The 70,285-nt window shown below is 39.5% G+C and overlaps 2 protein-coding genes across 2 annotated transcripts in view; one reads left to right on the forward strand and one right to left on the reverse strand.

Annotated features, from left to right (window-relative positions):
- Nucleotides 1-11,749, reverse strand: part of cbx2 (chromobox homolog 2 (Drosophila Pc class)) — a 20,463-nt gene extending 8,714 nt beyond the window's left edge. The window contains exons 1-4 of the mRNA XM_068004496.1: nt 11,668-11,749; nt 11,519-11,562; nt 4,708-4,773; nt 4,284-4,353 (exon numbers count right to left, since the gene is read on the reverse strand). Coding sequence (XP_067860597.1) covers nt 4,284-4,353; nt 4,708-4,773; nt 11,519-11,562; nt 11,668-11,739 — 252 coding nt within the window. The 5' untranslated portion in view covers nt 11,740-11,749. The remainder of the gene's footprint in view (nt 1-4,283; nt 4,354-4,707; nt 4,774-11,518; nt 11,563-11,667) is intronic.
- A 21,528-nt stretch (nt 11,750-33,277) lies between these two features.
- On the forward strand, nt 33,278-60,523 carry LOC137341140 (cAMP-dependent protein kinase type I-alpha regulatory subunit). The gene is made up of 10 exons (XM_068004117.1): nt 33,278-33,683; nt 45,006-45,179; nt 46,125-46,216; nt 47,254-47,315; nt 48,624-48,670; nt 49,877-50,035; nt 52,620-52,680; nt 53,417-53,538; nt 55,522-55,603; nt 56,013-60,523. Exons 1-10 carry the CDS (start codon nt 33,513-33,515, stop codon nt 56,183-56,185), a joined length of 1,143 nt encoding a protein of 380 aa, XP_067860218.1. The 5' UTR covers nt 33,278-33,512; the 3' UTR covers nt 56,186-60,523.
- The last annotated feature ends 9,762 nt before the right edge of the window (nt 60,524-70,285 follow it).

Genomic DNA, 70,285 nt, shown 5'->3' on the forward strand with positions numbered 1-70,285 from the left:
ATATCGGAAGCAGATCATATTTCACTTGTTATATGAAGCGGTAATTCTTTGATCAGAAAGCAGTGAGCGAGATATTTAATTAGGCTTATTTTAGATGAAGGAGGCAAGGGATTTCATTGGTGATGCACATTGCCTAGATTTGCAGTAAATCTAAAAAGGCATATTACATTACATAATAGGCATTACACCGCACCTTCAGTGACATTCATTAGGTGAGCCATATGTCTCTACTGGCTGTCGGCAGGATTTGAAACCTGGAGTCAAAACCGTTTGGAGTCCACCAGGTTATTGGTCTGGATTTTCCTCCTGAACCAAATGTATTGCTCTTTTTTTTAAAAAAAAAAGCAAGAAATAATGGTGGTGTTTGGAGGATGAGGGGATAGTGAGAGAATTCTCTTCATGTTATTAGTTCCATGACATTCTTAACACCAACAGGAGACGCACCCTCTTATTGTGCCTGCCGCCAGATACTTTGGTAGTGGAGGGCAACACGTAACAGTCTGAAACTCCATCTATATTGTTCAACTCTTATCCATTTAACAGGCCCAAGATTTATTTCAATGCTGTGGAATTGATCAAAGTTGAATATAACCCCATTCAAACAGATAAAGACAGCGAATTTAACTTTCCTCAAGTGTTGCTTGCAGACTAACCAAAAGGGTAGACAGGGACTGTAACTGATTTGTTTATAGAATTCTGGAAACCATTTTGTGACTATAGAATCATTCTATTACATTATAGAGCTAGTCATTTGCTAATCATCATTCTTGGGCTGAGACAATCAGTCTTAAAGCTTTGTGAATGTAGGAGGATTAAGATATTTATAGGACTATTAACATAGGTCAAAAATTCTGTTTTTCTTTCCATATTACACTTACAATGTTGTCAATTTAATGCTTTTAACTAAATTTACTATGTGATCTTGTTGAAATCTTGTTTTGAAAAATGGTATTATAAACCAAATAGTTATTTGTATTTAGAAAGATTGGCTCAGGGAGGAATCTCTTTGGGAATATGCTAACTGAGAAATTATATTTGAAGGCGAAAAAATAGTAGAGCCTATGGAAATTATATTAGTTCTGCATAAGCATAAAATTATTAAAAAGGCAGCATTGAGAGTCTTTGGGTTTAATTGTATTGAGGTCGACAGTTACAAGCAACCAGCAAGCAATTGAAATGTGCAAGAAACAATAGTCTGGATAGCTTCCCAAATGTGACTTTGTAATATATTTTCATTTTACATATTTTTTTTTATAAAGTTCTTGTATGGAATGATAGGATTAGATGAAGTAGGGATTGAGGAGGCTCGTGCAGAGCATGTACACCGGCATGGACCTGTTGGGCCGAATGGCCTGTTTCTGTGCTGTACATTCTATATAATTCTATGTAACAGAGCACCAACTTTGATTTTTTTTTTTAAGTGTAAAGTTTCAAAATTAAGTTTGACAGATTTTATTTCCTTACAACTAACACCGCCCCTTCAAATGTAGAGACTTTAACTAGCGCGTATACTGAGGGGTCAATGTCCTTTGAGAGTCAGATTCCATCTCTTATATTGCATGAGTTAAGGGGGTAGATTTTCATCTTTCGTGCCTAAGCATCAAGGATCACCTGGGCAAAGGATAAAGAGGAAAACTGGGCAGAAAACAGAGGATTGAGAAGTGCCTGATTTTCCTCCATTAATACAAATGGAAGGAAAATTGGATGGACTCTTATGGACCTGCGATCCTCCCCAGCCAATTTTCCTCAGTGCTTGGACCAGGTGACACTTTACACCCAGGCAGTAAAGACAAAAATTGATTCCTATGTATTTACAAACATCTACCATTCCACTAGTGCACCATTAAATTGTAAACAAAAATGTAATTTAAAAAAATCCCATCCTTACGTGTTAGTATATACACGTCATATAGGCAGAACTTGCTCCCGAAATAACGGGGGAGCTCAACAGCACTCTGTTTTTAATGGCGAATCGAAGAAGCAAATTCCCGCATTTGCACATGCGCACTAAAACGCGGAAATCGTGAACTTGCTCCTACTGGTGCGCTGGCGATTTGACAGCTGCGAATTAAAAGGGCAATCACACACTGAATCACTTGGGGGGGGGGGGGGAACCGCAAACTTGCTCATCCGCCCAGCTGGAAAAGTAACTAATTACGCCACCAAAAGGTACGCTTAAAAATAGCAGGTCTAAGCTAAGTTTTAAAAGCGCGATTAGTCTTAATGACTGCCAAATAACTAAAAATTAAATTAAAAAAATGTGGAGTCTCATATTACTCCTTATTTTAAGAGTTTTTGGTCACCAAAAAAAAAATTAAACTTTTCCTTTCTGTCTCTTTAATTTAATGACCTTTGTTTTTTTAATTTAAAAAAAGGTAACATTTTTATTTACAATGACTTCCAGAATACTAACTTTAAACGAATGATGTCTGCTTGCGGACATGACTTCACTTCCTGATAGATTTTGTGGGCATGTCTTCTATTCTCACAGACTGTTCCATGCGTGTTAACTTACCCTGCTCAGAGGCTGAGTTGCTAGCTTTTTAAAAAAAATTGCGCGCTCAAAATCAAGCAAGTCGACACCACAGAGCCCACAGTAAGTACATTCGTTAATTTAATTCACTGGAGCTGCAGCGAGCGTAGCCACGCTGCTCTTCACAAGTTCTGGCCCATAGTGACATTGCTTATTTTGGCAAGTTTTCTCCAATCACTAAAAATAAACACATGACATTTGATAATTCCCAATTTAATGCTTAGAAAAGTGCTGAAAGTTAAGACAAAAATTAAAATTTTGGTCTAACCTAATGCTGTTATCATAGAGCACTGAAGGAGGCCATTTGGCCCATTGTGCCTGCATCAGCTCTTTGAAAGATTTATCTAATTAGTTCGATTCCCCTGCACTTTCCCCATAGCCCTGCAAATTTTTCCATTTCAAGTATATATCCATTTCCCTTTTGAGTTACAATATAATTTGCTTCCACCACCTTTTCATGCAGTGCATTCCAGACATAACTCGCTGCACAAAAAAAAAATTCTCCTCATCTCCCCTCTGGTTCTTTTGCCAATTATCTTAAATCTGTGTCCTCTGGTATCAACCCTCCTGCCAGTGGAAACACCTTCTCCTTATTTACTCTATCAAAACCGCGCATAATTTTTGAGCACCTCTATTAATTCTCACCTTTACCTTCTCTGCTCCAAGGAGAACAATCACAGCTTCTCTCATCTCTCCATATAACTGAAGTTCCTTATCCCTGGTATCATTCTGGTAAATATCATCTGCACCCTCTCCAAGGCCTTGACATCCTTCCTAAAGTGTGGTGCCCAGAAGTGGACACAATAACCCAGCTGAGGCCAGACCAGTAATTTACAAAGGTTTACTATAACGTCCTTACTTTTGTACGCCATACTTCTATTTAAAGCCAAGGATCCTGTATACTTTCTTCTAAAAAAAAAACTTTATCAATTTGTCCTGCTACCTTCAAGGATTTATGTATATGAACCCCCAGGTCTCTCTGTTCCTGCACCATGTGTAAATTGGACCATTTGGTTTACGTTGCCTCTCCTCATTCTTCCTCCCTAACTTCGCACTTCCCTGCATTAAATTTTATCTGCCCATTTCACTGACAAAATAATGTTAAAAATCTACATGAGCACTACAAAGACATCAAAGGGATTGTTATGGCTGAACAAGCAATCACAATGAAATTTTCACTTTAAGCATACTTTACACAATAGTAAAGTAATATCTGATCATCAAAAAGATCTTTTACTTGTCCATTAGAAAGAGACACAATTTGAGTTATATTGTCTGTTAAAGGAGAGAACTTTCATTTTAAATAAATGAGTCATTGTTATTTTCCACATGAAATGATTCCGTTGAAGCCCTAACAGACGTGGCTGACTGCTAACTGAGCTAAAATGTAACCAACAGCGGGAGGTTCTAGTTATTATCTGAACGTAAAACTCTGGGGAAATGGTCATTAAATATTTAAAATAATGCTCTTTACAAATCAGGACAGGATCCAAAATTGGTATTGGTTGCTGTTACTCATTTATCATTTACCAGACTAACTGATTATAGTGCAAATCCTTCAAACTAACTTCATGTTAAAATGGATTGTTATCCAAGTTTACAACACTGATTCTGTGTGGTGCTCCAGCAATGGTTTTCTTGTAATACTAATGTGTCTTGAGCTAACTTAAGCAACAGTTCTATTGAAATGAACACAAAGCACACTTTCCACTATTAGCCTGTCACAAAACAAAAAAAAAATCAATCATACCACATGTTTTCGTGGCCTGCCCCTGGGCCTCTTGCCTCGTTTCCGATTCTGCAGTTCTTTCTCTTGTTGGCTGCAATAAACAAAAATAAAAAAATAAGTTTCCATATAGTTAATCCCAATGGAACCAAATAGTCACGTGGTTGTTAATAATTCCAGCACACTGCCCAAGTGTGGAGAGAATAAAGGAAAACAGTGCAAGTGAGTTCCCAATCTCAGCCGTGCCTTTGTAGTTGGGTGGAAAATTTAAATAAATAAATAGAAACCTGGGAGGGGCAGTCGAGCTTTTGTGCTTCAAAGTATTTGGGTAAACAACAGGATTGGCAGATGGCACAGGTGACCTGCTGATCCTCTTAGCTGGGGTGTAGAACAGGAAACAGGCTGAAGGAGGAAAAGAAGAAAAAAGTGGTATAAGTGGATTTCTTACCTCCTTTGAAAAGCTAGCAGGAGTCGTGGATCAAGAATATTTTCTTCTGGCTCCCAGCTATTATGTCTATCAGAAAAATACAACACAATGTGTCATTAATAAAAAGGTAAAACAAAATGTAGATGTTTTACTTTATTCTGTTAAAATAGTGAACTTAGTGCTTACTATTAATCCTGTTAATTCAATTATTGATTTACTGATATTTCTGTCCTTTGCCTACGTGCGTATTCATTGCAGTACACTTTTGCTTAAACCTGCGCTGGAATTTGGTAAAAGGTCAAAATTATGATTATAATCAATCTGATATTTTAGTCAATTAAATCTTCCTAATGTTGAAATGTGAGATCACCCTCTATAAATGTAAAAACTGAACACTTTTGAACTAGATCAAACCTGTAAACCTATAAAGTTTTGCTAAATCCCCATCCCATCAGCCTCCTTTTATTTTAAATATTCCTTATTACAGTTCTATGATATTATACTGGATTATTTTTAAATAAACATTTCATCAGTCTTATTGATGAATTGGCACTATTCAGGGTCTAAATCTGAAACTGGCTAATTACATTAAGAGCGACAGCTCTTACATGGGCCATTGGTAGAAAAGTGTCCAACAAACTAACATTTTACCGTGAAGTCCGTTTTGTCAATTAGAACTTAACCAGTACATCAACACCACAGCTAAGACTTGTGTGCACAAGAAAGATATTACTGAAAACTAACTAAAGCTTAAATTTTCACTCAAAGCAGTCACAGGTGTTAATGAATTGTTAATAGTTTGTAGTTCTAAATGCAGCGCAATAAAGCAAAGAAATTGCAGTTTAATATTAGTGCACAAATGTTCAATGGGTTTGTACGACATTCCTCTATCCAATATTTCAATTGAGGAATTAGCCCATTTAAAACAGTTTAACACATTTGTTAAGACAGCAGACAGATTGTCATATGAATGTGTTAAGCTTTTGTACTCTTAATATCACAAGCAGCAATTTTGTAGTTTAAGTGTATCATGGAGTAGAATGCCCCTGCATTTACATTGTTCACCGTTCATCCATTTCAGCCTGCATAAACCACAAGTACCTGTACTGAAAATGGAAATATTGAGACAGCAATAAAAGAATCTCTGAGCAGCAACAAATGTGACTACAATTTGCATTTATGTACTGTCCTTAACACAGAAAAACATCCCAAGGCACTTCACAGAGGCAAGGGGGGGGGTGGGGTGGGAAAAGGAGGAGGGGAGAAAGATGGCTACTGAGCCAAGCAAGAGATTAGGAAGGGTCATCAAAAACTCTCTGAGCTGCGTTTTAAAGGAGAGTCTTACAGGAGAGGGAGGTGGAGAGGCTGAGGGGTTTCAGGAGAGAATTCCAGAGTGTAGGGCATGAGGGCTATTAGCATGACTGCCAATGGTGGGGTGAAGGGAGGGGGATAAACAAGAAGCTGGAGAGTCCTGAGGAGGCAGTAGCGCTTGAGAAGGTTATAGATAGGGAGGGGCAAGGCCATGGAGGGATTTGATAGGGAGGATGATAATTTTAAATTTGAGGCATTGGGGGATCGGGAGCCAATACAGATCAGCAAGGAAATAAGCAATGGATAAGTGAGACAATGTGAGATAGGATACTGGCACTAGAGTTTTGGATGATCTGAAGTTTATGGGAGGCTGGCCAAGAAGGCATTGGAATAGTTGAGTCTGGAGGTGACAAAGACACGAATGAGGGTTTCAGCATCGGATGGGTGCGGAGATGGATGATGTTACGGAGTTGGAAGTAGGCAGTCTTTGCGATGGAGAAAATCTGGAGTCAGAAGCTTAGCTTGGGGTCAAATATGACAGTGAGGTTGTGAACATCAGTAGTCAGGCTCACAGAAAATTTAATATTGGGATTTGCTGGATATTTGTTTAATCCCAGATTTTGGTCAAAAATAACTTAGTAGAAATATACAAATAACGCAGATTTTAAATAGGTCGACTTTTTTCACCAACCATATTCCACACTGTATGACATTTCATTTCTCAGACTGATAATGCTATTTCAAACATTAAAGAATCTGTTGTAAAAATATTTGAGATCAGAACAAAACTGGAAAAATGTAGTTATATATATTATATAGACATATGAAAAATTAAAGATTAACAAATAATGACAAACACAGAAGCGATGCAAGAGCAAAATAAGGATACCTCAATATGGTTTACTATTCGTATTGTAATAATAATTCACTTTTTAAATCTATGAATTATAAATACAGGTTTACCCAAAAAGCAGTCTTATTCATAATCTCTTTAAAATGTCTTTTAGGTAAAAAATAGAATGTAACATCAGTCTGTTACCAGGTCTTTCAAATAACTGCAGGCACTAGGACCTTGGGGTCAGAGAATTGCATCAATTACAATTCAATTGCCCAACTGAAGCCTCAGGATTTTCCTGCAGAGCTATACCAGCAACTATTAGATGCGGTAAGCCAGACTGGTCTGATGAGGTGACTGGTTAGTGTGTGAGGGAAATATTTATTTTTCTTTCCTGTTTTGTTGGAATGGAATGAAGGGTGAAGGCGGCGGCTTCGGGAGCATGCAACAAAGTAACCTTCAGCACTGCACCAGTCTGGGTAAGGAGAAACAATCAGCAGATTCAAGCTGAAATGAAGGTTGAGTAAAAGGAAATAAGAGAGTTAGGAAGCAGAAACAGGCATGTCAGATAAATGGATTAGAAAATAGGGAAGCTAGAACAAAAAAAAGGGGAAGAATATGTTAAACTAGAGCAAAGTAAAAAGAAAAACAAATGGAATGAGGAATAAAGATTAAAGAATACAAAGAAAAAATTGTTAACTTTTTTTCAATGTAGATGTACTCTGAGATTTAGGTTATATTATTTTTCCACTATCATCTTTACATTTATTAATTTTTTATATCGCACCGTGCACCATTTACTTTCCCGGGTCTCAGCACTCAAATTGTTCCCAGATAGGTACAAGAGAACAGGATGGGGTGATATGACTATCAATTTTCCTCTAATGGCACAGGCAACGTCAGAACTTGCTGTGAGGAGAATCACGAGCATACAAATGTGTTGTGCCACATGGAAGTTTATCATTTTAAAGTTGTGTGTAGCACCGTTCATGTCCTTGGGGTGCCTCAAAAGCACTTGGCAGCTTGTTAATTACTTTTGCAGTGTAGTCACTGTTGACAAATACAACACTCATTTTGCACACAGAAGGTCCCATAAATAGCACGAGAGATGACCAGTCAATCTGTTTTGATTGCATTGGTTGAGGGATAAATACTGGCCGAGGGATAAATGTTAGCCAGGGCACTGGGAGAACTCCAGCACTCTTCTTCGAATAATGACATGGGATCTTTTACATCTGAACAGGCAGAAGGAACCTCGGTTTAAAGTCTCATCCATAAAACAACTCCTCTGACATTTCAGTATTATACTCAAACCAAAAATGTGTGCACAGGTCTGTTGTTCTGGCTATAGTTTTGCTACTATTCACCCAAGAGAAGTGAAATTTATGTAGGATGTGGCACTTTCTCAATGATTTTGAGTTGACTCCACAAGGGCTTTATATTCTGGACTTCCCTTCATTATGCTTCCATCATCTGAGAATCTAGGCCTCATTCCCAGACACATGGCAGACTTTCTGTGCTGTCTACTGATATATAGAGGAGAACATGGTGCACAAGTTTGAGAAGATTTTTCAATCTAATAGCAGAACTCCCAGTAGCTAGCTTGCACTGGAGTTTATAGAATATCACTTGGTCTTGAAGGTAGTGAAACAGGTGAGCCGAGAAAGATGGAAGGGACCAGCTGCTAGAAGATCATAATTTGACCCTTGTAGGGCAGGTGACCTAACCAAGGAAAAGAAAAATTTTAAAAAAGGGTACAGGAAAAGGTTAGGGGAATGAGGCTCTCAAGAGAACTCCAAAGGTGCAATTGGCCTAATGGCCTCCTTCTGTGCTGTAAAATCATATGATTCAAGGTTGCAAATCACCTCATGGTCAGTCTCAATCCTTGTAAATATCACCCCAAGCCTGAGGAGTCTCCACATTGCACAGCAAGGGCTAAGAACCTCACCATCCAATAGTGGACAGCCTAGTACACTTCTCACTTCTAGTAGCAAAAAGGTGAAGCACTTTGTTTGGGAATGCATAACTCTCCCCACAGTAGCATCTGGATAAAGCACCCATGGGATATCTTTCAACCAGACCAGTTGTTGTGCAGTTTCTATCTAAAGGATTAAGAATACCTAGCAGTCCTTTCAGAAGAGCTATGCAACATTATTCTTGTACACATCCTAATGCACAAATAGGAGATTAATTATGACAAAATTGATTTTTTTTTTTTAAAAAGTATCTGGTAGAGCTTTTTCTATGACAGATCTGATGCGGACTTTCCTATAAATGTAAGCGTCTCTGTTCCAATCAGGAACCGATTGTCAGAATTCCCTCCCCAATCATGTCCAAATGCAACAATCTGCCTTCATTTCACCACGATTGTAAAACAGTAGAACTAAACACAGTGGCACAGCCTGAATGGGTGAAGCCCTCGCAGTGGTTTAACAGACATATGCAAGTGCCAGAGATTTCCCAGTCACCGGAGCAGTTCTGAAGCAAAACTGTAATGCTTTTAACTGAGCAAGTATAAAAACACATGTGGGTAGTATCTTGGACATTATTTGTTAATGGATCTCATTCATGCTAGGACCCTTAAGGGCATTAAAATTTGGAGGAGTTTAAGGAACCAATTTCTTCTCATCCCCTGCAAAATATTTAATGAAAGTTTTTTTAAAAATTCAGTTATATGATACTATTGTGATTTGCCTGTTCAAATCCCTTTCACAGTGAAGTAATCCTGAAATGTTCCTAATTAGGTTGGGGAAGGGAAGAAAGAGAATAGAGTATGTTGTGTTTTTTGTACAATGTTGAACACATTATGGTCTATTAGAATCTCTGTTCAACAAGCTCCTAACTCAAGATTACTAAAAAGTAATAAATGTATTGGAAATGTAGCATTTAATTTTAAGTGACTTTTAAATAGTTATACTGTAAAATTGCTCATTGTCAAAGAAAGAAATAGCCCAATAGCAAATACCCTAGAAAAATGTTACTCAATGTTTGGCAAGTAGGGCTTTAAATAACTTTTCATTCATAAAAAACTATTAGTTTCTTCTGCTTAAATAAAGCCTAACAGAAATAAAGTGCCGTTAATGGTTTAGATTAGGAACAGATCATTTGAGCGGGAAAGGAATGCAAAAGGCCACAAAGGATTATGCAGAGCAAGAAAGAGAGCAGAGAAATAAACTATAAGGAACTGGAGATGAGGGATAATGTTACTTGCAGGTTGATAAGTGGCTGCTAGAAAGTAGCCCCAGGTTACTTAGCAAGTGGAATGTTCCAGCCAGGATTTCATGTCAGTTGCATCTTAAAACTGGAAGTAATGCCCTCACAACACTGCAACATAAATACAATGGTTTGCACAACTAGTACTGAAGCTAAGTAATCATTATTCTGCTTGGGTTAAACAGTAAAAAGCAGTCTCAAAAGCTCAGTTGCAGCACAATCTGGGCTCACATTCCAAAAATACCCCTTCCAACTCTATTTTTGCCTCCTCTTGACTTGTTTTTACTTTTTCTAACCCCATCCTCACTTCCACAAATACCAAGCAAAAGGATAACAAACCAAGTCTGTTACAGTTTGCAAAAGCTCAGGTCAAATATATTGTATTCTTTCTCCTCCAACTCAAAAACATACATCAAATAGCTCTACCAAAACTGAGTAAAGACTATATATCATAACCTATTCACTTAGTCCCATACAGAAAAGCTGATGTACTTTTGTAGGGGGCAGATGGAATGGAAGTAAACGGTGGAACAGCATGTTATTGTGAAGCCACCTGATTACATCAAAACAAAAGCAGCTTCTTATTAGCATACTATCAGCTATACTTTTCTTTTAAAAAGCAGTTAAGACACCCAAAAAGGAGTGCGTGCAATCACAATGCATTTTAGACGACTACTATAAGTTTTAAATAATTCCAGGGATTAAATGAAGATAAATATTAAGCAACCTGAAGGCATTAAGATGCAACAAAACACAACCAGCGTGATTAATTCAGTATGCGAAACCAGCAAACAAAACAAAAAAATTAAGCTTATTCAGTATATAAGTGAATATTCAGAAAGGGTAAGTCCACAATCCCAAAATTTTGTATTTTACCGCGATTATTTTCTGTATTTTGCAACTATCGCACCATCTCAAACGTCTTTGGAAAGATGTAAAAAAGTATTGTGTTTAAGTGATTAAAGAAAACATGGTTGGAGAGCTAAACAAAAATAAGGGTAATTTTATAATAAAAAGCATTTGTACAAAATAAATATTACCAGTTAACAAAAAAAGTGAAACGATGTCAGAATTTAAGCATAAAAACAGAAATAAAGTTACAAAATTAAGTTTCAAATACCCGAGCAACAAATAGGTGGATGGTTGGATGGGTCGAAATTATTGGAGGAAAATAACTAATTTAAAAGATCCCAGATATATTAAACAATAGAGGACACAAATCAACAATTAAAGATCAAAGGGTGGAAAGGCAACAAATCAAAAAAAGGTACAGTTATAGGGGCATGTAAAACAAAGTACAGGGAAACAGAACACAGAATGCTTTTAAATGAAAGTGATGAGAAGAAATAAGATGCAGGGAAATAAGAGAGGAAAAGGGGGGGAAACAAAGGAGGAAGCTCTTAGCCCAGCCCGTAGCTGGAGTTGGGAGCACGCTGCTCCTCTTGTTGTATTGTTAAACCTGATGCCACTCACTTGGAAGACCATCCTCTCCACTTCACCAAGTACTCCAGCTTCCCCTGAAAATAAACAACAATTAAATCAATTTCCACACATCACCACGAATGAAACCCTGTGCAATATCGTGAGTCTGTTTTCCAAACTCCTTTTTTTTCCCCCCCAACCTTTCTCAGTCTTTTCCTTAGAATGCATTCCGCTGCGAAAACTTGCTCTCCCACAGCGCTCAGCTCCTCCATCCTCGCGCCGTTTCTCTCCACTTTACCTCCCCCTCCCCTCCCCTCATCACTCCGGCCTCGGAACAGTGACGTCACCCACATCACCAACTGGCCAATCGGGTCTCGTCTAGTGTGACCGTTGCTAGGCACGGGTCAGCGGTTGCCAAGTGAAAAGAGAACGTTGAGAATGGAGTCATCGGATTAACCCTCTCCGCGCTGCAAGCGCTGCAATCAATCAAATCCCAAGCAGACAAAGGATAAACACACTAAACACTAAGGCATAACTTCCAAAATAGTTAGAATCGCTTTGAAGAGATGGTCCAGCCGTTCTCCAGTTCCATTCAATATAAAGATGCAGCCTAGTGTTTTAATATGTGCTTTTCCAAAGACTTATTCAACTTATTTAACTTACGCGAACGAACAAAAATATCCCTTGACAATGACAGCCCTGTTAAATCTCGCTCATTTCAAAGAAGACCAACACATTTGTTTCAGTTAAAATCAAGTGTATTCACTGTTTTCTTGTATTCTTTGAATAAGTTTGCGATTTGTCTCAATCGTTTTTAAATTTGGGGTTTTGATAATAAAATCTGAGTCTGAGTCCTTTTTTCTCTCTAAAAATTAGCAGTTTTTAACATTTTACTAACTACTGTAAGAATTTTCCCAGCCATCAAGGTTAAATAACATTGTTGTTGCACATGCTTATTTACTAATGTGGAAGTTCACCTGACGTAATTGGGAAACACGTTATATTGTTAACCAGCGTGGAAACAAAGAAACTCTGATATTGCACTGCCTCTTTCCAGCAGGTGGCTGACTCCTTTTATTGGCTATATTCATTGGTAAAGTAAATCTTAAGTTTATTTTGTTCACATATCATAAAGGATCCAACCATTTTTGAATTTTCAAAATTGTCCCTCAATTTCCCTACCAATGGAGCCTGATTGAGGTGTGCCACCTCGCCCACACCGATTTGCAATGACAGTCCACCACATGACATTCATCACCAGGGACAGTGAATGTTGCAACTGCCTTCAACTTGAATGCCACAGGTGCCTTCCAGGATTCCACAGGGGATATATCAAGAAGCAGACATTTTGTAAATTTGTTTGACTTTTTGACAACGACTCTTTTTTCTGCACATTTAAATAATGACAGAAGGCAAGATAAATTAAAAATGAACTAATTTTATTTAGTTATGCTTTGCTAGTTGTGTGTATCTGCATTGTGTTTGGCTCTTGAGGGTTCAAGCACACTGCAGGACTTGAGCATATAATCTAGGCTGACACTTCAGTGCAATACTGAGGGAGTGCTGCATTGTTAGAGGTGCCTTCTTTTGGATTATACATTAAACCAAGATTGCTTCCTTGCACTCCAGCCCTCCTCAGACTCTCTGCCATTGAAACACTTATACATGTCTTTGTCACCTCCAGACTTGACCACTCAAATATTCTCCTTGCTGGTCTCTCATCCTCCACCCTTCATAAATTTCAATTTGTCCAAAACTGCATGTATCATGTCCTGCAATAAATCCTGCTTGCCCATCACCCCCATTTCTCTCTGATCTACACTGGCTTCCTGATTAAATTTAAAATCCCCATCCTTCCCTATAAATACCTCCATGGATTACATCTCCTCCTGAATGCCCCATTCCTCTGACTCCAGTATTCTGTGTATCTCCCCACCTTTAGTGGCAGAGCCTTTAGCCACCTCCACCATACTCTCTAGAACTCCCTCGCTAAACATTTCAGTTTCTCCATCTTTCTATCCACCTTTAAAAACCTCCTCAAACCCATTTCTTCAACCAAGTTTTTGGTCACCCCTCCTAATCTCTCCCTGGCTCATCATGTTTTTGCTAAATCTATTTATGAAGCACCTGGGAATTTTTTTATGTAGAGGTGCTATGTAAATTCAAATTGCCATTGCTGTAACCCTGATGGACTGACATCAGTCCAGGTCTTTCCTCTGCTTTGATTGCTGTAGGCTCATACTTTTAGAGGCTGTCATTTATGCAGTATTATGTGATGACACAGAACTGCTGCTGATGTAAGTTCCAACTTTGTTCCACATAGTGTTCTACTTCAGCCACTGCTGGAGGGGATCGCTTCATGATACCCACTAATCCGTGTGCGCATACAACTATGGGTATTTGAGGTTTAGGAATCTCTCTGTTTTGTTTACCTGTAACTGTTCCCCAAGCAAGTTGAAAAAGGACATAACTGCATCTTGGAGTTTAGACCCCAGTGATGATGATGAGAAATGCTCCTTCTGTGAGTCTGGTCTGTGTAAGTGAGATCTTCACTGCAGATGTCAGTAATTATGCCGCATGTTCAATAGCAGATTGCAATGGAGACATGACTCATATGGGAAATTGCAGGATGTATCTGGTTGTTGGACCCCTCCCACTAACTAGACACCTTTCAGTGTAAAGTGCACAGAGGTAAGTGCTGCTGCTGTAATAACTTATGTTTGAAAACAAACTGCCTGGATCTGTTTCTCATGAAATTCAGCATACTAGACTTACTGTGTACCAGTTGGCCCTGAGAAACCACTACCTCTGCTATCTCTTGTTGACTATTCTTAAATGCCCCACTCTCTACTTCCTCATCCTTATTAATATGTACTTCTCCTATTGCGTATGTATCAGTGCTGGTGCTCACTTTAAGTGAGGGTGGTAATGGTTGGTGCTAAGGTATGTGGTGCTGTTTGGTTGATGATCCTCTGGATACTTCTTGCTTTGTGAAGAATTTGATTGCACATTATGGAGGGGGAGGGTGAACAGCCAGAGGTCGTGGTCCATATCAGTACCAACGACATAGGTAGAAAGAGGGATGAGGTCCCACAGGCAGATTTTAAGGAGTTAAGAAAGAGATTAAGAAGCTGGACCTCAAAGGTAGTAATTTCCGGATTACTCCCGGTGCCACGCGTTTGCAAGTATAGAACTAGGAGGATAGAGCAGATGAATGCATGGCTGAAGAGATGGTGCAGGAGGGAGGGCTTTAGATTCTTGGGGCATTGAGACCAGTTCTGGGGGAGATGGGAACTGTACAAGCCGGACGGGTTGCACCTCAACAGGGCCAGGACCAATATCCTTGTGGGGAGGTTTGCTAGTGTTGTTGGGGGAGGGTTTAAACTAGCTTGGCAGGGGGATGGGAACCTGAGCGTAGATTCAGAATGGAGAGACGCAGAGCTGGAAATGGAAGGCAGAAAATTAGTAAGTGAGTTTGGAAGACAGAGGATAAAATGGTTAGACAACAAAGGAGTTTTGCTTAATGGTATACTCCTCGATGCAAGGAGCATAGTGAATATGACAGATGAGCTAAGGGCACAGATAGGCACGTGAAAGTACGATATCTTAGCTATTACTGGAACATGGCTTAAACTGGGGCAGGAATGGCAGCTCAACATTCCTGGTTACAGGGTTTTCAGACGAGATAGAGAGGGGGATAAAAAAGGAGGGGGCGTGGCAATATTGGTCAAAGAAACAATTACGGCTGTGAGGAGGGATTATATGTTAGAAGGATCATCAAATGAGGCCGTACGGGTTGAGTTAAAGAACAAAAAAGGGGCAGTTGCACTTCTGCGAGTGTACTATGGACCCCCAAACAGTCAGAGGGAGATAGAAGAGCAAATATGTAGGCAAATTTCTGAGAAGTGCAAAAACAATAGGGCAGTAATAGTAGGGGGTTTCAACCACCCTAATATTAACTGGGATACAATCAGTGCAAAAGGTTTAGAGGGTGCAGAATTCTTAAATTGCATTCAGGAGAACTTTTTTAGCCAGTACATAGCAAGCTCAACAAGAAGGGGGGCAGTTCTGGATTTGGTTTTAGGGAATGAAGCTGGGCAGGTGGAAGGAGTATCAGTGGGAGAGCATTTTGGTGGTAGTGATCATAATTCAGTTAGATTTAGCATAGTTTTGGAAAAGGACAAAGATAGAACAGGCCTAAAAGTTCTAAATTGGGGACAGGCCAATTTTACTAAGCTGAGACGTGATTTAGCAAAACAGCTACTTGAAGGTAAATCAGTGTCAGAGCAGTGGGAGGCATTCAAGGGGGAGATTCAAGGGGTTCAGAGTAAACATATTCCCAAAATGAAAAAGGGTGGGACTGCCAAATCTAGAGCTCCCTGGATGACAAGAAGCATACAGGGTAAGATAAGGCAAAAAGGGAAGCTTATGTCTGACACTGAGAGCTCAATACTGTGGAAAGCCTAGAGGAGTATAGAAAGTGCAGGGATGAAATTAAAAAGGAAATTAGGAAAGCGAAGAGAGGGCATGAAAAAATACTGACAAGTAAAATTAAGGAAAACCCAAAAATGTTCTATAAATACATAAAGAGCAAGAGGATAACTAAGGAAAGAATAGGGCTTATTAGAGACCAAAAACGTATCCTATGAGTGGAGGCAGAAGATGTGGGTATGGTTCTTAATGCGTCTGTCTTCACAAAAGAGGGGGATGATGCAGAGTGTGTAGTTAAGGAGGAGGAGTGTGAAATATTGGATGGGATAAACATAATGAGAGAGGAAGTATTAAAGGGCTTAGCATCTTTGAAAGTAGATAAATCGCCAGACCCAGATGAATTGTACCTCAGGCTGTTAAGAGAAGCAAGGGAGGAAATAGCGGGGGCTCTGACCATCATTTTCCAATCCTCCCTGGCTACAGGCATGGTGCCGAAGGATTGGAGGACTGCTAAAGTTGTACCATTGTTTAAAAAGGGAGAAAAGGATAGACTTAATAATTACAGGCCAGTCAGTCTAACCTCAGTGGTGGGCAAATTATTGGAATCAATTCTGAGAGACAGTATAAACCATCATTTAGAAAGGCACAGATAAATCAAGGACAGTCAACATGGATTTATTAAAGGAAGGTCATGTCTGACTAACTTGACTCAATTTTTTGAGGAGGTAACAAGGATGGTCAATGAGGGTAACGCGTTTGATGTAGTGTACATGGATTTTAGCAAGGCTTTTGACAAGGTCCCACGTGGCAGACTGGTCAAAAAAGTAAAAGCCCATGGGATCCAAGGGAAAGTGCCCAGTTGGATCCAAAATTGGCTCAGTGGTAGGAAGCAAAGGGTAATGGTTGACAGGTGTTTTGCAACAGGAAGACTGTTTTCAATGGGGTTCCGCAAGGCTGAGTACAAGGTCCCTTGCTTTTTGTGGCATATATTAATGATTTGGACTAGAATGTGGGGGGCTTGATCAAGAAGTGTGCAGATGATACAAAAATTGGCCGTGTGGTTGATAGTGAGGATGAAAGCTGTAGACTGCAGGAAGATATCAATGGACTGGTCAGGTGGGCAGAAAAGTGGCAAATGGAATTCAATCCAGAGAAGTATGAGGTAATGCATTTGGGGAGGGCAAACAAGGCAAGGGAGTACACAATAAATGGGAGGATACTGAGAGGTGTAGAGGAAGTGAGAGACCTTGGAGTGCATGCCCACAGATCCCTGAAGGTAGCAGGACAGGTAGATAAGGTAGTTAAAAAGGAATACGGGATACTTTCTTTTATTAGCCGAGACATAGAATATAAGAGCAGGGAGGTTATGCTAGAACTTTATAAAACATTGGTTAGGCCATAGCTTGAGTACTGCATACGTTTCTGGTCACCACATTACAGGAAAGATGTGATTGCACTAGAGGGGGTACAGAGTAGATTTACAAGGATGTTGCCAGGGCTGGAGAATTTTAGCTATGAGAAAAGATTGGATAGGCTGGGGTCGTTTTCTTTGGAACAAAGGAGGCTGAGGGGAGATTTAATTGAAGTATATAAAATTATGACGGGACTAGACAGAGTGGATAGAGAGGACCTATTTCCCTGAGCAGGGGGGGTCAGTGATCAGGGGCATAGATTCAAAGTATTTGGTAGAAGGATTAGAGGGGAGCTGAGGAGAATTTTTTTTACCCAGAGGGTGGTGGGGGTCTGGAACTCACTGCCTGAAAGGGTAGTAGAGGCAGAAACCCTCAACTCATTTAAAAAGTATTTGGATGTGCACTTGAAGTGCCGTAATCTACAGGGCTACGGACCAATTGCTGGGAAGTGGGATTAAACTGGATAGCTCTTTTTCGGTTGGCACGGACAAGATCGGCTGAATGGCCTCCTTCTGTGCCGTAACTTTCTATGATTCTATGATTATAAGTGCATAAGCACACATCCATTTGGGAACTGTACTGTTATTATATATATTATTATGTGCTTGTGCACTATGTATATAGAGATGTTGATTTCTCATATTTTAATACGGTATAAAGCAATAGTTCTGCACACTCCTCTAATCTCCATAATCTCAATACCTTCTTAACTCTCCCTCCTGAATAAATTGGTTACAGGAAGTAAATTGTTTAATATCATAGAATCTATCTTCTTACATGCTTGCTCCCCACTTTTATGTATGAGTTTCACTTTTAAATATGAGAGCAGTAGGAATTGAGACATGGTGATTTGACCAATCGAAATTCCTTCCTTCTCTTTCCCATCATCGCATGTGCAATATCTGTATAACTCTGCTATTTTCACTTCATATAACCTTACTTGCTACATCCTTGCTAACATTTTTGTGTGTCAGTACGTGGTTTTTAATAACTGTTACCTTGCTTCATGTATGTATTCTGAGGTAGCATTTCTGCAGGGCTTCCCTGATTTCCCACTGTAACTTTGGTGGAAGATTAGTGCAAACCCCAGTGTAAACAGAATGTGAGATCGGGAGAACCTGTGTGGAAATTACTGGTGACTGTGCTCACAGTCATATTCATTTATTACCTTTATGTGCTTTTCTAAGGTGTGCAGCCTCCTCCAGACCACTAGACAGGTCCTCTGAGTAGTTGAGACAGAATCCACTCTGTCAGTGACATATTGCCATGCTTGGTGCTTCCTTAGTATATGGCTGTCCATCACCGTCTAAAATGTGCTTGTGCTATTCCAGTACAGCAGTCGCCAGGCCTCATTGTTAAATCAGCATTTTCTCACTTATCACTTTCACCCGAAATTGCATACTCCATAGCTGGATTAACATACGTTTTGATATTTATATCAGTTGAGTGGATCATTAGCTGCTTGAGTAGTATTTGTATTATAGAAGCATAATGATTGGCTGCTAGGTTTTTTTTGCCACTAACAAAATCTCTTTCTCAGAAATTGTTCCCTCAAATTCATTCCTGGCTTGCTAATTATATTGAAATATAAGCACTTCTCCAATTTTTAGTTAAAAGATGAATATCAAGCCTTTGTTTCTCAACAAGGTCACACCACTGAAGCTTGGTTTATCCGAAATTATAGGCTTTTAAAAAATTCAATTTCAGATTTTTGATCTAAAATGTTATTACTGGAGTATATTTATGGGGAGTTTTGCAGATTCTTAGGAATGTCACATTGTGATAACATATATAAGTGCTAGTATAGTAATGATGACTGTTGCAACCTTTCTCATACCGAGGGTTGTTAGCTAATTAAAACCACAGGCAGCTTGTTTAATTCCAGTACAAAATGTGGTGCAATATTCATTATTGCCATTGGTAGAATATGGGTGTTCTGGGAATGTGGCCTTTGCAACACATTAATGCGTCACTATCTCAACCAACTGAATCTGCTAATTGATAATAATCATAGCATTCTTTATATAATTAAACAAAATTCAATCTAAATTTCATGGTCTGATTTATTAGTTTACCCATTAGTTTTTCCATTGTTTATGGCAGTGAGTAAAGAAGAATTTGTTCTTATAGAATATCACATTGCACAATGTGCTTCAAATTAGTCTCATATACCCACATACTAAACTGCATCTCACATTATGGAATATTTAAGCTCCAATTTTAACTTGGGGCATGAATCAGGTGGGTTACAAGCCCCCATGATGTTTTCGATGTGATGCCCAGGAAATTTTAACTTCCAAGGCTTCATTTTTATATGAGCAGCCCACCCACATAACTCACGCAATTTTTGGTGCGACTCCTGAGCCCTACTTAAAGCGGGGATGCACCTCTTAAAGCAAGGGTGCATTCACTGAATGGATTTTTCATTGGTCAACCCTTGAACACATTTTGCCTGCAGAGATGAGTCGAAAGGTTGCCCCTCTCTTTTCTGATACCTCCTTGGAGGTCCTAGTGGATCAAGTGAAGGCAAGGAGGGAGCAACTATTCCCCAGAAGCCACAAGGGTGTTCCCAAGATCACAATGAAACTGGCCTGGATAGAGGTGGCTGAAAGGGTCAGTGCCACTAGCATTACCCCCAGGACCTGGGTAAAATGCAAAAAGAGATTCAATGACCTCACAAGAGCAGCAAGGGTGAGTACAGCTCTATTTCTCTCCATTTTTCTCAACAACACCTGACAACACCCCTCTCCCATACCATTCTCAACAATTCCCCCCCTCCATCACATCCTTCAGCATATAATCTCAACGACACACTGCAAAACCTCTCTTTCTCATTCCAAACCCACTCACCTATCCCTTAGCTCTCTTCACACCACACACCAACACTATTCTTGTCTCACATCCTACCACTTGCACAACCACCAACTACTCCCAGCGCTCCTTCCTCACTTCACATGCCACACACTTCCCTTTATATTCATAACCTCCCGATGTTCATTCCATCTTGCTTCTTCTCCACCTCTCAACACATGCACTATATGCACAAGCCCTACACATCTCCACTTGCCTTTTCAACAGCCATTCAATAGTCCATGGAGACAGGGGAGGAGTTGCCAACGTTATCACCCTCACCCAGGCAGAGCAGGGTGTCCTGGAGATTTGTGGCCTAGGCTGAGCCAGCGACATCGGGGCAGGCGAGGCTGGCGACATACCAGAACAGAGTGTCTGCATGTTACTTGTAATCCTTCATCCATCTCAACAAATATGCTGGAAGCTTCACAACTTCAAGCTCTATTCTTGATTATCAGCTGCAAATGTTCCACTTCCATTTGCCATCCTAACTCTTGTCCCCTTTCTCTTTCTTCTAGGCCCTTTTTGGCAGCAAGAGGCTCCTGCACAACAAGAGGAGGAGAGTCCTTCTGCCGATGCACCATCATTTGCTCCGTCCCTCTCAGGCACCAGCTCAGACATTGGCACTCTGTGTGGGTTAGATAGTGAGTCAAATGGGTCTGCACATGGTGAAACACTCAGCAGCAGGTAATGGTGGCAGGGACAGTAAGAGGTCCTCTCCCAGCTGTGCTGAGGAGGACAGAGATGAGGACTTCATGGACCCAGCCATGAAAAGAAAACAACTGGCCTCACACAAGCAGTTATACAAGGTATTGGAAGGCCTGCCAAGGATTTTCATCACAATGGCTGAGTGTGTGGAGGAGTCCACTTTAAACCTCTGTGGCATCATCTCGCATGGCATCAGCATTCTGCAGTCTACCCTGGCAAGTGTGGTCACCTCTGGGGATGCTGCAGCTGGGCTCTGACAACAGGAGTCTATATTTGCATGCTTTGCAGCTTTGGTGGAAGTTCAAACGGGTGCCATGCAGGCTCTGGGCTCCAGCTCGAGCTTGGGAGACAGATGTCCAACTTGGACAAATTGATGAACTGGATAGATAGGGGCTTTGAAGGAGTCACTCATCTTCTGCAGTCTGCTCTCCCGCAGATTAGTGGAAGTGATGAGCTTCAGCCCCACTGCCACAGTGACCAGCGGTGTTATACCCATGAAAATATCTAGCGCAGACTCAAACTTTGTAACATGCTCATTCAATCTCCCACAGTGGTTCAGTGTTTATCCAGTGAGTAATTGAGCCATATGGACTTGGAGTGTCCCAGGTTCTATTCTTAGTCTGTGCTGAGTTAGCTGACCATAGTTAGGGCACAACAGACAGGTGCAACAATTGGCTTCAGTGCCCCTGGATTAGGGAGGAGAAAATCGACTAGGTTTTCCACTCTCGATCACTTACAGCTGTAAGAGCATTCATTTGGACATTGGGTGACAGGATCAGGCTCAGCTGTACTGGTCACCTCCGTCCCCACCTATTGTGGTCAAGTAGCCTTCTGACATTCACTATCAAGGCTCACAGATGCATAATGGACACTTGAGCTACATACTAGAGAGTGATCAGCATCCAGGGCATCTTATTCTTACAGGAGAGGAGAAAAATTGACGGAAAAAATTGTGAAGAAACAAATGCTCATTTACACCCATTCATTTCATATAGTTGACTCATATTAATCTCATATTTCTACAGTTTGGGATTTTGTTATCTTCTATTTTCACTGCTTTTTGCAAACCTGAGCACTTCCCTTTTCCACTGCGATCTGTTTTGCGAATAACTGTAAATACCTCAGACCTTCTGCAATTACAATCTATATTAATGACTTAGATGAAGGGACCGAGTGTAATGTATTCAAGTTTGCTGACGATGCAAAGCCAAGTGGGAAAGTAAGCTGTGAAGAGGACACAAAGAGTCTGCAAAGGGAAATAGACAGGTTAAGTGAGTGGGCAAGAAGTTGGTAGATGCTGTATAATGTGGGGAAATATGAGGTTATTCACTTTGGTATGAAGAATAGAAAAACAGAATATTTTTAAATGGTGAGAAACTATTAAATGTTGGCGTTCAGAGGGATTTGGGTGTCCTTGTACACAAAACACAGAAAGTTAACATGCAGGTACAGCAAGCAATTAGGAAGGCAAGTGGCATATTGGCCTTTATTGCAAGGGGGTTGGAGTACAAGAGTAAGGAAGTCTTACTCAATTGTACAGGACTTTGGTGAGACCACACCTGGAGTACTGTTTACATTTTTGGTCTCCTTACCTAAGGAAGGATATACTTGCTGTAGAGGCGGTTCAACGAAGGTCAACTAGATTGATTCCTGGGATGAGAGGGTTGTCCTATGAGGAGAGATTGAGTAGAATGGGCCTACACTCTCTGGAATTTAGAAGAATGAGAGGTGATCTCATTGAAACATATAAGATTCTGAGAGGGCTTAACAGAATAGATGCTGAATGGCTGTTTCCCCTGGCTGGAGAGTCTAGAACTAGGGGGCGTAGTTTCAGGATAAGTGGTTGGCCATTTAGGACTGAGATGAGGAGAAATTTCTTCACTCAGAGGGTTGTGAATCTTTGGAATTCTTTACCCTAGAGAGCTGTGGATGCTCAGTCATTGAGTATATTCAAGGCTGAGATCGATAGATTTTTGGACTCTAGGGGAATCTAGGGATATGGGGAACGGGCGGGAAAGTGGAGTTGAGGTCGAGGATCAGCCATGATCTTATTGAATGGCGGAGCAGGCTCGAGGGGCCATACAGCCTACTGCTGCTCCTATTTCTTATGTTCTTAGGTGGTGCAAATCAATTTACCGCAGTTCTAAGTTGATTAGTAGCCAGCTGGAAACCAGCTCGGGCAGAACAAAATAAAACTGGAATTGTTTCGGATCACCTACATATGGAACTAATATGTACAGGTCATAAGTTATTACCATAATTGGGTTTCCTCACATCCTCTCAAGTAGGATGACTTATGGCTTCAGAATACACTCCAGCAAATTATGATGGCCTTTTCAGATCCATGTACATTGAATTGGTGCTAATTTTACATTTCTATCAGGTTTAACAGTAAATTATTGCTTTAAAAAAATTACCTGATTCATGACACACCATTTCAAACAATAAATGTTGGTATCTATGGTTGTGCTTGAAAGTTCCATTGCATATGGGACAATGTTGAAAGGTCAGAGCAGTACAAACCTTTGTATTCATTTACTGAATAAAATCGGTTGAAAATGAAAAGTATCACTATTGTTGAACGTCCATACCTTAAGTTAAGAACTATTTTAAAAATCATTGGTGTGATTAAAGATTTGACTGTGAATTATTGAAGATAAACAATTGTTGCAAAGTGGGAGGCCACAAGAATGAGTAACCTTTTTTAAAAATAATAAAAACAGTAACAGTCACTATAGTTTAATTGCAGAAACAACAACAACTTGCATTTATATAGAATCATAAAATAGAATCATAGAATCTTACAGCTCAGAAGGAGGTCATTCGGCTCATTGTGCCTGTGTCAGCTCTTTGAAAGAGCAGTCCAATTTAGTCTCACACCCCAGCATTTTCCCCATAACCCTGCAAATTAGTCCTCTTCAAGTACATGTCCAGTTGCCTTTTGAAAGTTCCTATGGAATCTGCTTCCTCCACCCTTTCAGGTAGTGCATTCCAAATCTTAACAACCTTCTGTGTGAAAAAAAATTCTCCTCATTTCCCCTCTAGTTCTTTTGCCAATTATTTTAAATCTATGACCTCTGGTCACTGACCCACTTGTCAGATGAAACAATTTCTCCCCACCTGCTCTTATCCGCATTAAATTGCATCTGCCATGTGTCTGCCCATTTTACCAGTCTGTCTATGTCCTCCTGAAGTCTGCTATTATCCTCCTCACTATTTACTATGTTGCCAAGTTTTGTATCATCCGCAAACTTTGAAATTGTATTCCCTTTACCCAAGTCCATGTCCATGTCATTTATGATGTGGAGATGCCGGTGATGGACTGGGGTTGACAATTGTAAACAATTTTACAACACCAAGTTATAGTCCAGCAATTTTATTTTAAATTCACAAGCTTTCGGAGATTTTCTCCTTCCTCATTTGCCTGAGGAAGGAGAAAACATTTGCCTGAGGAAGGAGAAAATCTCCGAAAGCTTGTGAATTTAAAATAAAATTGCTGGACTATAACTTGGTGTTGTAAAATTGTTTACACATGTCATTTATATATAACAAGAAAAGCAATAGTCCTAATACTGATCCCTGGGGGACCCTACTGCATACTTCTCCCCAGTCAGAAAATAGAGTAAAACGTAGACCCAACGCGCTTCACAGGAATGTTACCAAACAAAATTTGACACCGAGCCACATAAGGAGATATTAGGACAGGTGACCAAAAGCTTGGTCAAAGAGCTAGGTTTTAAGGAGGGTCTTATAGGAGGAGGGAGAGGTAGAGAGGCAGAAAGGTTTAGGGAGAGAATTCTAGAGCTTAGGGCCTAGGCAGCTGAAAGCATGGCCGCCAATGGTGCAGTGATTAAAATCAGGGATGCGCAAGAGGAAACAATTGTATGGATTATAAAAATGGAAGAGTGGCATGTACAATACAGGCCAATTTTAGCCATTAATTTATCAAAAGAACAGTGAAAATAGTAGGCCTATATATAGAAGTTACTTCACTTTAACAGGGAGTATCACTCAAAATGAAGCTTAGTCTTTCCCCCATTTGTTTCTACAGCATTACACTGAAGAGTAAATTGCTTCAGAAGTGCCTATGAATAAGACTTTGTTTTTTTTAGCTGCATTGCGTCCCAGTAATGTAAGGTAATTGATCTTATATCTTTATAATATGTGCCCCTTTAATCTTTCATTAGTGATATGTTTTCTCATTACAAATGGTTCAATATCTCTTCTTTTATTTTTGTGTATTAGGTCGATACCAGTAGGGCGCAGTTGGAGACAACTGTAAAAAAGGCAGATGTCTCATCAAGTTAAGAAAGATTTGGAGCAATTGTAGAAGGGTTTCAACACCTTCCCTTGAGCTAAAGAAACTCCAACAGCCCTGTTTCAACAAATGATTCTATCAATAAGCAGATATAAGCTTTGCTGATTGCTTGTTGATGGTGAGAAGTAGACCCAGTCTTTATTGAGGATTCCACTGCTTTAACAACTTTTCCAGCCATCATTAATTACCAAATAGTTGTCCCAGCATAAATCAGATACAGGGAAAAGAATTTCTCTGTGCATGAGGTATAGCAAAATTGTAAGTCATAAAGAAATGATTTTGCTACACTTTACTCAAAAAGGAAGTCTTCTCCGTGACTATCAAACCAAGGAACTGAATGTTTCTAATGTAAGGATATAGAAATTTCAAAAGGTAATACTTAACATTGATTTAATTATTTCACATCAGGACCATGAAATTCAAAATGTCACAAATTGAGCATTTGCTCTGAAGCTAAATTAGCAATCAGACAACAAATAACAGCTTCTCATTCATTATGTTTAATAACCAATTCTTAATGGTTAAGGTTATGATGCATCATCTTAATTTGGAAATAAATAAGGCTCATATTCTTCCCAGTGAATTGCTTTCTGTCAGTTATTAATGTAAAGCTTTGATATTATGATTTCTCACTGTAGAATTGATGTTTACATCCATTACAGTTTTGGCACGATTTGAACCCAGATCCCAGCAGTGAAAGAATGGCATGATAACTCAATCCACCTTCCAGTTGCATTGTGAAAATTATTTCCAACTCACATTTTACTCCAAAAATGAAATTCATCACACATCATATGATCCACAAAAATACATATCTTCCTGTCCTCCCATTGCAGCACATAAATGTTAGGGTTAAACTTGTGACTTAATTCAAATCACTCATCATGTGTTACTGATAGCCATATCAGACAGGTGTGTCAATGCAACTTGTGGCAATGGCAGGCAAGTGTGAAAAGATGGCTTAGCTTTTTAACAGATAACCAGAGGATGAGCCCATTTTAATGGCATAGCCCTGTATAATGATGGGTTCCTGATTTGTCATCTTAACAGATATCCCAACTTTCAAAATCCCATTCCAGGGATACACTATAGGAGCTGCCATTTCCTCTGCTCCACTTCTTCCACCTCTGCTGTATGAAATATTCTGCCCACGTGGAGATTCTCAAGGTATGTTTGTGCATATATATGAAGCATTTAGTATCTAGAAATCTAACAATCCTCTTAATGTTAAAAACATGTTTATCTCCAAAATTTATGAACTGTTAATGAAATTGCAGGAATATGCGGGTTTCAAATATGCAATTTCTGAGAATGCAATTTTTTTTACTGGCAATGAAAAAGCAACAAATCATGACACACCTGCAATAATCATTCTTCAATGTTTCTCGAGCAGCTAACTAGCCACTTAACTGGCATAAATGTCGAAAAGTTCAACATTCCAGCTTTGGAGAGTGCAATTGTTGAAAAAAATGTTTGAGTGCCAACAGAGAAAAAGTTGTTTTAGGGAAAAAGCCCTGCACATGCTGGCAAGTGTAATGAAGCAGTGATGCTGGGGTAAATTAACCCGTTAACATTCAAATGGTAAGGTTTAGCTGGAGCTGGGCATTTCGTGGTGTGCCCCGTTAGTTAGACTTATCGGCCAGTTTAGGTTTTAAAAATTTTTGCCCACAAAGTTGCTGGACATGAAAGCTGGTAACGGTGCAACGAAGGCAACAGGGCATCTAGGACCTTGGTGAACAATGGGATAAACAGTGTGGGCTCAATTTTAAGAGGCAATTACGGGTGCGTTGGGGGCAGGGGAGCTCCGAAAATTGCAGAAATCCCTTTCGGGTTCGGAAGCCGGCTCCAATCCGCCGACTTTCAAGTTTCCCAGTGTGTATGCGCAGGCGACCCAAAAACGGAAGTCCCGCCGGCAATTAAAATCAGCGGGATGATAGTTAAAGAGCCAAATATACCTCATTGAGGTACTTAAGGCACTTTACCTGTGATAGAGTAAGTGGTTAGAGCAAATTTTAACTTACCTCGGCGGCTTGCCCACCGTTTCTGATTCACGCCTGGTCAAACCAGGCATGAAGGGCCGGATCAGGGAACAAGAAACTAAATAAATTAAATAAAAAACTATAGATGGAAACGAAAACACAAAATGGACCTACCTTTCCACGCTGCTCCGATGTCCGATGTATTTCTCTCCGATCTCCACTTCTTCACCGCCCCCCCCCCCCCGATGTCCTCCCGATGTCCCACTCTTCACCCCCCGATGTCCTCCTGATGACCCACTCTTCACCCCCCCTGATGTCCTCCTGATGTCCTACCCTACACCCCCCGATGTCCTCCCGATCTTCCCCTAATCTTCCTCTCACCCCCGATCTTCCCCTCTTCCCCCCCCCGATCTTCCATTCACCCCCCCCGATCTTCCATTCACCCCCCCCATCTTTCCCTCTCCCCCCCCCCGGATCTTCCCCCTCCCCCCCCGGATCTTCCCCCTCCCCCCCGGATCTTCCATTCTCCCCCCGAACTTCCATTCTCTCCCCGAATCTTCCACTCTCCCTCCGATCTTTCCCTCTTCCGCCCCTCAGTCTTCCATTCCAGCGCCGGATGACATCTCGCTCTCTCTCTTTCTGCCCCCCCCACCTCACGTTGCAGCACCTGACGGCAGTCTGTCAATCAGGCTGTCTGCTGGGCACAAAACCCGGAGAGGACGTTAATCACCAGCAATCAACATGCGATCGCGTCGGAAACGGAAAGTTTTGTTCATGCGGGTTTGCCACGCGCACCTTCACCTCCGCCCCCCCCACCACCCCACTGCCAACCCACCACCATTGCAAAAATCGACCCCTGTATCTCCTTAACCAATGAGATTTAAGGATTGAGAACTAAACAGAGGAAGGACTGAGAAGGAGGGTGAAGTAGAGTGGGTAAATTCAATGTCAAATCAGGTACAGAAAGAGAAATAAAGAGAGGGAAAGAAAGATTTGATTAAGAGAGGGCGAGAAAAGAGACAGAAAGGAAAAGTAAGAAAAAAATGTTAAAAATTTAAAATTTGATATTTTTAAAATCTCCTAAAACAATTCACAACCTGAAGGAATGGGACTTCACACTTATAATTGTTCGCGTTCTGGGTCAGAGCGGTTGATTGGCAGTCATTAACAATTATCATATCTTTAAAAGGGTACTTATGCTGTTAATTACTAGACTTAACTTTCTGTGGCGTGTTTAATGGGCAATTAATGTGCAAATACAGCAAATTCATGAAAATAACGGGGCGGTTAAGCATGAAATGATTTTTTGCGAAGTTAATGGTAGAGCGGTGCAAATCGGTCAGCAACCTGTGACGATTCGCAATATCTCTTCCTTGCTACTAGCTGCTGGCCGATTTGCAAATTAATAATGGTGTGCGTTGTTCGGACGCCCTTATTTTTTCAGTAAAATCTGGCCCCTTCAAAGGCTGGAAGCGTGACAATAAATCAGCAGACAAGGCCAAGCCTGTCCAGATCACTCGGATGATTTGGCAGAAGGTCCAGAAATTGGAAACTCATTCCTTATAGACAGGTTTATGATTTAGTTACACGTAGTTGACAGAGGAATTCCACAGCAGCACTCCCCACCCCCCACCCAATATGAGGAAGCTACTATTGAATGGCATTGGGATTGTAGAAATGGGAATATTTAAATGACAGCTGTGAGTTATGTACAACAAAATTAAAAACTCCTTCTTTATAAATGGATTTATGATTTTTATAATTGTTTTTTTTCTCACTTCTTTATAGCCATTTTAACTCTTTTTTGGAGTGGCAGGAATGTTCACAGTAGCTTTCTCTTGACATTCTATTACTCTTTTTTCATGTCTACTTTTATTGCTAAGTCTGGGGAGCTCAGGAAGTTTGGGCCCTACATTGACTTCAATCATAAACTCTAGACCAGTTCATGATACAGGACAATCAGGGAAATTCAAGATAAATTTTGAACATTCAAAAGTGGTATTAAGTAAACAAAATAACAAATAGGAGTTGCCTTACCAATGAATATAGCAAATAAAAGAGGACAGCCAGCTGCTGCAAAGTGGCAGTGTAACGTAAGAGTTTCTTTGTTCCCATGCTGATTAAGAATATAATGTATTTTCTTATTGTGTCAGCTGAATTTCCATATTGGTAGATAACCATGTGCGACAGAAATATCATTACAGTGGATAGCACTGGGTGAAAAGCTTGTACAGGTGCAGGTGCAATCGACAGAATAGCCACTTTCTGTGTTGTAATCTCACTGATTACACTTTCAATACTCCCATATGATTTGTTTTACAGTAATCCAGTCTGACCTGCTGAGTCCACTCTAATTATTTCCCCTTTAATCTGTTTTACTGTTCAATTTTAAGTATTACTTTGCAGCTTCCATCATTCTTTTGTGTCTTTTGCAAAATCACCCAAGCTTCCAATTATGTCAGCTGTTGACATAAGCTGACAGTTGAACTATAGAACCATAGAAAAGATATAGCACAGAAGGGGGCCATTCGGCCCATTGTGTCCGCGCCGGCTCGAAGAACAATCAGATGCCCATTCTAAACCCACCTTCCAGCACCCGGTCCATAGCCCTGCAGCTTACAGCACTTTAGGTGCAGGTCCAGGTACTTTTTAAAAGAGCTGAGGGTCCCTGCCCCTACCACCAATTTGGGCAGCGAATTCCATACACCCACTACCCTCTGGATAAAAAAGTTTTTCCTCATGTCCCCTCTAATCCTTCCGCCAGTCAGTTTAAATCTATATCCTCTAGTTCTTGAACTCTCCACTACGGGAAACAGGTACTTCCTGTCTACTCTATCTGGGCCCCTCATAATTTTGTACACCTCAATCAAGTCACCCTCAGCCTCCTCTGCTCCAAGGAGAACAAGCCCAGCCTATCCAATCTCTCCTCGTAGCTGCAATTTTCAAGCCCTGGCAACATTCTTATAAATCTTATCTGCACTTTCTCAGAGCAATTACGTCCTTCCTGTAATGTGGTGACCAGAACTGCCCACAATACTCCAGCTGTGGCCTTACCAGCGTTTTACCAGCATTTGCAGCCTTCCAGTCCTCCGGTACCTCCTTTGTATCTAGTGAGGATTGGAAAATGATCCTCAGAGCATCCGCTATTTCTTCCCTGGCTTCCTTCAATAGCCTAGGAAATAATCCATCCAGTCCTGGTGACATATCAACTTTCAAGGATTCCAGTCCCTCTAGTACTTCCTCTCTCGTAATGTTTACCTTATCCAAGGTAAACATTTACTCTTAACTGTTAACTTTGATCGTTCTTTGCCTTACCCTGATCCTAATGGGCTAGTTAAAAAACTAGCCCACTTTGCAATCATTTCATTTAAGTCTTTCCCATACTAATGGGTGTTATAAGTTTTTTTTGTGTGCTGATTTCCTTTGATCCAGTGCTCCTCTGAAATTTGCACTCTTATGTAAGGTTCTGAATTTTTATAACATAACCAGAACAGATTCACTCTATAGACCATCTAGTGTCCTTTAGTATGTCCAAGAACAATAATATATCCCATATAAGCCAATAGGCAAATCTGAGGAGGCACCACTAAAGTCAATGTTAAAATATAGCTGCCCTCAGGATGGCCCAACTGTTGGAGGAAAGGTGGGAACCCAAGCAGTAATCAATCCAAAGGCGGGTTTATGAAAAACATAGGACTTTTAAATCTTAAAGCCATTACAATTCATTGCTGTAGACAACAAGCAGACCATAGATTTGACCATATTTCTATTTTAATAAATTCTGCATGCTATTATTTTTAGAGGATCAAATAAACCCTTTAGTATATTGCAGTTCCTAAATCTAGTAGGTACCAGTAGTTCCTATTTTCATATCAAGTGACTGAAGATTATTTAAAAGTAGAGAAACTGAAAAATTGTGGATGCTTATTGTGGATAAAAGGGAACTGTAGGTAATCAAGTATTGTATGGAGGGACTGATGTTGACATATCTTTAAGGATGGCTCCTGTGTTACCACTACTGTACTCAACACAGATGCAGTTATGGCTCAGGTAAAGGATACAAGTGACACAATAGTTTCTGGAGCTGTTAGAATTCATTGGTAGAATCCACAGTGCATAGGGAGCGACCTGGCCACACAGCTACCCTACTGATACTGGGTTTTGTGTAGGATAAATGTGTGTAGGATATTGCTTGTTTGTTTATTTGTCTACTTGTTAGTTTGTCTTCTTCTATGTCCAACTAGACATTCATAAGATCCCTGTCTAGTTTTAAACCAAAGAAACATTTTATGCAGCCTTATTCTGATCTCTTTATGTGTTTGATGTGAGGACATATTCTTCTACTGTCGACAATGAATCCATTCTTACATTCATGAATCTGTATCCCAATTGCCAAATTGAACTTTCTCTCTTCTTCCCATTTAAGTGTGTACATGTATGGCCCTCTCTTTTTCTGAATCAATTTCTCCTTCCACACATGGCACACAACACTGTGCTACTCAGGCCTAACCCTCCCTGTGTGTGTGTGTGTGTGGTGTAAGTTTGCATGATACTGGATTATCAGAATAGCCTTCCATGTCTGTGTTTGTACATATGAAATTTGTGTAGTGTGTTTATTAGCCTGCGTCTCTGTATGTGTATCTATATAAATGTTTATATATAATGCATATAAAATATATCTATATATTATGAAATAATCATCTGTATGCATACAGTTCCTGCCATCACGATTTTTGGTCATGCTTTTATGTCAACATTTAACATTAAAACTGCCCATGCAAACATTTAGAAACCCTGTTTGTAAACATTTGCTTGTAACAATATAGTCGCGGGCTCTTGCCAGTAGGTGGCTCTGTGAAGTAAGTTTCTGATGTCTCTCCCAACTCTGTCCTCATCTTGTATTTTAAAAAAATCAGCTCACTGAGCAACTCCTTAGGTAATTGACTACAACAACAACTTGCATTTATATAGTGCTTTTAACATAGAAAAACATCCCAATGTGTTTCACAGAGGTGTGATCAAAAATAAAAGGACATTGAGCTTGATCAAAAAGGTGGGTTTTACGAGGGACTTAAAGGAGGACGATGACAGGGAGGCAGAGGGGCTTAGGCAGGTGAAGGCCACCAATGGTGGAGAAGACATAAAATGCCAGAGTCGGAGAAACTGAGAGTTTGGGGTGGGGTAATAAGCCTGGAGGAGGTTCCAGAGATAGGGAGGGACAAAACTATGAAGGAAATTAAACGTGAGGATGAGAATTTAAAATTGGATACCGGTCAGCAAGGACAAGGCTGATAAGTGAGCGGAACATGGTGGCTTGAGGTAGGGGTGGAGGTGAGTGATGTTACGGAGATCCATAAGTTCTTCACTGTTGTTGTTGGAGGTGAGGTTGTGGGAGGTAGGGGAGGGGATTTAAGGAGACGGTTGATAGTGAAGAAATCAGGGGTTATCTTTGCTCTCCAGATCTTGGAGTAGTGGGTGGTTTTGGCAGAGGAGACTGAGGCCTGATAGCACTTAATGTCACCCAGCCAGATCTGGTGATGGATAACTAAAACAGTTGTGCGTCAGATACACTCAAGTCTGTGCCCCTTGGAGTTGAGGGAGTGAAGATGTTGGCTATATTAGGGGATAAGGGTAGGATGTGGGAGAGCAAAGGCTTTGCTGGGAATGAAAACGTCAAAACTGGGGACGAGGGAGTGGTTGAATACGCATATCGTATTGTACTTGTACGTAATAGCTGAAACTCTTGTTATCTCTATGTATTTGTATGTATGCTATGTATTTGTAGTGCAGGTATATGCAGGAAATGTATGTATGTGTCGTGTATGCATAAAGGTTGGGTGTGTATATCAATGTATGCATATGTATTGTGTGCAAATGTTGAGAGTTCATATAGGTGTGGAATGCAAATATGCTGTATGTGCATATATGTGTGTGAATGTGTATGCTGCGTGTGGTGCACATTCTTATGTGTATGTAGTGGTCATATGTATGTAGCATACGTGTACAGCATTTTGTGCATTAGCAACCTCAGGTTCCTATCCTCCCCTCCCCCTCTTTGCTGCTGGGTGGCGCTGCCGAGAGCGAGGCGGATTGACGTCAGTCGGCGCGGCTGGTTTCCGGTGAGAGGTGACAGTGACGGTGACTGGGAGCACTCGTCCTGTCCAGTCGCATAAACAGGCCCTTTTAGCTGTCAGTTTGTGCGCTCAGCCTGCCCCAACTGTCATCAGCGGACGGAGAAAGAGTTCCCGCTCCCGTTGAGCTGTGTTTCGGGTGGCGAGTGGTCGCTCGGTGCCGAGTAACTCGCTGTATTCCTCAGTGTGCGAGTGAGCGGTTGGCTCGGTGGTAAGATGGCGGCGGCGGGGAGCGGGGAAGAAGAGCGCAGCCTGCGAGAGTGTGAGCAGTATGTGCACAAACACAACATCCAGCAGATCCTCAAGGACTGCATCGTTCAGCTCTGCATCGCCAGGCCCGAGAAACCCATCACCTACCTCAGGGAGTACTTCGAGAAACTCGAGAAAGTGAGTTAGGAGAGCAGTGAGCTTCATTTTCTCAAGAAAAAAAGTGTCCTTGTTTATGTTGGGTTTGGGGTAAAAACAGTCACTAACCTATTGTCGCGGGTCTGTAGCAAGTCAGTAATAATGTGGGGTGGTTGATGGCGAACGTGACACGCAATTTTTAATGTAGACATTAAAAAGGTGTCTTGTTTACGTTGGTGCATACATTGCTGAGCCAGATAATAGAACAAAAACAAAGGCAAAGTAAAACAGGATGCAAGTATTCGTTAAATCATGAACAGTGAGCCCAGTGATAGTCACAAAATGGTAGGCCTGCATACGGAACAAATTCGAGAAGGCGAGCACCCGCACATTCTCAAAAGGTTAATATCAAAAGACAGCCCCTTCTGGTTTTTTTTCGGGGAAAAAAAATCGCATGCTAAGTGCAAAAGTACTATGCATTTATTGTATCCATTACCCAATGTCTGGATCGCCATTTGGTATGTCATAGCGGCCACAGCCTTGTTTCAAGGATCAAGGGAGCATTGCACTCGAGGGCTATTGGTGAATGAGACGTTGAATGTCAGGACTGTTTATGTAAATCATGAGTTGTAGTAGAAGTATAGTAAAACCACTATTTTGTGATTTAACAGGATTTTAATGAATATACTGCAGTTATTCATGTAATCTTGCCTATCTAGTTGTAGCCAGAGAATCTCCTGCAATAAGTTTTCTTCCCTCTCCCACACCATTACCTCTGGAGTCCCTCAAGGATCTATCCTTGGCCACCTCCCATTTCACATCTACATGCTGCCTCTTGACATCATCCAAAGTCATAACATCAGGTTTCACATGTATGCTGATGACACACAGTTCTAGCTCTAGCTCTACCTCACCACTACCTCTCCCGACCCCTCGCTGCCTCTGTTGTCAGACTGCTTGTCCGACATCCATTCTTGGATGCACTGAAATTTTCTCCAGTTAAACATTGGGAAGACCAAGGCCATTTTTTTTAGGCCTGCCATAAACCCTAGCCACCGATTCCACCCCTTCCCTGTCCACTGTCTCTGGCCGAACCGGATTGTTTGCAACCTCTGTGTCCTATATGACCCTGAGTTGAGCTTCTGACCTCATATCCTCTCCATTACAAAGGGCACTTACTTCCACCTCTAACGTCACCCATCTCTGCCCCTACCTCAGCCTACCTGCTGCTGAAACCCTCATCCATGCCTTTGTTACCTCCAGACTCGACTATTTCAATGCTCTTATCTTCCACCCTCCATAAACTTGAGCTCATCCAAAACTCTGATGTCTGTATCCCAACTCTCACCAAGCCCCCGTGTGCACTGACCTACATTGGTTCCTGGTGTGCCAGTGTCTCGATTTTAAGATTCTCAAGCTTATGTTCAAACCCCTTTGCTGCCATACCCCTCTTTTATTTCTGTAACATCAGCCCTATAACTCTGAGAACTCTGCGTTCTTCCAACTCTGGTCTCATGTGCATCCCCCACTTCCTTCGCCCCACCATTGGCGACCGTGCCTTCAGCCGTTGAGGCCCTGAACTCCCTCCCTAAATGTCTCCGCCTCAACATCTTCTCCTTTAAGCGCTTCTTAGAACCTACCTCTCTGACCCAAGCTTTTTATCACCTGTCCTAATATCTCCTTTGACGGTGTCAATTTCTGTCTGATTACGCTCCTGTGAAATGACTTGGGATGTTTTACTACATCAAAGGTGCTATATAAATGCATATTGTAATTATCCCTCCAACAAAGTGTAATTTATTGACTGTTTTGGTATTGGGATTTAACTATCTTTTTCTCTATCTTGTGGTTTACTGTTACTGTATTTACATATAATGCCCCTTTTGTCATTTCAAAAAGGTAAACAATTTTTTCTATTTCTCCATTGGGTTAACATAAAATTGAGTAATTGCTGAAACTTTAATGTTGTAGAAGTCGTCAAACTGCAAAAGTAGCAAAGTATTTCAGCCTTTGGAAGTCACAGGTTGAACTTTGGAAATACTGTTTTGCTCCCCTTTATATTAATCTGCAAACTTCATATAATGCAGTATTAGCACTGAACAAACATCAGTAATTTTGAAGGATCAAATAAGTTTTTGGAATGATTAGCTTATTAATCTTTATACGACATGTATATACTGGTGAAATGAAGTAGTATTTTCATTGGCAAAAATGGATCAGAATTTGATTGTTTTGGACTGCAGCATTTGGTTTAAACTTGTGCTGTTGTGTGTGTAAGCTGTAAAATCTGAATTCTAAAACTTTCATCTTGAATTCATTTCCTTTCTAATGCAATAAGAATACAGGTCCTGACTTCCTGACTTTCAAATTTTGAAAATAAGTATTTATTTAAAAGAAAATATAAAAATTACATATGATACAGACAGTATGATCCATCACCATATTTAACTGATCTGGAAATCTTGCAAAACTCACTTGGTAAACCACCATGTGATGGCATTATGTAAACACTCCAAACTGTTTAAAACAAAGCATTCTGGACATGGATTTTGGTCTGAATTTTGTAATGGTTTCAGAGAAATGAGGATTAGTATGTGTTGTTATGTCAGGTGTAAATACTACTTCCGTTTGTCTTTCATTTTGTGCTGCAGTAACCCCATGACTCTCTGAACTAGTGGGGTTATGAATGAACACGTTAGATGTAATATTCGTCTCCTTTCTCTTTCTTCTCTCCTCCCCCCCCCCCCCCCCCCCCACCAGTTACTATAATTTATGAAGAATAGTTTGATAATTCCTGTGATATGATTTTACTGGCAGTATTCTAATATAGTAAAATTAACAACTTGTAGTTGGTACTGCAAATTTTCAGTGAGAAAATAGTGTCAGAGAAGTGGTATACTTTTTCTTAATAAAGATGGCATAAAATAATTGTCATATATTGCAGTTTTGTCTGTAATCGCCAAAAGCTTTGTATAAAGACATTTTTGCATATTTAAAAGTAAGAAAGGGAGAACTGATCAAAGTAAGTGGGCTTTTTGCCTTCAGAATTTGCTTGTACAAAACATTATTGATTGTTTCTGCAAGACTTAACCTTAGAGTGAAGTGACTGAAACACTGAAGCCTGTAAGGATTCGCCTATACGGTGACCCAGTATAATTTCAGGTGTATTTTAGAAAAATGGCATTCAAATATTGCTTGCAAATAAAATTTGGCAAAGTGGTCAGCGTTCAGGATATTTTTGTTCATTGAGTTCATAGTGAAATCTTTAGTATTTCAGCAGCCTATTTTTTAGTTTTAAATTTGCCATTCCTTTTTCTTTTACTTTTGATTCTAATCGAGACAGTCACTATCAAGAAATGATCACATTTGATGACAAAGTTGATAGGCTACTGGTAATCAGAATATTTGTAATAATCTGTATGATCATATGATCAATTTGTGATAGAAGGTATTGCTTGATGAGCTGATTTTGTGCAAGTTACAATTGCACTGGATTTATCACTGCTTAATCATTACTGGTTTTAATTTAGTTGTAGCAGATGCCAATCAGTGGATAGGTGACAGTTTATTATATTGATGGTAATGATGAGTTTATTGATTTTGCTGAACAGAATTACTGCTAGTTCTGTCTGGTCATTGTATATTTGCAGCTACGTCAGAACATTTTGTTTTAGTCAACCTGTTTGCAGATATTATCTAGACAAAGTAAGTCAAATTTGCCAAAGAATTGGATATCACTGGACTGGATTTACAGAAAGTTAGCATCTCACCAAATAATATTGAAATGGTTTAAAATTGATAAATTAAGTATATTTGAGAAATTCTCAAAGAATACACACTTTGTTCAATATTAAATCTCCAAAAATTCCCACGGCAAACTGAGTTAAGGTGCTGCTGGCTGCATACCAAGTACAAGTCCAATGAAGTGATATGAGCTAACATAACATTTAGATTGCATTAGAGTATCTTGACCAACTTTGGTCATTTTAACTCCAAAAGACATGTATCTAGGAAAAGGGAGCAACAAAGTTGATTTCTCAAGACTTGAATTGAGTCATGAGGGCAAGCTGTACAGACTGTTTACTTTTATCAGGAAAGGAAAACTGATATTTGGAATATTTTGATTTTTAAAAATATTTAAAATTTTGAAAGGAACTGAAGTTTTTTGAGGGTCCAGGAAAAAGGTCATAGGAGACAATTAAGAAACTGAGTTAATGCAGAATTTCTTTACACTGAATTGGAAACTTATGGAATAAACTGTCGAGAGAGTGACTGTTGAACCCTAGGATTATAGTGATTCTACCTGTTCTCGTGGGTTCTCTAGTATTTTCCAAGTACATTTAATGTTCTGCATGTACACACACATAACTTCTCATTGCAGATCATCTTCTATTGTTAAGAGAACTGCTAAGTCTTTGTAGCTTTTATTATTTTGGAACAGATGTTGTAACTTAAGTTAAGTACTGTATAATTGATCTAAATCTGTCCTTTTTTTGCTTCTGTTGAATCTTAATAAACATAAAGTTGTAGTTTTAGTCTGAGCTAAAGGTATGCCACGTGTTTACTGTCTGTCAGAGTGATCAAAGATTTGTGGTGATGTCCTGTACTATTTTCTGGTGTATATTTCGATGGCAGAGGACTTATTGTTCACCCAGAGGTCCATTGTCCTAGATACTTTGAACACAAGGTCAAGTTTTGATTCATAGGAAGTGCATGCTTGCATATGGGAGCTGACTTTTGGGTTGTGAATGAGTAAAAAGTGTAATGAGAGCCTGCATTGCAACAATACACATCAAAGCAGAGTATGATTTGGCTATTCTGTACAAGGACTTTACACCAAATTCAAATTGTTGCCCATGTGAATTAGTGTAAAAATTCTTGCATAACAATTTGTAGAAGAGAGATTAGCGAAGGATATTGATTGGATCAGAATGAGGCAGAGATGATGACGCGAGTTTGGAAAACCAATACCAAAACCAATGGACTGATCTACCTTTCCTTGCTACTTCCTAGTTGTATGTTCTTCTGAACGTCTGAAAGCACACAGGCATTTCTTGTTCAATGTCAGACTAGAAACTTTGTCCCGATTGTTAACTATAACTTAAAGTGATGGCCTTAATATAATCAAATGCTGCTTGTGGCACTTTTCTCTAAATCTTAAGGAGCAGTATGGCTCATCTGACTTTTTTTTGATAGTGGACATAGTTGAGTAACAATTTCCTTGGTGGGAAGGTGGTGATGGAAAAAAAAAATTTGGATGTTGAGTGCGCTTTGGTCCCTTCTAAGCTGTGTCCGCTTTGTTTTTTAAGCTTTTCCTACATGATGGATTGTGGGGGGGGAGATGCCTCTCGCAGATTCATACTATCTGGTGTAGATTGCGGAAGGTCTGCTTATAACGTATGTGTAGCAGGTGCTGAAGTTGTCCCATCATGCTAGCCTGATGTCGAATTTGGATGAGATGTTAAATAGAGGACATCTCTGCCTGTTCAGATGTACGTAAAAGATCTCATGGCACTATTTGAAGAAAGCAGGGAGTTCACCAAATTGATTGTTCATTCATCTCATGGCTGGGAGCCATTACAGACACACAGACTGCTCATAACAATCATTGCTTTTAAAAGTAATTTGTTGTGAACTGTGCTTTGATTTGAAAGGTGCTATATAAATGCAAATATTGTTGATGAATTCAATTGCAGCACCATGATCAGGAAGAATGCCAATTCCTGGTCAGTACAGTTAGAGATGGCCAAAGACGTATCTGTTACACACGTCACCGAGTGATGGCTAATAGCAAGCAAAGTTGATGTGGCAAGCCCCCAGCTGGCTCCTTTCTTGTTACAAAGATTTGAAATTTCTGCATTGCTTTTTGTAGTTTAGGGAAGTATTTTATATTTGAAAGAACTTTGCACCTTTAAAGCTGTAGTGTCCCTTTATTAATAACTTGTAGCTTACCTATAAATTGCTTCCCAAAAATTGGTCACTTCTATATCGTGCAAATACTTCTTTCCCCTTCTCTGATTTTTGGTGACCAATTTACTTTAAGATTTCCTTACAACGTGGTATGAGCCACTTCATTTTGTATGACAGCCTTGAATCAACTAGAATTCTCTGGAATTATAATTGCTTGCTTGACACTAAATGTCTAGCTTTTGAGAAGGTAAACCTGAGTACTGCTTATACTGATGCACTATGCATTTTGTTTGCTTAGGATATTAAAACTGGTATTCGCTATATGAATGTTTGGAATTTCCCTGTTCAGAACCACAAACATTGTTAGTGATAGCATTGGTTGGGGGAGAAGAACCCAAAAGAGGAGTCTTTTTGTTGACAAAGATGCAGAAATGATAGATTGCTATTTCTAACATCACTCCTATCTCATCGAATCAAGCTTAACACCATTGTTTAGTGCAAGATATTGTGGTTAAGGATTTGAATGTTGCATCTGAGGTTGGTGATGTTTGCACATGTGACTAAGGTGGAAACCATAAAAGTGCTTATTGAATTATAATAACTTGTATTTATATTGTGCTTTTAATGTGGGAAAATATCCCAAGGTGCTTCACAGAAGCATATTTGGAGGGGGGGTGGTGTGAGGAATGAATGTCAAGCCAAAGGAGAGATTAGATGAGCGATCAAAAGTTTGGTGGAAGAGTTTGGTTAAGAGGATCTTGAAGGAGGAGGTGGAGAAAAGGAAGAGTTTAGGGAGAGAATTTCAGAGCATGGGGCTTAGGCATTTGAAGGCATGTCTGCCAGTATTGGGGCGAAAGAATGAGCGGATACTGAAGAGCCTGGAGCTGTAAATTCTCGATTCCGCAGAGAGCTTACAGCACAGAAGGAGACCAATTTGCTCGTGTTTGTACTAGCTCTTTGCGAGAGCAATCCAACTTAATCCCACTGCCCTGCTTTCTCTTTGCTTCAAATGTTTATTTACTTTTCCTTTTAAGATGCAGTGGTGTCTGCTTCAACTGTTCCTGTGGCAAAGCATTCCATGCTCTAAGAACTTTCTGCATCAATAAATTCTAATCTCTTTCCTGATTTAGTGAGACTTTTTAAGTGACTCATCAAGTAAATTAAATTGTCTTTTCCTTTTCACCCTCTCAAAACTCTACAGAATTTTAAAAACCTCCATTAGATCTTGTTTTAGCCTTCTCTGCTCCAATGAAAATAGTTCCAATCCTTTGTTTGGTCTCTGCAATTGAAGGGAATATTGGCCTGGAATTTCCTGAAAACTTGCGCCGAAACAATGTAATAACAAATTTTCAGCGTAAAAGATTGCTAGGCCTGAATTTCCTTGATCTTTTACGTTTATTACGCAAAACCTCTACTGAAACCATCTGCCACTCATTAACATAGGCCTGCCCCATGCAAATTTCTTGAATTTACACCAGTTCTGAGCAGGCTGTAAATTGTGGCTACATTTTTAGGTCCTACACGACCCAAACACACTTTTTTGTGGTTTTTTTAAAAAAGTGATTTAACTTGAAAGGGAGAAATTTGCAGGGCTATGGGCAGAGCTGGTGAAGAGGACTAATTGGGTAGCTCTTTCAAAAAGTTGGCACAGACACGATGGGTCGATTAGCCTCCTTCTGTGCTCTTGTTCCATGATTTTTATTTTTCTCCAAGTATTTTCTGCATATTTGGATCTTATATAATGAAGCCATCACTAACTAGAATGTTTTCATTTTCCAACTACCAACAAAATACAAGTGATAACTGGAGTCTTTGATTTTCAAAAATCAACTTTTTGTTTTTTAAAAAAAACTTTGAATCAGGAAAGGCACTCTGTCTCCTTTCTTTCTGTCGGCCTCACCATAATATGGTTTCTGAAACTAATGGAATATTAATATTTCAAACACCAACCCTACAACGAGTATAAGATCACTACAGCAGGGTTTTTTCTCACTCTTGCACCCCTCTCTCACTCACGTACCCATCCTCTTCTCTGTTTTGATAAATACTCAATATAAAATTTACCTAAATGAAGTATTTGAAATTCATCCTCTAGCTTTTCTTCAAATAATTAGACCAACCTTTAGTTGATGGAGTCCCAGCTTTGGACAGAAATATCATGTTCAAGCTCAGGCTTTTCAGAGAAGCTGATGCCTTCAAGTAAAAGCTTTAGTGAAGATGTTTGAAGACAAAAAAGAACATTCAATTGGTAAATTTAATCATGTTGTGGATTTTTTTTGATGTTTTAATGAAAACCTTATTTTGGATATCTTTTTCGGGTACTGAGATGGAGGGAGGGTGGTGGATGAATTTTTTTTTAAGAGCGTTTTGAATGATTTGATTCACCTTTCTAGTCGATATAACATAGAAGATGTATGAAAACTAAATATTGAATTGTGAATTAACAGACACAAATATTGACACGGTATAAATATTGACGTGATGCTTAGCTGAAAAATTGTGGTTTTGGAAGTACAGTTAACATATACAGGAACTTTTTGCTATATTCAGGAAGTACCCACGTAATTAATCAGGTAAGGAGGTTCTGTATTTGTTTAATGGGGTAGGCACATATGTCAGCTATAGTGTTTCATGGCCATCACGGGCTCTAGGTGTCACTGCTCATTAATACGTATGGTGCCGTTGTGTCTTTATTCTGATTTTAATTGTCAGTTTCTGTAGTCAGGAATTGTCTGAATTTGGGAATAAAAAACCTAACAATTACTTTAGTTCATGTGGTTCAACAGTATAGTTCCACACTGCAAGTGTGAACCAGAATTTCATACTGCTTGGCTCGTGTATAGCTAATAATCATAGTATTCTGTAGGAGTGTGGCTATTTGTTTTGGACTTAGTGAATAGATTAATGTACATGTGAAAGTTAAGTAATACATTGCTATCCAACAACAACAACTTGCATTTATATAGTGCCTTTAATGTAGTAAAACGCCCCACTGCGTTTCACAGAAGCGTAATCAGACTAAACAAAATGACAACGAGCTAAAGAAGGAGACATTAGGACAGCTGATCAAAAGCTTGGTCATGGAATAAGGCTTTAAGGCGTGTCTTAAAGGAGGAGAGAGAAGTGGCGAGGCCGGCCAGGAGAGTATGGGAATAGTCAGTGTGGAATTAACAAATGCACGGATGAGAGTTTCAGCAGCGGGGCAGAGATGAACGATATTATGGAGGTGGAAATAGGTGGTCTTAGTGATGGAGATTTTAGCTTCAAAAATGATCAATTTTTGCTTCTATACAATCTTACTACTTACTAAACCAAATTTGTAGTCTTTAACTCAAGCTGTATAGTTTGTTGGTGTGTTGTTTACCACCAGTTTAAAGAGGTCAAGAGGTTTGGCCTGTATAATTTTAGTGTACCTTAGTGGTAAAAGGGGTTCATGGTTTACCTGGTGCCATGCTATCCAAATTACTTTGCACTTTAAGTAATTATCAGTAGAGAAAAAGTACTTGAGAAACTAATGGGACTAAAAACCGATAATTCCCCTGGACCTGATGGCCTACATTGTAAAAGAGGTGGCTGCAGAGATAGTGGATGCATTGGTTATGATCTTCCAAAATTCCCTAGATTCTAGAATGGTTCCAGTGCATGGGAAGGTAGCAAATGTAACCCCACTATTCAAGAAAGGAGAGAGAAAACAGGGAACTACAGGCCAGTTAGCCTGACACCAGTCGTCGGGAAAATGCTGGAATCCATTATTAAGGAAGTGGTAACAGGGCACTTAGAACATCATAATATGATTTAGGCAGAGTCAACATGGTTTTATGAAAGGGAAATCGTGTTTGACAAATTTATTAGAGTTTTTTGAGGATCCAACTAGCAGCGTAGATAAAGGGGAACTAGTGGATGTAGTATATTTGTATTTTCAAAAGGCATTTGATAAGGTGCCGCATAAAAGGTTGTTATGCAAGATAAGGGCTCATGGGGTTAGGGGATAGAGGATTGGTTAACGGACATAAAACAGAGTAGGGATAAACGGGCCATTTTCAGGTTGGCAGGCTGTAACTAGTGGGGTACCGCAAGGATTGGTGGTTGGTCCTCAGCCCATTTACAATCTATATTAATGACTTGGATGAAGGGACTGAGTGTAGTGTATCCACATTTGCTGACTATACAAAGCTGTGAGGAGGACACAAAGAGTCTGCAAAAGAATATAGACAGGTTAAGTGTGTGGGTAAGAAGATGGCAGATGGAGTATAATGTGGGGAAATGTGAGGTTATTCACTTTGGTAGGAAGAATAGAAAAACAGAATATTCTTTTAAATGGTGAGAAACTAGTAAATGTTGGTGTCCAGAGAGACTTGGGTGTCCTGGTAGAAGAAACACAAAAAGTTAGCATGCAGGTACAGCAAGCAATTAGGAAGGCAGATGGCATGTTGGCCTTTATTGCAAGGGGGTTGGAGTACAAGAGTAAGGAAGTCTTACTGCAATTGTACAGGGCTTTGGTGAGACCTCACCTGGGGGTACTGTGTACAGTTTTGGTCTCCTTGCTGTAGAGGCAATGCAACGTAGGTTCACTAGATTAATTCCTGGGATGAGAGGTTTGTCCTATGAGGAGAGGTTGAGTGGAATGGACCTATACTCTCTGGAATTTAGAATATTAAGAGGTGATCTCATTGAAGCATATTAGATTCTCAGGGGGCTTGACAGGGTAGAGGCTGAGAGGTTGTTCCCCCCCCCGGCTAGAGAGTCTAGAACTAGAGGGCATAATCGCAGGATAAGGGGTCGGCCATTTAAGACTGAGATGAGGAATTTCTTGACTCAGAGGGTTATGAATCTTTGGAATTCTATAGATAAATTTTTGGACTCTAAGGGAATCAAGGGATGTGGGAAATAGGCAGGAAAGTGGAGTTGAGGCTGAAGATCAACTATAATCTGATTGAATGGTGGAGCAGGCCGTATGGCCTACTCCTGCTCCTATTTCTTATGTTCACGTATGGTCAAGTCTTCATTCGTGGGAAGCATTGGCTTTCCTATGGAAGCAGACTTTTTGCACCGAGCATAAGTCAAAAAAGTATTGGGGAAGAATCCTAAATTGCACATCCTGAAAACATTGCAGTTTTTTCTTGTGCAGAATTGCCAGAATGGCTGTTGCATAGTTCCTTCAAATAACTGAGGATGGGCAGATGTTTTTTTCTTTTTTATATCCCGCTTCATATCTTGCAAATGATTTATTAATATTTTTTTAAAAATGAGTTTAAAGTTGTCATGCTAGACTAGAAAACATTTTGGGCATGGATTTAGTACAAACCACGGTAGTTCGTTGATTGCTTTCACTTATAACATTTCTTTATAGAATCTTAGAACAATATAGCATAGAAGGAGCCCATTCGGCCCATCGTGCCTATGCTGGGAATGAAAATAACGTTCTTTACTTCCCTCTTTTTTTAAAAAAAACAGGAGGAGGCCAAACAGATGCACAGTCAGCAGAAATCGGGTTCTCGATCTGACTCTCGTGAGGATGAAATCTCTCCACCTCCACCCATGAACCCGGTAGTGAAGGGGCGACGACGGCGTGGGGCAATCAGTGCTGAGGTTTACACGGAGGAGGATGCCGCATCATACGTGAGAAAGGTAGCAACATACCCTGTCTGGACCGAAGGATGTTTTCCTGGGCATAATCATAGTTTAGTATAATTCTTTGACAAATAATTCGCAGGTGTTGTAGACACCTCCAGTGCATAGTTACTCCAGGTTGTAAACTAGCTAATTACCAGTTCAACACCGTTTTGGCTGGTCATGCAGTGAAATTCCTTCTTAACTGTGACATTCGATTGCAAGACTCGGGTAGAGTTTCCGCTAGTAATTTCAGCGCAATCCGGCTGAACCAGTGCAAGAGATTGGGGAATTTTAAACACAAGTGTGTTTTGCTCAAAGCCACTTACGCTCATGTCTTCCACAATCTTTTATGTTGGTTTAAGATTCAGTTCACCGGATCAGGCCCTGCCAACAAAACTGGCCACGCCCCCAGGTCTAAATTGCAAGATTCTGCCGATTGCACTGGTTAGGAAGGCTCTTCAAATTGAACTCATTTTCTTAGGCACACAGGCATTATTAGGCACATTTTAAATTTTTATTCCTATCAAAAAATATTTAATTTTCTATGAAACTCACAAGTGTAAACCGATGAAACTATTAAATGGTTCAGTATAATTTTTTTAAAGTTACTTTCAGTGATTTTAAATCTTTAAAAATGTTTATTTTCGGTGATAAACCATTTTCAGCTGTATTAATAAAACTGCACCAGGTTGCCACTCTAAAACATCAACTAATAGTTTTTAATGGAATGAGAGAAGAAAGAAACAATTATGTTCTATTGCGCTGCCTGATTGCACTGGTTCATTGAAGATTTTACATTTGTGATTATGCAAATTAATTTTATCAGAAACTTTAACTGTAGCTTAACTCAGTGCAATTTCCCAATTGCGCCCAAAGCAGAAACTCTACCCCACGGTGTTTTAATCTTTTGTGATCCACTATCTATTAAAAGCAGTACATGTTTATCTTGTAACTATATAGGTAATTCCTAAGGATTACAAGACTATGGCTGCCCTGGCTAAAGCCATCGAAAAGAATGTGTTGTTTTCGCATTTGGATGACAATGAAAGGAGGTGAGGAGTTTCTGATTTAAGAGGTTCTGACTGATTGCAAAGATTATTTAACCTTTTTTCTTTGCTATACAATTGGTTTGTGTCAGCTTTGCTTGGTTGGCAGAGCTCACTTCTGAATCAGAAATTAATGAGCTCAAGTTCCACTTTTAGATTTCAGCACATAATTAGCCCTTCAGTATAGTACAGAGTGTTGTATTGTCTGAGATGTTAAATTGAAGTCCCTTCTACCTGTTCAGGTGGATGTTCAAGATCCTACAATACTGTTTGAAGAAGGATGGGAAATCTTGGTGTTCTACCCAACATTCTTCCCTCAACCAACATCTCATTTACTGTTTGTAGAGCCTTGTTGCGTGCAAATTTACTTCCATGTCCACCTACATAACGCTTCAGAAGTAATTATTCGATTGTAAAGTGGTTTGAGATGTCCCAGGGATGTGGTATGGTTCTGTATAAATGCAAGGTCTTTTTTGGGGGGATGGAAAATTTTTGGATTTAACAATGAGCGATACATTTCTAGGAGAAGAATATTCGTTCAGTCTTTTGATACCCAGAGCCTACTCCAAACACTTCAGGTCAAAGTAGATCACTGATTAGAGACTACCCCAGCAATGTGCTTTGATCTTGACTTCTGAAGAGCCTCCCAATACTGAACCATTTTGCACATGGATCAGTTTATTTGGATGAAGTTTGTCATTTGCTGGATATTTTTGTTGACAGCTAGGGACTTGATATGCAGGTTCGATCTGCACAAATTCCCTCCTCCCTCTCCCACCCCATTTCTGATTTTTTTGGGACAGAAGTGCTGCTTTGAAATGGAGTCATCAAAGTGCTGATGTATGATTTCTGTGGATACTTTAAGCTAATATGCTGTATTGCTTCTGATGGGAATGGATATCAATGGGGTGAAATGACAGAAATCAACCTTCAATCCATACTAAGATCCTTCACCTGCAATCCACCCTTTCCTTAGCTATGTTTATTAAAATAATTTTGTTGAGACGCAAGTTTTGATATTACTTAACTTTTGTTTCTTATAGTGATATTTTTGATGCTATGTTCCCAGTCACATACATCGCTGGCGAAACAGTCATACAGCAAGGTAATAACTTGTGTGTGTGACCATTGGAAGTAAACCATGTCTGAATTAAGGACTGGTTGTTAACAGTATAATTCCTCCTTTATGCTTGTGTTTTTTACTTCACGTAGTTCTAAAATTAAGGATGGATGGAGTCAAATGAAGATAGTTATAATTTTTTGATTTCTCTCTAAGTCATCTATTGTGGGAAAGGGGATTCTTGTATTTGACCTGTCTCCAAGCTTGTCTATCTGTACCAAGTTATACAGAGTGAGATACAATAGCTGCATATTGCTTCTAGTTCTGTTCATAACTGGGTGCCATCATAATTATGTGTAGCACTTTGTCTTGGAATGTGTTCGCTAAAGGTAACATTCAAATACAACAAGGAAAGTAGTATGGGAATGGTATAAAGTAAGGAGGGAGGAAAGATATAGAGATGCATTTGAGGGAAAATAACACCAGGACACTTGATAGCCAGAAATAGGAAGGGTGAACTAGATAGTCAAAGCAAAATAGATATTTTTCCCCTTCCATTTTTTTTTTAACATTTGAATTTCAGTTCCGCTTTCTTGCGTTAACAGTACAAAAACATTAAGAAACACAGATATAATGCACAGTAAGACAGTGTTACAGAAGTCAGTCCTACATGTCATTCATTACTTGTATTGCACTGATTATTAGTTGATCTCCTGTGGTGTTACACCCGAATAGTCAAGACCAGTTTGAATTTCTCAGGTCCAGCAGGGTTAGAGGGTGGGGGGTAATGGAACCAAATGTGGGGGAAGACAGTGGAGGGGGAGAGGAAGGAAATGCTAAGAGGGGATTCAGGTCACTGGGGGTAGGGGGATTGAGGCAAACAGCCAGACATCAGGGGAGGAGAAATGCAGTAACTTGGGGTGGAGGGGTTACTGTAAGAGGAAATGAGTCGTGATAGGGTAGCCTGCGAGGGACAACTATGGCCAGTGGAGGGTTTTGGGGAGTGGATTGGCAGCTGGTGGGTCGGAAGGGAAAATGTGTCCACGAGGGGTGGGGGGGGGGGGGGGGTGGTGGGAAAGAGTAGATATTTTAATTTCTTGAGAGTCAGAAACATGCTCGGGGTGGGGGAGGGTGGTGGTGGTGGAGGAGGAGTTATTGGGCCAAACTTTTGTTCAGTGAGGGGGGTTGGTAGAGTGCTATAAACGTGATTAATTGGGGGGGGAGGAATGTGGGGTTGAGGGTAGAAAACTTGCTTTGTGGGTGAGTTTTTAAAATTCTTGAATAGCTCTGAATTTCCATTTGGATTATAGTGTTGTGCTGTGGTTGTGACATTGTATATTTTTGTTCTTGTAGGTGACGAAGGGGACAATTTCTATGTCATTGATCAAGGAGAGATGGATGTAAGTTTGCAGCCTGCAAAATGTATCAATAATACAGTATGATATTTTTTATCTGGCACTACTGTTTCAAAATAGATGTCCAGAGTTACATCCATTGCATCTTTTTGTTGTGACATCTTGCTTTCAGCTTGTTTATGAAACTTGGTGTAAGATGGATTTCTTTATTTTGGAGACTGGCTTTATCCTGATGTAGAAGGCAAATTAATGCCTGTATACTAATAAATCTGGTGTCCAATTGATACCAAGCTGTCAATCCATATCAAACTGGTAGTGTATATAAGTACAGAAAACTAAAAGCTGCTTGCTCTGACTGTCCAAACCCTCTGGGTTACTGACCCTGTGTTGCAGTACTGTACAACTCCAGTATAACAGCTGCAGCTAATACTGCTCAAAAAGCATCAAGTATTGCCCTGTCAGTTAAACGTCAAAGATTGACTGCACATTTTTCCCTTCTATAAAAGCAGGTGAGTAAATTTGTGTTGGTAAATAAACTTAGTGTTTGTGGTTGTGAGAGATGTATAGATGTACGAAACATCATATCTGCGCAGTGACATCCCCAAATTACGAGGAAACCAGTGCTCCACACTCTGGGAAGTATGATCAACTGGCTTGAGTGACCTTGTACTACTATCGTAAGCAATATAAGTGATAAGGCTGTAAATGTTGCAATTATAGAGAAAATATGGATCTTTTGCTACGGGTAACATCTTCATTGCTTTGGTAACTATTATGCTTCTGGAATACCAATGTTAGTTATAGTTTTGGGGCCATGTTGATATTTTTTGGAAATGGATTTCCTTACATATTAATACCATTGGTACCAACTTAAAAAATGCTAACTATTTCCTGCGTGCCTCCCCCTCCCCCACCCCCAAGTTTTATAGAATTGCAGATCTAGTGTAACATTTCTCAGCAAGCTAGTTGTATGTGTTAACATTTAAACAAATAAAATTGTAATTTTGTACACTAGCAGTAGAATTTCTGAAGTGAGCTGAATTACTAACAGTGATGGTATTGCCAGGATAGTGTTTCTAAAATGTTTTCCACATGTTAACATTTAAAATGTTAACTTTCATCTATCTTTTGCTGTGTACACTATACCTGATTACTTCTCAAAATCCACACTGTTGAACACAAAATGGTGACAGTTGCAACTAGTTTTGATTCTAATTATTTTTGCTGAATCCTTCTGTTTATGTGACTTAGGTTTACGTTAACAATGAATGGGTGACCAGCATTGGGGAGGGTGGCAGTTTTGGAGAACTTGCACTGATTTATGGAACCCCAAGAGCAGCAACGGTCCGAGCAAAGACCAATGTGAAATTGTGGGGTATCGACCGAGACAGCTATAGGAGAATCTTAATGGTAAGAGAGTGGCTACTTCATAAATTTATGCTACCTGGGTTACTGTAAATTTACATTTTTGAATTAAATTATTTTGGCCTTCCAATGTCTTCTAAACAATAATCATTATGTGCTTTTCACTCGACTTTGAACATTGTAGCATGACTACAAAAAAAATACTGCATCTGTAGACATTTTTGCAGTCTGTATATATGTATACATCTATCCCAAAGTGAAGCATCATAGAAGTTTACAGCACGGAAAGAGGCCATTCAATCCAGCTGGCTGTTGGCTAGATCAATCCAAAACTAATCATATAAATGTGCTGTCTCTCCATGGTCCTGTTTCTTGCTGCAATTATATAGGGCTGTGGTGAGACCACATCTGGTCTACTGTATACAGTTTTGGTCTCCTTACCTAAGGAAGGATATGCTTGCCTTAGAGGGGGTGCAAGGAAGGCTCACTAAATTGATTCCTGGGATGAGAGTGTCCTCCTCCAAGGAGAGATTGAGTGAAATGGGCCTATTTTCTCTGGAGTTTAGAAGAATGAGAGGTGATCTCATTGAATCATTTAAAATTCTTAGAGGGCTTGACAGGGTAGATGCTGAGCAGCTGTTTCCCCTGGCTGGAGAGTTTAGAACTGGGGGTCATAGTCTCAAGATAAGGGGTCGAGATGAGGAAAAAATTCTTCACTCAGAGGGGTTGTGAATCTTTGGAATTCTCTACTGAAGGCTGTGGATGCTCATTCAAGACTGAGGTCGATAGATTTGTGGACACTAAGGGGATATGGGGATAGGGCAGGAAAGTGGAGTTGAGGTCGAAGATCAGCCATGATCTTATTGAATGGCACAGCAGGCTCCAGGGGCCGTATAGCTTATTCCTCCTATTTCTTACGTTCTTCCACTTTAAATATTTATCTACTTTCCCCTTACAAGATGCAATGGTTTTTGATTCAGCTACTCCAGCAAACTGTGTAAATAAATTTTCTTCTAACCCTTCTCATTCTTTGTGACCGTCTTAAATTGATGACCCCTTATCACATGACTCTCCAATTAGAGGAAATAGTCTTTTCCTATTCACATTATCAAAAACCTTCGTAATTTTAAAAACCTTAACTAAATTACCAATTAGCTTCTCTGCTGTAGTGGAGATAACCCCAGTATCACAAGTCTCTGCTTATCTCTAATTTCTCATCACAGATATCAGTCTGATAAATTTATGCTATAGGTGCTTTAATATCCTTTCTATAATGGGTACTTAAAACTGTACACTGTTCTGCTAACTGGCCGTACTATTGCCTTGTACAAATTTATCACAATCACTTGGTCTTGCACTCTGCCCTATTTATGAAATCCAAAATGCTCTTGGCTTGTTTTATGGCTTTATCTACCAGCATTCTTTCAATTTCAAGAAATTATGCATTTGAGCTCCTCGTTCTCTCCCTCCACATCTGTAAGCATTTTCAATTGAGTGTATACTCCCATTTCTTGTTTTCCTTCCCAAAATACATCACCTCACACGTGTCTGCATTAAATTTGTCTTTGTAACTTCATGCTTCCATCTACACAACTTATTGTGTCTCCTAACTTGATGTTATCCACAAACTTGGATATACAACTCTGTTGCTTCATCCAAGTCATTGATGTGTATGATGAAAAGCTGAGGCCCCAGCACAGATCCCTGGGGAACATAACTTGTCACACCCCACTAATCAGAGAATGCTTCTTGTATCTCTAGTCTGTTTCCTACCTCCCTTTGGTCCCAGTGCTGAAGTCCAAATCATATACTTGCATATATATGTGTGTATGTATTTGTGAATATAATTATATATTAAAAAATCTTGCCTGTGCTCACATTTCCTTTCTACAAAACCTGACTTCCTGTTGTCACATTTCACACTTTTGTGTTAACTTTTCCATTAAACTCCTGTGTCCATGTTTATAATGGAAACTGCCTATGTAAACTTGTTATACACAAGCAAAATACTGCGGGTGCTGCAAATCTGAAATAAAAACAGAAAATGCTGGAAACATTCAGGTCAGGCAGCATCTGTGGAGAGAGAAAAAGAGTTCTGATGAAAAGTCAGAAACGTTAACTCTGTTTCTCTCTTCACAGATGCTGCCTGACCTGCTCAGTGTTTCCAGCATTTTCTGTTTTTATATACAGTGATTGTACACTCCCACCAGTGGTGGCGCTGTACTGCCTCAGATTTGCATCTCCCAGCTGCTCAGCCGGGACTGCAATTTCTTGTTCCAACCAACTCTGTTTCTCTGCTGTAACTTTTGCTATTTAAATAATACAAAATGTGGTCAAATTATCACCCATCCCCTCAACCGTGCTTGACCTGAAGACGGCACTTGGTCTTGACTCCCTTTATACAACGTGTACAACACCACAAGAGATTGCCGAGTGCATATAAGAGAGAACATGCATCCTTAACAATGCAAATAATATTTTTAAAGGTTTTTTTTTTACGTACTAGTTCTGTTAGAGAATTGGACTTTCAACTATTTTATGGAGTAAAATTGTCAAATTGTAGAGTTTTGTTAAAATGTTGGATGTGAACTATTCTCTTGAATTATTATTAAAATGTTTAATTTTATAGGGAAGTACACTGAGAAAGAGAAAGATGTATGAAGAGTTCCTCAGTAAGGTCTCCATTTTAGGTAAGCAGAAAACATACTCTTTGTACTTGCTTTCCTCCTTTATGTGCAAAAACTGGCTCACAACAGAATTTTAAAGCATATTATAGAAATGAGTTGCATTTATACAGTGCTGTTGAAATCCTCAGTCCCAAAGTGCTTCATAACCAATAAATTACTTTTTTTTGAAGTGTAGCCACTTTTGCCTTCTGGGCAAATGTGGCAACCAATTTGTACACAACAATGTCTGACAAATAGCACTGAGATGAATGACCAGTTAATCTCTTTAGATGGTATTGCTTAGCCTGCACACTAAGAACTGCTGCTTTTCTTTGAAAAGGTGCCATGCGATATTTTATGTCCACCTGAACAGACAGGCAATGACTCGGTTTAAGGTCTCATCTAAGTAGGTCACTTGTCCTGCCTACTACCATTGTGGTTTTATTCCCACTGTGGGCCATTCTCTTCCTGAAATGGAGCATTCTGCTACACTGCCGAGCACTCTGGCAGAGAACTATCCAGAGAACTATCAAAATTTGCCAGGGTATATAGCCCCATTCTAATGTCAGACAAAGCTACAACTCGAGCAAGTCTGGGATTAATGCTTTATTGCAGAGATTATTATGTCCAATCTTTTTCCCAATAGCTTTGTATGCAAATTTTGTAAAGTGTTTTTTATATATATTGCGTATGTATAATGAGGAAAAAACTTTGTTAAATTTATGCTGTTCAAAATGTAAAGGAAAGTTTTCCCTTGTAGAATCTCTGGATAAATGGGAGCGTTTGACTGTGGCTGATGCATTGGAGCCAGTGCAGTTTGAAGATGGACAGAAGATTGTGGTGCAAGGAGAACCAGGCGATGAATTTTTCATTATTTTAGAGGTATGAATAGTTGTTAAAATATAGAAAGAAAATAGCTCATTTGAGGATGGAATAAATATTCAGAGTAAACTAGTTTATTGTGCTAGAATACATCTGTACGTCATACATGTCTGCACAAATCTAAGTAGCTGCATAACGACCATTGGGTGTAGTTTGTTATAGGCATTTTGCTAATCACGTGTTTAACATGGCAGAAGCAATTCTTTGGTATATTGCCTAAATTGTTGGTATAGTAGTTGATTAAATCAACAATCTGGAGGAAGCCTATCCCATTTAAGAATTCAGCAGACATACACAACCTTCCCAGAGTTCTTTTTCTCTGTCAACATCTATTGTCTTCTAACTTTTATACTGAACAAGAGGTTTCTCGGCTCTAATATCGTTCTGTGTTATTTTTTAAGTTATGCTAACCCTAATTTCTGCTTCCTTTTACAAAGACTGGATTTTTATTGGATCATCTTGCCTTCTGCCACTGATTTGTCTTTGGTGCAGTTTGTTTAAATTCTGTCAGTAAATCTAAAGAAAGCTGAAAAATCCAATGATCCAGGCTGTGATGGCTGGTGTCAGTTTGTAGAAATCATCATTTGAGAGGATAGAGATCAGTCAGAACACACATTATAAGTTTCCTTCTATAGCTATTTATCTTTAGACAAGAAGCACCAGATGGACCTTGCATGTGTTTTGAATGTGAGGTTCTTTTGCATTGGGAGTGCGGCTTCCTCCAAGCCTCATACACCACCAGCATTCAAAATACTTTCTCTCTTTCCAGAGGGTTAATCCTTTCAAGTAAATACACTAAAAAGCTAAACAAGTTTCTTGGTAGTTTTAGAGAAATGTAGAAAGAAAATAACCTCCTTTGAGGATGAAATAAATATTCAGAGTAAACTTGTTGTTTATTGTGCTAGAACGCATCTTTACGTCATACATGTCTGCACAAATCTAAGTGGCTGCATAACAACCACTGGATTGTTTTTATAAAGCTATTCACAATGTTGTAGGATGAAGCCTGTTCTATACTATTCAATCATGAATCAAACATTTGATATTTTTTCTGTTTTTGAATTCAAAAATTCTTAATCTCCTGGAATGAACTAAAGACTATGAAAGCTTGATTGTCTGTTGTATATCTTTGGCACCTGACTGTTCAAGCCACAGCATATTTAAATTCAGGCTATTTCCTTTTGAGGCTTTCCATTGACATTTTAACTTCTGAGAGAAACCAATACTTCTACCTCCAACCATTGCCCTATTTTGCTGGCTGTCAGGAAAATCTTCCACTCCAAAGCCAACTGGAGATTAGTTTTATTGTGAAATTCTTCAGTATTTATTTGCACTATTTATTTGATTTGAAAACTCATGAACTCCGATTAGAGTTTACTTGAGACCAGTGCATTTTTTCAACCCTCTTTCTAAAAAATAATAGATCTGGTGATCAGGTTCAGGAAAGGGGCCTGTGTTCAAGCCTTTTGTTTGATTCTTGACCCGATTGTAGAATCTTCTCCGTAAATGTGCGCATGCTCCTTTGCAGCTGTCGTTTTGTGGCGTCCAATTTTTATACTTGACACAGGCCTTAGTGGGTTTCAAGTTTCACGGTGATCTGCCTGTTTTATTTGGATCAAGCTATTCTTAGACGTCATCTGAACTGTTAACCTAAAATATCCAAGTTTCAATTTTAGAGGCTGTAGTGACCAAATTCTGTCTGCCAGTGTTTTCCTCTGATAGAAAGTAGATTCCACTGCATGGATGTCTTTATTGCTTTTGGTATAATATTTAAGACCACTAAAGATATCCATGAATCTAAATATTACTTGTCATAAGTAACCTCCATTTCCAAGCAGTGATGGCTAGATATGTTTTGAACTGTATCTCTAGTGGTTTTTGACCTACCAGTTCAAAAAATCAAAGCTGAGAATATTTAGGAACATACAGGACCGTTGGTAACATTATTGCCACAAATACTTTATATTGAAATTTGTGTTCTAGGGTACAGCAGCTGTGTTACAGCGCAGGTCAGAAAACGAAGAGTTCGTAGAAGTTGGAAGACTGGGGCCATCAGATTATTTTGGTGAGTTGAGTCATGGCTTAGAAATCTTGAAAGGTTTAATACCATAAATAAAATTCCTTTTTTAATATTTGAAGTTGTTAAAAGCAAAGGTAACTGGAAAGTTAATTGGCGTTTTGATATAAAGTCTCTCTGTTGGAAGAGAGAACATTGGCTGCTAAAATTTGTTATCCCTCGTATTAAGAGTAGGATATTGAAGTGATTGTAGTTTCACTGCAGCTTAGATTGGTTAATGGCAAACAACTGGAATCAAGCCTGGGACTTAGTCTGTAAAGCTTAGTGCTATATTAACCTGATACATTTACCTGCTGAGCCATCAAGAGCACCGGGGCTTGGTTCTACATTTCATAGGTTTCAGTTTTTCAAGACTATAGATGGATTTGAAATCTTATTATGTTTCTTTTTCCCTCAGGTGAAATTGCTCTTCTGATGAACCGCCCTCGCGCTGCCACAGTGGTAGCACGTGGTCCGTTGAAGTGTGTGAAACTGGACAGACCTCGATTTGAACGTGTCCTGGGTCCCTGTTCAGACATACTCAAACGAAACATCCAGCAGTACAACAGCTTTGTATCGCTGTCTGTCTGAAATCCTCCTTTACTCTGCTGCAGCATCCGCCAGAGCGAACTGCCTCATGTCTGTCTAAAATGCCGCTTCCTGTGGCAAGACCACCACCAGTCCCACAGCTTCCTGTCCATCAGAGAAAGCATTCCCTTTGTAGCATTCAGTGCCACATTTGCTTTGCGTCTTTCTCACACTGCACCAGCTTTCTACACAGCCAATCCAGCTTCAGCTAAAGATATTTTTTTTTGCTTTGATGCTTGCGTGTAGAACTCTGCCCATTAGTTCTTGTTTATAAAACTGCTGTTTTAACTAAACAGTGTGATTAATACCCAGATAATTAAGTTTTAGTTTAGTTATATGAGCAGAGGATTTCAACCCTTTAGCTTGCTCTGTTTCAAGGTATGTTGTAGTGCGTTCATGAGTCTTGAATCTCATGAATGTGTACTAATGGAAAATCTTGGGTTTTAGGATGGGATGGGCAGCTTCAAAATTATTTTGAGGACTCTTCAAACCCCACAGCATATGCGGATTACCACAGAATATGTTTATTTTAATGTGGCTGGGGCTGAAAAAGTTTAAATGTAAACACACTCTGAAAATATAATTTCTGTGTACAGTTTGCACCTGGCAACACAATTTGAGGGGAAAAACAACCAAATTGAGATGTGTTAGACTTTTTGTAGGTCACATACGTTTTAGTTTTGAGATAAATGTTATCTTTTAATTCTTTTCGGAAGCATTTTGAAAAACTATTTAAAATCTAGTTATTTTTCTAGTTTTAGGCCTTGCTTAGTCAGGATCCTGTTGGCCTGTGTGGTTTTGCCAAATGAATATATACTCCATTTGCACGTGAAGTTACATTTGGACCTTTTTTTAAAAAAAAAGTCCATAAAATAAAAGCCCATTTTAATTTTTGTCAGCAATTTCTGACTCTTATTTAGTAATCTCCCAAATATCAACGGGTACCTGCTAATCTTCGTGCAGTGGATTAGGCAGCTAAATTTTTGCTTGAGTAAAAATTAGTGTACACTTTTTTCATTGATTTTTATGTACAGAATATCCAATACAAATTGGTTTATTTGGATTCAAACAAAACAGAACAATATTGCAGCATCATTATGACTCACTCAATGATGCTTCAGTTGATGGGGTTTAGCTAAAGGGTCAGCTTGTTGTTTTGGCAACCAGAAATGCCGTTGATGATCAGATCTCATTCTTATGGGCACAGACTTTCGTAATAGTAGATATTTTGTATGTATGCCTATTATTGCAAGATTTCTGCAATATTAAGTTCTGAGCCCATATCAAAGCATGCTCTTGTGAACTGGGAATTAGTGGAGTCCTTTCTCATTAGCCTCCCCTCCTAACATAACAGTAGCTGAGTAGCAATAGCCTTGGGTGTATTTGACTTGTAGCCAGAAGATTATCAGCTCTGAATCTGAGTTGTGAGTCGCTTGAGTTTGCTTTCCTTGAGGTTTGTCAGTTCTTATGGAGCACTGCATGGAGATGTAGTGTGCTATTCCATCTCCAGCAACAGGAAAATTAAGGGTCTTGCTACATTTGAACTGTGCTTCATGGTGGCCAGTTGTGGAGTTATATTGGCAAAAGCTGTGGAAACTTCTACAGCCTAAATTGAGAAGGATATACAGTGTTAAATGCTGTAGGGAGGGATAAACAGCCAGAAATATTGGCCTGCTCTGCACCAGGCTAGAAATGTAGCAAATTTGTTTGAAAGGCTTGTGTTTAACTCCGGGCACAAATTTTAAATTTACTAACACAAAGTAGAAGTAAATTATAAATTTTACAAATCAGTGTCTCTTGTTTTGTGATATAAAAAGTTATTGACCGGAATAGTGTTTAGTGTCCTTTCTTGAATTAGGAACGCAAACTCTGTACATGTCAATTGTTGCTACTTGCTGGACAAACATAATTGGAAATATCAACTTCAGCCAGTAACAATCACAATGAAATAGTTAGAAATATAATTTATTCTTTTGTAGATGTGGGTAATATATTGACACTGCTAACTGATTTTAACAATTGACTTTTCTATAGCAATTGCAGCAAAGTTACCCTGCTAGTGAACATGAGAACTAGTTAGCACATACTAGATGATCTGTGGATTTACTCCCTAACTTTAGATACCATTGGCTTTCAACCTGTTGCTGAGACAGAGCTAGTGAAAGGGTTGCAAAAAGAAACCTTGTATATTAACCAGATGTAATTTCATTCCAAGGGCAAAAAAAGTAAACATTCCTTTTAGTAACAGACCAGTACCAACATCATTGGTACTGATGCAGGTACTCTGTGCACTAGTACTTGACCAGCACTGGCAGCACAAGGTTGGGCAGTGGCATCAATAAATCCACTGCAGCCCTGACCCAGTTTATAAATTATCCACTGCTTCCTGGTTCTATACTAATAGCATTGGACACGTATAGATATTAAGTAACTGTCCTGCACTAGGCTAGGGTGGTGCAATGTGGTATCTATTTAAATGAAGATTAATAGCTGACATTTAAGTTGGTGCAGTGCTGTAGTGCCCATGTTATTTTGCGTTTAATCATAGTTGCACTTTCCTGCAGCTCACAGTAGCTGGCGCTGTTGTTCCATTATTGGCATACACCAGAGCTCAGCTGGTATACAAATGTACACCCAGACACACTGTAGTAAAAGGGAGAAACCAAAAACTGGATGATTGATCCCTAACTAGCCGATGCTTCGGCATTCTGAAATGTACCACAACAGCTTTTTAGTAAGGCATGACATGCAATTTTATTTTGAAGCTTTCAAGAAAGGGGGAAACTCATTGCTGAGTCTTAATGGCATTTCAGTATTTCACAGCTTTGTGTTATATGTGCATCCATTACACACAAATTTTACAAATTCCACACAGCTGTAATTAGATGAAATTATATCCATTATTCTATATAGAATGACTTAGACTAGAATTATTGTTTGGATTGTATAGCAAGCTAAAACTAAACTGCTTGGAGAATTGGGTTATACATTCAGGCATAGGCTGTCTGTAGATTTTGCTCTGCCAGTATTTTATTTCCATAGAGAATTAAACCAGATTTATTATGTACTAAATATTGCTATAGGTGATATACTCGATGAAAACTTGCAAAACCACTTCAGCCATCTCTATATGATGCACACAGTGCAAACTTTTAGATGTACCTTGCATGCTTTTTTTTTTATCAGTTTGTCAGTGCACTTCCCTTTAAGATGCTGTGTGGGGCAAAGAAAATGCATAAAAATCCATGAAGAAAGACTAGTTATGTGTTGAGGGCATGATGACTTTCACTTGAGTAGGAGTTGACGTTTATATTGGCCAATTTTCCATTTTTCTGGAGGCATTACTAAAGAATTTTCTCATTAAGCTTTTTTTTGGGATCTGAGTAATGCATCTTGAGTAATCAAGGAACGCCATACCCAATTCTTCTGGTTGTGGCAACGAATTGCATCTATTGAACTTTTTTTGTTTTTTTAAAAAGTCTAATTTACAGTCTTCTGTTAGGAGTACCTTTTAATGCCTGATAATGTTTAATTGGAATTTACTTTCTAAAGACCTAATTCCTGTTTTATCAATTTAAACTCCGAGAGAAATGAAGAGTCGAGAGTAAGGTTGAGATGTATTGGTATTGGTCTAATTTGGTTTGATATTCCTGGCATGGACAAAATTAAGTCAGCTGCTTCTTACGGGAGGTGTCCTCCAGATATACCAGTGTGTTGCGCAAGTGAAATCTGGTACTTTATGTTAACTTTTTCTGTTATCTTGATAATTGGACAAATTGACAGAAAATGGGTGACGGTCATTCCAGGGTAGAACTTACCAGTACCTTAGATTATCAGTAAGAGTGAGATTAGTGCAGTATTCCAGTAATAAATTGATAGATTTTGAAACCATTCTCCTAGATTTAAAAAAAAATCTAACTGTGACAACCCTGGCTTCTAGCAGATTGGGTTTGGCTTGCTGCACATTCTTGAGGTTTTTATTTACCTAAATGATTTTATTATAAAGCAGCTGATAATACTGAGTTTATTGAATAATCTGATGCAGTTGAAGCTTTACCTATTGTGTGCAATCAGAACTGTACGTACAAACGACCACGGTTTGATGTAGTTTGCCTTAGCTATCATATGGGGATTAGAGACATTCTCAGCTAGCTCACCTACAAAAGAATTTGCAAAGTGAGAATACAGCGTGATAATATGTAGATTATCCAAGGACCATTTTTTGTATTGTTCCCAATGACTGTATGAGATCAGATTTACTGTATGTGCTAAAATAATCCTTTTGTTATAGAGTGTCCTAATGACAGGTCAAGCAATAAAAGTTAATTCTTAAAAAGAAAACTGTTTCCCTATTTATTCATTCTGAACTAATCAAGCAGGTACACGACTAAAGCACTGATGCTGTTCTTGCTGAGTATAAATATGACATTACGGTCTCTTTACATTCTACTAGGATAAGCTCATGTAATAAGTCCTCACAAAAACGAGCCACTCGCAAGGTAAATGTCGGATATCTTGAGAAGGTAATAAAATGGAACAAGAAGGGGTCATTCAACCCACCAAGCTTGCTCCTGAAGCTTCACAAAATGAAAAGAAGGTCCCCTCATGGATGGTATTGGTGCTTTTCCCTGTTAGTTAGCTTAAGTTTGACTGTCATCTTGTGTTTTAGTTTGTAACTATGCTGCAACCTGGTTTCAACCATGTTTTGAACTTGGCTGTTAATGTACATTCCTGGCATTTCTTATGTATTTTGTCAAACGTGACTGAGCCATACCCTATCATAATTTTTTCTTAGGTGCTGCATCCGCTGTATGAGTTGATCCTACATGGCCACGTTTCTAGATGGACTTAACTCCAGAAAATCACGAAGTTTGGAGTAATGCTTAGTTCTGTCTCACCAGGCCATAACAGGATTTCTGCGGCTGTGATGCAAGTTGAAACTGAAGGGTGGGGTTAATTTGATACCTTTACATGTCATAATGATCATTACTGTCTGCAAAGGGACAATTGTCTCCAAATTTCTGGACTTTGATAGTTGATAGCCAATATTTCTTCTCTGCACATTGATCCTGAAAGTTTAATCCCAACACCAATCTATGCTACCCATTCTCCTTGGCACTGCCCTATTTTACTAGAAGTTTCTCTGTACTACAGTTCCAGTGAGCTTGCTGTATAGCTATAAAACCTTGATCACTCTTTGCCAGCGTTGAAGGGGCATTCTGTGATAATATGAATAAAATCACTTGGGTGGAATTTGTTCCCTTCAATGGTTTTTGCCCTCTAAGACTTGAGGACTGGTCCTTAACACTCCATTCTTGTGTTTGCTGTCAACTTGCCAACTCTGGTAGCAATCATGCTCTGAGGGAAGTCTTGGCTGGTATTTTCACACCTCAAAAAAAAAAGGACTATTGATACTTCATTTAGCTCCTCACCAGTACCCCAATGACTTCAGCGTAGTGAATATACAGCAAGGTGATCCAGTCTGGATTATTCAGGATTTCACTCTTCCAGGTCAGCTAGATTGAAGAGAATTGAATACAATCAAAAAGCACTTATGCATTAAAAATCCTTTGTCTGCAACCATTGCCTATAAAATAGTATTTCCTGTTTTGTTTTGTCCCACTTTTGTGCCAAAGTTTTCCAATTATATATTCCTTTGGCCACATTTGTAATGGAAACTGCCTCCGTAAAGTTTTCGCACTATAATTGCACCCTCCCACCAGTGCTGGTGCTATACATCTCCCAGCTACTCCGTCTGTGCTGCAAAGAAGCTCTTATGCTACAACCAACTGTACTCCCATATGTTTGCTATTTATAGTATAAATTCAAAGTATATAAAAATGCATTGTTGAGATAGGTACTGAATTATTTCTTCATGCCCTAGTTCAAGTTACCTCCTGTCCTTTAATGCTACTTCAGCTGTAGATTGCAATTGACTTTGACTTCCTGTGTGTGACACCACTGGAGATTACTAGTTCATAATATTGATATGAGGTGTCTGTGACAGAGCAGACAATAGTTTTATTTCTAATAAGATTTTAAAAAATATTTTATGCATTTTCATTTTCATTTGTTTCTTGCTTGATGGCACAGGCTGTGTTCCTAAAGTACACTTGTCTTCTATGTTAATGTAACTTTTAAAGTGGAGGGTATGTTATGAATGTGGGACTACCGTTGGCATCTTGGGTACAGTGGTGTTGTCATTCCCTTGACCCACCTGACCCCCTACTTTTTATGGAAATTGACACTCACTCCCATACATCTACTTGTGTGGTAGTGGGACCCAGAACTGTAAAAATGAAACTCCCTTGTGATCTGGATGGGATTTCCAGGTCTTACTCCTTCAATCTCTTCAAAGATGGGCCTAGTTAACACTGGATGAAATTAAGTTTGGTTTGAATTGCACACTACTTTATTCTACAATAGGTAAAATACAGAACAATGAAATTAACAACTTGCATTTATATAGTGCCTTTAACATGGTAAAACATCCCAAGGCGCTTCACAGGAGTGTCATCAAACAAAATTTGATACCGAGCCACATGAGATATTAGGACAAGCGACCAAAAGCTTGGTCAGAGGTAGGTTTTAAGGAGAGTCTTAAAGGAGGAGAGAGAGGTAGAAGTGTTTAGGGATTGAATTCCAGAGCTTGGGGCCTAGGCAGCTGAAGGCACCGGCCAATGGTGGAGAAACGAAAATTGGGGAAACGCAAGAGGCCAGAAATGGAGGAGTGCAGAGATCTTGGAGGGTTATAGGGCTGGAGGAGATTAGAGAGGGAGGGGTAAGGGCGTGAAGGGATTTGAAAACAAGAATGAGGATTTTAAAATTGAGGTGTTGCCGCACTGGCAGCCAATGTAGGTCACTAAGCACTGGGGTGATGGGTGAATGGGATTTGATGCAAGTTAGAATACGGGCAGCAGAGTTTTGGATGAGCTCAAGTTTACAGAGGGTGCAAGGTGGGAGGCTGGCCAGGAGAGAATTGAAATGGTTGAATCTAGAGGTAACAAAGTCATGGATGAGGGTTTAAGCAGCAGATGAGCTGAGGCAGGGTTGGAGATTGGCAATGTTACGTAGGTGGAAGTAGGCGGTCTTAAGAGTTACTTGATACAATTGGTACAATTTCTAGTCACGTTCTGTGACAAAAAATAATACGTGAGGGCGAGCCCACTCTGGTAGGCCATCTAACCTCAACTTAAATGCATAATCTCTCTGCCCTGCCCTCCCCTACCCCCTACAACAGCGGTTTACTCCCTACGCAGCCCTCTGCTGCTAGACTGTAAACGCTTATGTCTCAGACCCCACAGAGATCAAAAAGGGCTTCCAACACCAAGGTGCAAAGTGTCTTTTGGAATAACCAGACATGATCGAATTGTCTCTGAAACAACTTCCCATCTTGCATTGTAATTACCATTTGTCTGCCTACCGATTTATAACTCATCGTAGGATGTCTTGGGAAATTAGGTACTTTTAGACATGCTTTTGCTGAAAAAAAAACAACGTAGCTCATTTCCAAGCTCCTTCTGTGGGAAAAAATGGCCAAAGAATCTTGAACCATGATGGTGAGTAGCCCCTGTCTGGGTGCTAAGCCTACATAGATAGAAGAAGCATAATGTTACTGACTGGACTGTGAGGAGGCAACTAATTATTTGAGATCATTAGTCCATCAGGTAGGAAAAATTCAACCTCACTCTTGAGTTACTTTGTTTCACAGATATAAACATTGTACCAGGAAATCTGGTGAGGCTCATTGCCTTTGAGCCTTATTTTGATCAAAAGCTTTGTCTATTGGAAAAGTATTTCTGATAAATTATCACAACTTGGCCTTCAAAGCTTTAAAAGGGTCTAATTGGAAGTCCTATATTGAGACTCAGTAATTATCTGCCAGATAGTTTAGCTGAGCTGTTGGAAACACCGTCTGAATTCACGTATAAACTTTTTCTCATCGATGTGTTCCAAATGAGAATTATATAAGTTTGAAGAAGTTTTATTTTGAAGCAGATTTTGTAAGTTAAGCAAAAACTTCTTTTTGTTTTTGGGTGTGAGCGATATTCGCAATGCTGTATTTATCTAGCTGCACTGAGAAGGTGGTATTTGGCCGCTGCCGTGAACCTTTGCAGTGCTTGTGGTGATGCTGCTTCCACAGTGGTGTTAGGTCGAAAATTTCAGATATTGCCCACTGATGATGGAATGGCAAGATGTGTTGAAACCAGGATGGTGTGTGACCTCGAAGCGAGTGTGTTCTGACAAGATTGCTGCTCTTGTAATTTATCTTTGTTTTGACTTTTGCTTCAGCTAATGTTCTTATTTATAACTTGAGATATTTAGTCTGTCAGTTATTTCTCCATGAGTCAGAGAGACCATGAGAGTACGAGGTTTATCATACTATTTCCAGTTAGCTTATCAGCTGAATAAGAGGTTCATTATTCACCATGGACATGCTACACTAACAAATACATTGTGTATAATGTCATGTTTTCGTTCATAGAAAGAGGGGTGTGGGGTGGGAGCGGTGTCATATGGGAGAAAAAGCATATGTTAGGAGCCTGAATCATAAGAGGACCTACTGGAATATATATATATATATAATAATTTTGTGTGCGCATACTTCAAATTGTGTAATGGGCTTGATTTGTATTTGGTCCTGTAGATGTATATGCATTTTATTGGCTTCATTTCTTACTATTGAGGGAAAAAATGAATTTGGCTGGTAACAACTGTAAATATGAATGGGCCATGATTTATCTTTAGTTGAATCAGCAAACTGAAACAGAGGCATTGCTACAACAAAAAATCCCTTGCAAGCCAAACTGTTCAAAAAGTGTTTTTCTCTAGCAAGATGTTGATCAAGAATTATGCCTAGTTGAGGAACAGTATAAACCAAGTTAATGCCTACAATGGTTGGCTCCAGACTGATCAGATGAATGTTCTCACCCATACTTTTCCTCTCATGTTTCCTGATATGGCGATGAATGACCTAGATATACTGCATATATCTTTTAAAAGATCAGATAACATCTTGGTTAGAGCATTGCAGGTTTATTTGAACCCACTCTGCCATTTGTGGCAGTGTTTACCACCCTTCCTTCTAAATAGATTGCTTCTTAAGAGAATGGGGTTGGAGAGAAACAACCAATTGCAGCTGCAGCTAGAGACCGAATACTTGGATTCTAGCTGCAGGATATCCATACAGCCCATTCGGGGATCTGTTTAAGTGTCACACTGTCACCTTCAGCTCGCTGTAATCTCATCTCTCTTCCCAGTACAGGTGTTGCGTATAGCTCACATCTTTGTCCTCTGATGGTTGGAAGCACACTAGTTCTGTTGGTTGTGACTTATGACTTTTGTGATCTTTGCTTCAACGTACTTTTGCGACGTATGGGGTGCATCAATGTACGGAATAAATGAATGAGACCTTGTCTAATAGTTGTTTTAAGACCGTCATGTAGGCTTATATATAGTAATGCATTTGGACCATTAAAAGATGAGTACGTTGTTACTGAATTGGCAATGGAGAAGTGGAAAAAGTCTGCCACAAATTGGCAGTGCTTTTCATGCTTAACTGCTCAGACTTCCTTGCAGGGAAAAAATTGATGGATTATTTCAAGGCATATAAATTGCCTCAAGTTAGTGTGGAAGAGAATGCATCATTGGATGAAAAAGAAACTTTTAAAATACAGCTTTCATAAATCTATGAAGTTGCCAGTACATGAGCATTCTAGTGACTTTTCTAAAGAGAGCTCTTGGCCCCTTGCTTACATAACCTCATTTGGGAAACTGGAGCTTTCCAAACAGCTGGGACCTCTTACTGATAAACATGAGAAAGATCTGTTAAATTATGCTTATCATTTTTTTGTACCTTACTTGCATTGTTAAGATTGCAAATGAAGTTCAGTATGAACAAATTCAAGTTATGCCATATTGAAATGTAAAAATAGGCACAAGCAATCTATGTGTGGGATAGAACTAGCCAAGGGGGAAGCTGAACGTGACTAGGGGGTGTTGCTTGATGCAACTGTGGGAGGCCCAATAAACAAAACACACAGAATACTGGAGTACATTGCCAAATCAGTTGTGTTTAAATCCTCAGGAGTTATTCTTAAATTGTACAATGCTCTGGTCAGGCCACATCTGGATATTGTGAATGGTTTGGTTGTTGTGACCTAAGGTGGTTCTCGGCCCCTAGAAGCAGTTCAGGGTACAGTGTACAGGGGTACAGAGTACAAGGCTGACCTCCAATGTTAAAAGAATGAGCTCTGATAAATTACTGGATAAGCTAGTATTTAAAGCCTCGAAGAGAGATCTCTCAGGGAACTTGGTAGATAGATGTATGGAAGAGGGGAGATAAACCTGTAACAGTATTTACAGATATGCTAGGACCGTGAAGAATGAGGGCACATGTTCAAGGTTGTGAAGGATAAATTTAGGACAAATCCAAGAAGTACTTTATGCTGAAGCTGATCAGCTGGTAAGGGTTGCCAGGAACAGTGAGTGAAGTCCAGACACTGGGCTTATTTAATAAACAGCTAGATGCTGTAATGGGGAGATGGTAAGGTTGAATTGGTTCACAAGCCTCCTTATGATTTATGTGGCTAGACCATTCTGGATTTATCAAGTGAATTGATTGGTGGATCACTGAATCCAGATGGGAGGATCTTGTATATTTTCTTCAATTTAAAGAGGCATTTATCAAGTCTTTATTCTTTGTCCCATCTGATGGGATCAAATAATGTAAATTAAGCACAGGTCCCATTACTTCAAATAGAGGTCAATAGTTGTCTTCTGACACACCTTGCTCTTTGTTTCAAACCCAAGCTGTAGAAATTTGCAAACACCGGATGTAAGCACTAGTGGTCAAGAATGTATGCCTTCATAATTTGCTCATTCCTGTCCAATAGATCGCTTTGATGTAATTACGATAAGAATGAATCAATGTCAATGTGTGGCCAGGTGCCAGAAATTATTTACTCCTGTTTTTTTGTTCCTGAGCATTAAGAAGATTTAAACTCTCTGAAAGCCAATTTCACAGCTTACACGTTCTCATCTGTTGCAGTCAATCCATAAAGATGCTGACTGTTTATCTGTTCTTCACTGTTTTGGATGACATTGCTAGTTATATTTTAAAAAAATCAACATCTTGCCACAGATCTCCAATATATTCAGGTGTGCCACCCATTATTTAACTAAAACATGTACGATTTAATTACTTTTAATCTTTTGATTTGGGCAGGTAGAAAGAAAGACAAGGGCATGAATCAGAATGTTATTTCTACCTAAACATCTTTTTTGTACCCCTTTAGTGGACAATCCCACTTCCTTCTGCATCTGCCCCTGGAATAAACTTCCCCCAAGTCACAACACTTTCAGATTCTCAACAGTCTGCCCTTTGGCCTCCATTTGCCTTAGATGCCCTTATCCCCAGCAAAACTCTTACTCTCTCCCACCCTGGTTTGCCCCCATCTTTGCTCCCTCAAGTCCAAGGGTGCAGACTTGACTGTAGCTGGCACGCAAATGGTTGAGCAATATCTGGCTGAACCACATCAAGCACTATTGGACCGTGCTCTTCACTCCCTACTCCAGCATCATCCTGGGGAGCAACGATGATCCCTGGCTTCTGATGGTTGGCCCCCATCAGATAAGCCACAGAAGCTACTTATACTTTTACGTGCTGGCTGAGTTATGAACCTGAACAAAATGACAATTTTTGTTTTAGTACATAATTACCAGGGAAACAAGAGGCGATAGTTTGTTAAATGCTATGGAGGGAGAAAACTCAAAGTAAGTAGCTTTAAAAACTTCAGATCATATTCAGGAATGTTTTCACCAGTAAGTATATTTAGCAGTAATGTTTATAATTAGTCAAACACCATCTTAAATGACCGAGAAAGATTACTATTTAATGAGGTAGTTGTAATATTAGGTGTCCTAGAATTGTGGCTTATTTACCTTGCAGCAGAGAAAAAATTTAGAAATTTATGTTATTGGAAGTTTTACCTTTTTGGTTATTAACCTTTTTCAAGGGATACAATAAGTTAAGAAGACTCCATAATTAAGCAAATTTAACATTATCTGTTGGAAGGTGCAGACTTGTTTCATTTCATGTTCATGTCCTTATGTAACACAGGATTAATGCCCATGCTTTATTAATATGTATTTAGTTTATCTCACTATGTTTAGAATGTTCTTGTTTATAGTTTACCACTACATTCTATTAATTGAGTTTTATGGCTGGAAGAGTTTTTACCCTGGTGTGTTGGGTTGCTTTGAAACAATTTTGTATGCTGTGCCCATTTTCTTCTCTTTCCCCCTCTCCCCTCCCCAGGAAGGGAGGCATTACCAGTAAATGGTTTCTAGGTGTAACCAGCTCCAAGGTTCAGGCCAGTGGCTCAGATTGGCAGTTGGAGAGGAATATGTTGACCCTCCTCACAATTGGAGAGACTCTTTACTGGAGTGGAGCAGAAGGATATAAAACTACTTCAACAAGCTTTTAAGTGGAAATCTGCTTGCATGTCCTCCATGCCTGCAGATCTATAAGACAGCCTGATAACCAGGTCTGTTGAAGGAGTTATGTTGGCGAGCCTGTGCACTCTTGTTTTGTACCTGTACGGAAGTATGTTGGGGAAGGAAGTATCTTTTGCACTTACTGTAAATGAACCTTATAACCTTAGTGCATAATCTGCTAAGAATAAGAATAATTCATCTTTATAGAGAGGGTCTATTTCCAATTTTTGTAGACTCAAGAATGATAGCAACAGCAAACTGATCAAAATATATTCTGTATATAATTCAGCTAGCCTGATTTTGGGGGTACAGTAAATGATTATGTCACTGCTGACAAACTTTTACAATTGTGTTTCAGGGAAATTTCCAGGAAAATACTCCCAAAAGTGTATTTACTGAAGTTTACCTTTAGTCTTCTGCCATTCTGCACAAAATAAAAGTTCAACAATGTTTTGAATATAAAGCCAATCCATCCATCCTCGGAATTCCTGTAATTGAAGTGGCCGTTTCCTAAGTATTTAACATAAACATTGATAGTAATACTAATATTCAGTTAGGTTAAACAGGAATCTCTTACTTTCATCCCCGCCCAATGTTTCCTGTCCCATACATACACAGACTATTGGGTTTTACAACTAGGCCTGCAAGAGATGTCCTTGGATACTACGCTTTCTAATGAGCAGTTTACATGGAAATAGATCCACTCTTGGACACCAACTGCTAAACACGTTGAGGACATATAAAAGAAAAAAATGGTTCCCTCTAGAGCCAGTGTAATGGGGAGGGATTGATGTTGATTGCAGTCTACTAATTACAGTCTAAGATGTATTCACGAAATTATTGTGATTTTGCTTTAACCATCAAGAGGGCTGCGGGTGAGATCTTGTCAGAGTACAATCGTGCTATTAACATCAAGGATGAAGTAACTCATCATGTGGTATTGGTTCCTGGTTCAATGCTGTAAAACATGTCAAACATCAACCTATTTGTGTTTGTGATCTTTTGGATTCTGGATCTCGATATACTGAGAAAATAGTCCTGTATGTTTGTTTTCAGTCAGTTTTATCAATGTGAGTCTCGCCTCAAATGGATGATGGGTTCCAGGATGCGAGAGAGAAATGAGTAAGTAAAAGTGTTTGAAAATGTAAACAGGAAATTGTAGAGAATAGGGCACATTACTAGGAAATTTAAGAAAAGTTAAAAGAATAGAAGTGAGAGACAATGAGCAAGAAGCGAGGGTTCGGGGCATAGGGGGAACAGAAATAAAATGTCTAATGTTTTATTTAAACTGCAGGGCTTATTTTATTTGCATGAGATTATTGCAGTAATAAAGCTAATTTGAGTAGCCGTAATGTTAGGGCTTGTCTCGATATTACAATATGGGTAAGCTGAAGACTAAAAATGTCAGCACAATGAACAATAAAGTACAGTGGAGCTCTCTCAATCATATCTGAGAAAATCAATTCCCTGAGATTTTTCTTTCACTAAATTTGGTTGCCCTTTCGTGTAACCGGCATGCTACAATACTTCAGTTAGCATTCCAACCTCCTTTTATAAAAATCTTCAGAACACATTCTGAAGAGACTTCCCTGAAAGCACTGCAAG

Source organism: Heptranchias perlo, chromosome 23 (assembly GCF_035084215.1).
Source record: "Heptranchias perlo isolate sHepPer1 chromosome 23, sHepPer1.hap1, whole genome shotgun sequence".
NCBI lineage: Eukaryota > Metazoa > Chordata > Chondrichthyes > Hexanchiformes > Hexanchidae > Heptranchias > Heptranchias perlo.

Excerpts from the sequence above, each read along its gene's own strand:
- LOC137341140 (XM_068004117.1), top strand. The coding sequence starts at position 33,513 with ATGGCGGCGGCGGGGAGCGGGGAAGAAGAGCGCAGCCTGCGAGAGTGT. Across the intron at positions 48,671-49,876 it reads TTGATCAAGGAGAGATGGAT|GTTTACGTTAACAATGAATG; the intron begins GTAAGTTTGCAG and ends TATGTGACTTAG. Across the intron at positions 53,539-55,521 it reads AATTTTTCATTATTTTAGAG|GGTACAGCAGCTGTGTTACA; the intron begins GTATGAATAGTT and ends TTTGTGTTCTAG.